The 72,089-nt window shown below is 35.5% G+C and overlaps 2 protein-coding genes, 1 long non-coding RNA gene and 1 other non-coding gene across 4 annotated transcripts; 1 reads left to right on the forward strand and 3 right to left on the reverse strand.

Moving 5' to 3' along the window:
* The first annotated feature begins 3,299 nt into the window (after nucleotides 1-3,299).
* On the forward strand, nucleotides 3,300-3,406 carry LOC133317479 (small nucleolar RNA R71). Its single transcript, XR_009752327.1, has one exon. It is a non-coding gene; the product is annotated as a small nucleolar RNA R71 (small nucleolar RNA).
* Nucleotides 3,407-20,882: 17,476 nt separating this feature from the next.
* LOC133317474 (uncharacterized) lies at nucleotides 20,883-23,005 on the reverse strand. The gene is made up of 3 exons (XR_009752326.1): nucleotides 22,980-23,005; nucleotides 21,524-21,586; nucleotides 20,883-20,963 (listed from the first exon to the last, which is right to left on the reverse strand). It is a non-coding gene; the product is annotated as an uncharacterized LOC133317474 (long non-coding RNA).
* Nucleotides 23,006-30,881: 7,876 nt separating this feature from the next.
* On the reverse strand, nucleotides 30,882-33,338 carry LOC133317475 (uncharacterized). The gene is made up of 5 exons (XM_061519342.1): nucleotides 33,271-33,338; nucleotides 32,482-32,591; nucleotides 32,272-32,369; nucleotides 31,673-31,995; nucleotides 30,882-31,339 (listed from the first exon to the last, which is right to left on the reverse strand). The coding sequence occupies exons 2-5, from the start codon at nucleotides 32,488-32,490 to the stop codon at nucleotides 30,981-30,983; spliced, it is 789 nt and encodes a 262-aa protein (XP_061375326.1). The 5' UTR covers nucleotides 32,491-32,591; nucleotides 33,271-33,338; the 3' UTR covers nucleotides 30,882-30,980.
* A 21,154-nt stretch (nucleotides 33,339-54,492) lies between these two features.
* Nucleotides 54,493-57,244, reverse strand: LOC133317476 (uncharacterized). The gene is made up of 9 exons (XM_061519343.1): nucleotides 57,168-57,244; nucleotides 56,903-57,067; nucleotides 56,558-56,660; nucleotides 55,574-55,794; nucleotides 55,364-55,487; nucleotides 55,089-55,265; nucleotides 54,933-54,992; nucleotides 54,659-54,825; nucleotides 54,493-54,541 (listed from the first exon to the last, which is right to left on the reverse strand). Exons 1-9 carry the CDS (start codon nucleotides 57,242-57,244, stop codon nucleotides 54,493-54,495), a joined length of 1,143 nt encoding a protein of 380 aa, XP_061375327.1.
* Between the last annotated feature and the right edge of the window lie 14,845 nt (nucleotides 57,245-72,089).

Here is a 72,089-nt window from a genome sequence, read left to right on the forward strand (position 1 = left end):
ATAGCCAGTAATTCTTTTTCTGTAGTAGCATAATTCTTTTGTGCATCATTTAAGATCTTACTGGCATAGTAAATGACATGCAACAATTTATTCACTCTTTGGCCCAATACCACTCCTACAGCATAGTCACTGGCATCACACATTAATTCAAATGGTAATGAAAAATCAGGTGCCATCATGATAGGTGCAGTGGTCAACTTTTCTTTTAAAACATGAAATGCATGCAAACATTCATCATCAAACAGGAATTCTTGATCCTTAACTAATAACTTGCATAAGGGCTTAGCAATTTTTGAAAAATCTTTTATGAACCGCCTATAAAATCCTGCATGACCAAGAAAACTCCTCACACCCTTAACATTTACAGGTGGAGGAAGTTTCTCTATCACAGAAATTTTTGCCCTGTCCACCTCAATTCCATTCCTAGACACCTTGTGTCCAAGAACTATACCTTCTGTCACCATAAAGTGACACTTCTCCCAGTTCAAAACCAAATTACAGTCTTGACATCTTTTCAAAACAGAATCTAAATTCCCTAGACATACATCAAAATCAGAACCAAATACAGAAAAATCATCCATAAAAATTTCAATGCATTCTTCTATCATATCAGAAAAAATGGAAAGCATGTACCTTTGAAATGTGGCAGGAGCATTGCATAAACCGAAAGGCATCCTCCGGTATGCGAATATTCCATATGGACATGTAAAAGCAGTCTTCTCCTGATCCTCTGGTGCCACAGCTATCTGATTGTACTCTGAATAACCGTCCAAGAAGCAATAGAAAGCATGTCCTGCCAACCTCTCTAGCATCTGATCCAAGAAAGGAAGTGGAAAATGATCCTTCCTGGTTGCCTTATTCAGCCTCCGGTAATCAATGCACATTCTCCAGCCAGTAATTGTCCTTGTGGGAATCAACTCATTGTTCTCATTTTTCACCACAGTCATCCCCCCTTTCTTGGGCACGGTCTGCACAGGACTCACCCAAGCACTGTCTGAAATTGGGTAAATCATCCCAGCATCAAGCAACTTCACCACCTCCTTCCTCACTACTTCCTTCATAGTGGGGTTGAGTCTCCTCTGTGGTTGCCTTACTGGTTTGACCTCTTCTTCCATCAATATTTTGTGGGTGCAAAAGGAAGGATTAATACCCTTGAGATCTGAAAACTGCCATCCAATAGCCATTTTATTCTTCTTGAGTACCTTAATCAACTTCCCTTCTTCCTCATCAGACAACATTGCATTAATAATTGCTGGATAGACAAATGTGAAGGTAATTCTTTAAGTTTTAAGGTGCTCCTTTTGGAATGTCATCGTTTTACCTTAGGTGCTCCTTTTGGAATGTCATCAATCTTCTTCTCAAGCTCTTCCACTTATGGCTCTTCTTGGTAATCCTCTGTACCTGTCTCTTCTTCTGATCTTTGTTCCTCAACTGGGAATTCTTCTTTTTTATTCACTTCTTCCACAACCTCATGTATCACATCCAATCTAAAACAATCCTCCACATCAACAGGATGCTTGATGGTTTCAAATACATCAATTGTGACTGTTTCCTCATCCACCCTTAGCAACAACTTTCCTTGTTCAACATCTATCAAAGATCTTGCAGTTGCTAAAAAGGGTCTTCCTAATAATAAAGGACTTTCTGTATCCTCTTCCTCCATGTCAAGAATCGCAAAATCCACTGGAAAAATAAACTTGTCTACCTTGACCAAGACATCTTCAACCACACCTTCAGGCCTCTTGATAGATCTATCTGCAAGATGCAGAATAAGATTGGTCTCCTTCAAAGTGTTAATTCCCAAAGCTCTACATACTGTCAACGACATCAAGTTTATACTGGCTCCCAAATCACACAATGCCTTTCCCACCTCCACATCTCCTATAGCAATAGAGATACTGAAGCTTCCTGGATCTTTCATTTTTGTTGGAAGCTTCTTCTGGATTAGGGCACTACACTCTGCTGTTAGGGCCATTGTCTCACCATCAGTTAATTTCCTCTTCTTAGTAAGAAGATCCTTCATGAATTTTGCATAGTGAGGCATGTTTTCCAGTGCTTCAGAAAATGGTATGTTAATTTGTAAATTTTTGAAGATATCCAGAAATCTTGCATAGTGCTGTTTCTGAATCTCTTGCTTCAACCTCTGAGGGTAGGGAACTTTAGCATAGGGAGATAAACTAACTGGCTGTTCTTTCTTGTCAGCCATCTTCTTCTTTTCCCACTTCATCATCTTTTGTGGGGAAGCATTTTTACCAACTTCTACCTCTCCTTCATTCTTATTGTTCTTCCCTTCCTCTTCTTTGTCAACTCCAACTATAACATCTCTAACAACTACTTCCTTCTCACTTTTCTCATTTCTCATTTTCTCTCCTTCATCATCAGAGACCACATCTCCAACCACAACCTCTTCTTCATTCTTTTTATTTTCCACCTTCTTTTTCCCTGGTTGAAGTACCAACCCACTTCTTGTAATAATTGCTTTACAGTGCTCCTTAGGATTCACCAGTGTATCACTTGGAAATTTCCCTTGTGGTCTCTCTGATATCTGTCTTGATAATTGACCAATCTGGGTCTCCAAATTTCTGATTGATGCTTCCTGATTTCTAAAAGAAGTTCTGGTCTCCTGCATGAATGCAGTTGTCTCTTCCCTGAATGAAGTAGAACCCTGAATATAATCCTGAGTCGTCTTAGATAACTGAGCAAACGCTTTCTCCCATGCAGCAGGATCACTTGACTGCTCCTTCATATGTGGTGGTGGAGGATGTAATGGTGGATTCAATTGGTGGTTGGAACTATAGCTGAATCCTGGGTGTTGATTCTTGTTTTTCCATGGTGGCATATAAACATTCTTTCCCTGATTGTTGTAGTTCCTTTGATTATTCTGATCATACCACACTCCATTCACCTCTGCTTGTTCTGATGATCCCCCATAATCACACTCCTCTATCACATGGCCCTTACCACAGATAGCACATACACTCTTTGTTTCCACAGAAGCTACCTTTTGTGAAGAGAGTTGCTTAATAAGGGTATCTAATTGTTGCTGCTGTTGTCTCTGTGTCTGCATCAGTTGATCATTCCTTGCCAACAGAGCATCATACCCATCCAACCTGATAATTCTTGTCCTTCTGTCAGCCACTGGAGCATTATCAAATTCTTGAGATGCTAATGACTCAAAGATATCCAAGGCTTCTTGAGGGGTCTTGGTAGTCAATGATCCACCAGCAGTGGCATGCACCAAGGTTCTAGTGTTAGTGGTCATTCCTTGCAGGAAGATTGCTGCTTGTTGCCATGCCTCAATTCCATGCTGTGGACATTTCCTCAACAAAGTCTTGAATCTCTCCCAAGCCTCATAAATAGATTCTGACTCTTTCTGCTTAAAGCTTGTAATTTCATCCTTCAACTTGGCCCTCTTGGATGCTGAGAAAAACCTTTGCAAGAACTTGGTTTGCAAATCATCCCAAGTTGTTATACATCCTTGTGGCAATGATTGCAGCCATCTCCTTGCATCATCCGTCAGTGAATGAGTGAATAGTCTCAACAAAATTGCATCTCTTGTGACACCGTTTATCTTCACAGTATCACTCAACAATAGGAAGTTCTCTATGTGCAAGTAAGGGTCCTCCACACTGGTTCCAGCAAACTGATCCTTCTGCACCAAATGTATCAAAGCAGGCTTCAATTCAAAGTTGTTGGGCTCCACTGTTGGGCGCACAACACTCCCAATTGGAGGAACCACTGCAGGAGTTATGTACTCTCCCAGTGTCCTCTGTGGTGGTGGTGGTCTGTGATTCTCTGCCATTATATCTTCCTGATTAACCGTACTTGATTCACCAATTTCTTGCAACTGTCTCCTTTGCCTGGCTGCCCTTTTGTGCTTCCTCAATGTCCTTTCTAATTCTGGATCATACAACAACAAATTTGGATCAAGTGTACCTCGCATGTACCAGAATCAAAATTGACCAGAAACTTAACATAAACTAAAATACTGAAAATAAAAGGATTCAATCTCAGAATTCTATAGTATCAGTTAGTGTTGAAAAACAAATTCCCCGGCAACGGCGCCAAAAACTTGTTGGACGTTTAGCAAGTGCACTAGTCGTACAAGTAATAAAATGATGAGTAAAGATCGTTCCCACGAGGAATTGTGTTAAAACACTAATATACCATAGAAAACTGATTTGAATCAAATAAGAGTTTGTAAAAATCATGAATAATTTGTCACCAGAAAATTGATTTTAAGTAAATTGACACAAAGTAAATATGGATTAGGAATTAATAAAAACAACAAGTAGTCAGAAAACAACTTTCCTCCATGATAACCCATATAAGAATTGATCATATGATGAATTCCTTTCCATGTGATGTTAATCAACTTTTTACTTATCATCAAGATGTAATCCCTTACTACCCTGATAGAAACAGTAATCAGAAACCCCAATCCCTTGGTGATCTCTTTCTTAATACATGCATGAAATACTAAGGTTTTAAGATTACATCAGAACTCTAGCATCAATCCCTTGAGTACTAGAATTCTGATGTTGAGATTATCAAATACAGAAGTCATATAAACATCCCTGTTCTATACTACTTCTTTGATAGAAATAATTAACTCAGAAAATCTCAAATCAGCACATGAAAAATACTTCATCATATTAATCAAATCAACATAATATTATCATGGAGTTCCATTGCATCCAGACTACAAAGACTCTACTCAGACATGACTAAGGAATAAATAAGAGAAGAAGAAACAAACTTCATTTCCATGTTGAAAGTCTTCAATCTCCAAACTATTACAAGGAAATCCTAATACAAAAACTAAGAGAATTTAGAGAGAAGTCAGACTAAGTTTAAGAGAGAGAGAGTTCAGATCCCCCAAGATCCTGATCTAAGTGTCAAGGCTTTGCCTTATATAGTGTTACAATTAAAAACAGAAAACTGATGTGGGCGCTAAAACGTCCATAAGTGGCCGTTTTAGCGTCCATGCTTTACGTATGCTCAACTGTTTTTAACTGATTTCAATGCTAAAACGTTAAGGAATGACCTATTTAGCGTCCAAACTTGGTGAATTCTCAACTAACTTTAACTGACTCCAACGCTAAAACGTTTGATTTGGACGTTTTAGCGGTGAAGACCAGAATCTTTTTCCACTTTAGGGCGCTAAAACGCATATTGCAGGCCGTTTTAGCGCCCAAGACCAGCAATTTTCCATCTTCTTAGTGTAGCAGCGCGCTAAAACGCTCTGTGTGGACGTTTTAGCGCTCATCACCAGCAAGTTTTGGCATCTTCCTGTAACAGGGCGCTAAAACGCTCAGTGTGGACGTTTTAGCGCTCAACACCAGCAAGTTTTGGCCTCTTCCTGTAACAGGGCGCTAAAACGCTCAGTGTGGACGTTTTAGCGCTCAACACTTAGGCAATTTTTCTCCTCTTGAGCTCCAGAATCTTCTTCCTTCTCCAGTTGTCTTTCAAGCTTGCTTTTCCTACAAGAATCATACAAATTTCCAATAAAGCTCTTGAACTTGTAATTGAGGACATCTTAGGACATTAACCTTGTTTTTCATCATTTAATCACACAATTTGATCCTAATTCCTGCTAAAAACCATGATGAACTAAGGTTCATCATTGGCCCACTATGGAAGTTGATTCCAAAAATCATGTAAAGAAATGTAGTTGCTGTCAGAAACATGCCAGAATGATACGTTCCCCTCCATAAGAGTTAACATACATCTCGGCTCCATGACCCTTTTACAAATGGGGAATAGATTTGCTAAGACTTTTTAAAGCTGCTGAAGGACAGTTACAATGGCTGATTGTAGCTGTAGATTGCTTTACAAAATGGATAGAAGATGAACCCGTCACTACTATAACCTCGGCTAAAGTTTAAAGATTCTTTGATAAAAATATTGTTTTCAGGTTTGGAATACCAGTCGAGATAGTGACAAATAATGGAACTCAGTTTACTGACAAGAGGTTACAAGAACTAATGGTGGATTTCAAAATTCATCACCACTTTGCATTTGTGGAACATCCCCAATAAAATGGGAAAGTTGAAGCCGCAAACAAAGTAATTGTGGATGGGCTGCGGAAACGGATGGAGGATGCTAAGGATAGTTGGGTTCATTACATATACTTTGTATTATGGGGGTACAAAACAAGTATCCAAACAGCAACCGTAGAAACTCCATTCAGACTTACTTATGGATGTGAGGCTATGATTTTGGTTGAGATAGGAGAACCATCTTGGAGGAGAATGAGGACTCTCAAAGAGAAAGAAGAAGAAAATAATAAAGCTCTTGCAGCCGAGTTAGACCTGATAGATGAAATCAAAGTCACGGCACATTGCCGAGATGTGACAACCAAACAATTGATAGCAGCCAGATATAATAGAAAAGTATGACCAAGGTCATTTGAAAAAGATGACTTGGTACTTAGGAAAGCATACATTGGCAACAAGAATGCTAGAGATGGAAAGTTGGCTGCAAACTGGGAAGACCCTTATCGGGTTAAAGAAAAACTCAAAAAATAGGCTTATATCCTGGAGACATTAGAAGAAAAGTCTATCAAGAGAACATGGAACATGGATAAACTGAAGATATGTTACAATTATGATCTGAGTTCTATGGGCAGGTTGTTTTTATATTTTTTCAATTTTTAGGTGAATTATTTTTTCTTTGTAGGGATTGTTTAAAGTCGACTATATCGACAAATTCATGTAATTGATATTTTTAATGATAAATGAGGAATTTTTCATTGAGATTTATCATTATATGATTATGATGCATTGTAACAGCCCGTTACGTACCGGTATTGTTAACATTAAATATGATATTAAGCGCAGTTACAATCACAGCAGTTCATTTAAAAAAACGAGAATAAATTTTTTCCGACTATTACGCGAGCATTTAAATCATAAAAAAGCGTAATAATTAAAAGCTGTGACCGTAACCGTAAACTCTTGCGGAAGACTTATTTTAACTATTTTTATAACTTACATCATTCATTATGAGTTACTAAGGAGTTCCCATAAACTCACTTAGCCTATTTCCAACTTTACATTTTTACCAATTCGAACATGTTTCACTCTAAATTTTTCTGCGACCAAACCAATCGCAACCAACCCTTCTTCTCAGATTATATTTTTGTATTACTTAATTCCCTTTTTAACAAGCTATCATACGCTCAATTCGGAGCTCATTTGCTCCGGTTATCGCCGTTTGAAGTTGGATAAGCAATTAGCCCAAACAACCCCAAAAACAGCTCCAAACCACTCACATTGCTCGAATTACTGCACTCAATCCACTCAACCATTTGCTCTCAAATATTTATCCTACAAACTAGACATCTAAAACTTTATTTTGATATATCACACGCTTAATTTGGCGGAGAAACGAAGCGGGAATTAATTTCCCAAATCCGGTCCAGAATCTGCCTCAGGTGCAGGGGCACATGGGCAGTCCGTGTTTCTCTATTTTTTTCAGGCCGAAGATCAATCCAGAATTTCCTCATATTCTAACACAAGGTAGTGGACATCTCAACCTTCAAAATGGCGTATGGCACGTCCCTAGGGGACTTCTATGGAGGGAGATATGGTCTCCCGAAGTTTTCCTAAAATCTGCCAATTCTACAGAAAATTCGCCAGAGTTTCCTTTGTTTTTCCAATAATCCCAAATTTGTAAAAGATCATTTAAACCTCAAATGTACCTAATAAACACATGATAATACAGTAATAATCCAATGGGTGGCACACACAAGGACCAACAACGCCTTGGGGCACTTACAACCCAATCCAGTTTATAGTTATTAAACATAGAGTCCATATTAATCATTCTTAAGTAGTTGCAATCACTAACACCTTTTTCATGCATATTTCCATCATACATATTATCATAACCTAAAATAGGCCTAAGGCCCTTCCATCATAATTAGACATGCATCAATACTATTACAATATGGCTTTACAAATTACAACTTGAAACTAAAACTTCAAATTACATTCTTCTAAAATTTCAACTTAATTTAAAAGACAACATAACCAAATACATCACTACTAGACTTAGACAAAATGGCATGAACAAGATGCTAATGAAGCTACTAATAAATACAAATGACATGTTCATGCCCTAAGTCTAGCCTAGGCCACACGGCCAACAAAATGCAAGATATGAAGCGCTCCAGCGCTCACTCTGCGGGCCTCTTGCCCGAGGCTCCTGCTCCACTGCTACCTCCTGAAATAAATGCCCCGAGACGGGGTGAGATATACGAATATATCTCAGTAACCAAGAGGTTCTGGAGAAAACTCCACCCAATGGTTCACTTCGATGCATATCAATAGAATACAACAACCACTTTGAAAACGGGATATAGCAAGGGATTTAGAGAATGGGGAATATAAAGAAAACAAAATACGACGATACGGGATGGTAACCCCAATTCCACGTACGCCCTCGGCATATATAAGCCTATGGGTATCATCCAAGGTGTGTTCACAGAAACCACAACCATGATGCCCAAACCAACCAAAACGCCAAAGACATTCCTAGTGTGCTCCTACCCGGATCACACACCATGACCGCAGTCAACTGGAACTCCCTCCTGGAGACCTATCCAGCGGAAGTCCGAAAATGCCCGAAGGCTAATAAAACTGTCTACTGGCCAGAGACTCGGTACATAAGTACCCATAGCAATAATGCATGCATGCTCATGTGTTATATACTATTCATACACACTTCCTACCGTTACCATCAACTGGAAAGGTGGAACAGAAAAGGGGAACAAGCCCCAGTACCAAGAGGTTACCTTAATTCGTGTTTCCACAAGCTCCGCAGCAGCTTATCCCTCAACTCGGTACACAGCGGAATGCCTACACAGAGGACATTCCCAATCACTCTCAGTTCAACCCATACATGTTAATTTATAATTACACATGCAATGAACCAATTTCTTACCTCAATCCACTTGGTCCCGGACCAAGGGCAATTCACTGATTCAAGATTCGGGATTCAGGTCGACGTACGGCAACCTATACAATAATGTACATCCATCAGTACTCGTAAAATAGTATCAAAACGCAAAAACACAAAAATCCTTCCCATCCTCCCTTGATGGTTCGGCCATTGTAGTGTAAATGTGAGATTTATTTTTTTAAATTTTCTTTCTCATTTTATAACACTCCCTTAGGTTGTTTAGAGGCTAGTTCAATCGTCGTTTTTCCGTTTTTCGACATTTACGCATCGTTTTGCGAAATATTTCATTCTGGGCTCATTTAGGTCTCTAACACAATTCATTTTTTTCCATTGATTCAAACACTCTCCAAGCACAACACAACCCATCTAAGCACCATATAACTACACAAATCATCATCCAAATCATTTTTCAACATTAATTCCTCAATCTTTCCTCAAAGAATCGAATTTTACCCTATGGCATTCCAAGGAATTTCCATACAACTTTAATCATTCCACACCTCATACAATCCTATTATATCAACATACAATCATACAACAACTCATCAATCCAATCCTAACACATTTTCAAAACTCAAAGTCATGACAACCTCAAAATTTTCTAAGTTAAAAATTCACATTTTTCATCAATAATTTTTATTGCATTTATGGCTACTACACATCATTCTAAGACACATTCATGTACAAACATTTTCCAATTGAGCTATCTAAACACATCAATCCAACAAGCCCTCTTTAGGGTTCATAAATTCAACCACAAAATTAAACCATTGGAACACAAGGAAACTCACCCAAAAGCTTGGCACAAGGCTCCTCCTAAACATACTCCACCATTGGAGCATCAATCAACACCATTTTCACAAATCTAAAGGAAAGGGCCGCAGCTTTGGGGAGGGTTTTTCTCAAAATCTAGTGGCTTTCAAGGCTTGGGAGTACCACCAATGGATTTAGAAGGCCATTTCCATCAAATTTCAAGACAAGAATCAATGGATTTGGTGAAGAAATGGCTAAGTTATGGTGAAATGAAATCTTGGAGGGGAAGGGCTATGGTGGCTGCGGGTTTGAGCAAGAAGAGGGAGGAAAGTGATGCATGAATAGTGCCAAGCACATGTGGCTTAAGTCACTTAAGTGGGGTGGGTCCCACCGCCACCTTACGCGATTTAAAACTAATCCGAATTTTCCTCCGATTCCACTAAACGTCCGTAAATTCACAACCTATTTAGAAACTCAAATTTTTAACATTAACTATTCCCCTTTAAATATGCTTGATCAGATGAATTAAGAGTCCTCCATTCGTTCGGAGAAAACACTGTTTTAAGCTATTATGCGCGTCATTGGCACGCTTCCCCAAACTGTCTTAATTTCATCGAATATTATAAGAAATCATATTTCCTAACTCATTAGACCATTTTTAACTCATATTTGAAACCTAGAGCTCAAAACTCAATCGGCACGTTTTACGGTGCAATCGTACCGCGGTATTTTTGCCTGTCCACTCAATTTTTCGTTCTGAACCCATTTCCAGGGTTATTTTTACCATCTGAGACCTTCTACTCAATTTTTATCTTCCTAGGGTTGCGTGTTGGCTAATTACCGTTTTGCCCTTTCTTTGTATTTTGGCCTAATCTTTTGGATTTTCACTAATCCATCACTTGATTGCTCACTTAATATTTTAATTACTTGATTTAAAATTGTGAGGTGTTATATTCACCCCAACTTTTTAGAATTTTGTCCGCAAAATTAAATCATACTCACCCACTAACTCAGGACACAGCCGGAGAATCTCATCCTCTCGCTCCCAAGTAGCATCCTCAAGTGTGTATCTTTACCATATTACTTTTATCACAAGCATGATCTCCTTTTTATGATACTCGTTATCCTTTGATCCTTCATAATTACTCGTCTCTCATGGTTCTGTGACATTTTAATTCCCAATACTTTAAACTTTCTCTGGTTTACCGTTTCTCTTTCGCTGATTTGTAGGTAATAATATAACCATATTACGGATTTGTCGGTATCAATTTACCTCATTCTCATCTTTATCCATCCTTCTGACCCATGGTCGTTCTCAAAAGCACCTAATCGTTTTCATACTAGGCTCTAACCGTTCTCATGCACATTCACTAGTTATTCCTGGAGTATTTCCAACTCACATGTTCTTTAGTACTTAACTCTTTTCGCTTTCCTCACTGTTTTCACAATACCCCAACAACCATTTCTTTCTATTACTGTTACTACGCTTATCATTTCGTTGTTTTCTTGGCTTTCACCCAAGCACATACTTTCTAGTTTCAAAGGCACTTTGTCGTGTCCTACAATTACGACTCACATTAAATTCTATACTCATATACTTTATTTTTCCTTGTCACGTGTCTTCACCTCTTTTTAGGTACTCACAACTATATCTTTCTCTTTGTGATACGAAACTAGCAATACCCATACTAGTTTATATTTTCGATTAGCCCTATAAGGCCTTTCGACCACAAATACTCATGAAATTTTTCCACCTACAAATTCATATTCATAATTTACACTCATTGTTAAACTCTTTATTAGCCTAACCATCTCGACTTTACCAACTCAACCAGCTCAACTCCATACTTAGACCTCTCACAGTCTAAACACAACACTCATTAATGACCTCCACATGAAGGCCTCATGCTTAATATTTTCTCCCACTAACTATTTTCAGCTTTCATTCCACTCCGGTGTTGCAACTTAACCATTTGTTCCACTTATTTATACTACTTCTTCGTAATCCTCGTCATTTAATCCTGGATGACAAATTCAATATAATATCACCTTACAGTTTTACCAACTTTCACCAAATACCTTGGGACGAATCCTTTTTCAACACCCATTTCCCTATTAACTGAGGGACCACTAAAAATGTCATGTCTCTCACATACAAGTCTCATCCTATAGGAATCTTTGAAACTTCATTATCAAGTCACATAAAACTAAATCCATCCTTGCCACTACTTATACAATTTACCATCGGTTGGTATATCAATCTCTCGGAATATTCAAAGCTACCACAGCACTCAGCTATACCTCATTAATACTTAACCAAAACAACATCAACATTGTGCATTTTCCACACACTTTCCACCATAAGTGGCATATGCGATTATATATAACACTCCTTTAATCTGAACTCTTGATCATTACCAGCCTTCCTAGAAGGACACTCACTCAATCTGTCAACATCAATCTCGTTATTATCTCTTTCATCATAAGACGAGAATTCCAACAAATTTACTACCTCACTTGGAGCCGAAATTATTTCATCAAACTTACTTTACACCCACAATAGTGTTTCACTATCACACTTCAAAAAAAATTTACACACTATGCCTCACCTCTTGTATCCAATTCTGACATACTATTGTCCATTTACAAATATCTGACCTCATATTTTGCGTTAATCACATGGAAGAACTCTCTCAATACAGTGGGTAACAACATTCACAGGTTTTAACCGCTCGAGCTCTTGCTGTCCTCAGGGCCCCAGATGTAATGACCCACCGATCAGAGAATCCACCCATATAATCCATGCAGTAATGATAACCTACCACCTGCTGACTGTGTTCTATTAGTATTCCCAACGTTTCTTATTTGTGCACTTATGTAGATCAATTCAACTATAATAGCAGTCTTATCACTGCGGGATACTTCCTCATCTCATATTACTCGTATAACATAATAATAGTCTCCGGGAACATAATCCGCACGGAGATGGCTACACACTTCGGGCGCATAAGCCGCACAGAGATGGTAATATCAAGTCTCATAACGTGCACCTAGTGCATAGAGGAGTTCATATTTACATCACATCTGTATACAACAGCAAACGTGTACCCAGTACACAGGGGAGTTCATACTTATAACATATCCGTATATAACGGCAAAACTGGTACCCCGTACACTCCAGATCACACATGGACCCAGTCCATTTGGTGTCTGTATCACTCTGTATATAACAACAAAATATCTTTGGTATATTCACATGGGGTTATCCCCATAATCATAGCAGTAGTGGTATAATATACCCTGTTACATATAAGTCAATTCGTCTTACTCTCTCATTTCATTCTTCTCACTGATAGTTTACACATAAGTCACTATTATCATAATTCACATTCTCTTCGTAATTTCGTACACGTTTTCTAACTTTTAATAGTTTTTTCTGTCATATTACCGTTCAAATCTATAGTCCATTATCTCTTCCTTGCTTATTCTTCTCACAGATTGTTTTCTCTCTTACTTTGACTATTCAATTGGCATAGTTCATAACATAATCTCTATTCCGTGAATCCAGAATTTTCTCAAAGTTCTGCACACATCTCACATATACTTCCCATCACACAGGGATCTTCTAAACATATTCGTCCTATCCCAGAGGACTAATTTCACCTCAATCCGTGCACTGCAAAATTATATCAATCCTTGCACACTAACACTTATACCTCAACTCATTAACTAATCTTATCATTTTTGTTTTGACATTACACATTAGCTCTTTTGCTAAACACATAATTCCACACTTTATTGTAACTTAGTTCATACACTAATCACATGATTTCCCATCAGGTTGTACATTAGCTCATTCTCTAATCATATAATCTCTTCAGATACTTCCCATCATCGGGGATTTCATTCGGCCTCTTTGTCCTTTTACAAAAAAAAAATATATATAATAATTTACCTCAACACGGATAATTAGGCGCTCAGGCCGTCACAAGGTGTACATACATATATATGTATACTGGCACTTAGGCCATCACTGGATTATTATCCGTTTATTCATCAGAATAGGTATACTGGCCATCAGGCCATTAGGTATTATTCACAATGCATTACAACATCCACAAGTAATTAGGCCATTTAAATTACGATATTCATTCTCTGAGATTTCCAAGAGACCTCCATCATGGATCAATCCTCTTATGCTTCGTAACACCTGAATCTCTACATAGTAGCCATTTCCAAGGAGAATTCCACACATTAACGCACACATATAGTCATATTTGTTTCCTTCATGGCATATCGGTCAAGCTAAACCATTATTCCGTTACGGACAATCATACTCTCAATGAACCTTGTTCAATGCCATCCATGGCGATTCTCTCAACTTCTTCCTTATACATATAATACATAATTAATTCATCTCGCCTATGTTTAATCAATACTACCTCCTTATGGATTTAAATCCCATATTTCGATACATCTCAATTTAACAATTGACCAACATTATAATTTCAAGTGGTCAAATCCCATAGGATTAATCATCAATTATTCTATTTATTTCTCTGCATGAACCATCTCACTTTGTTTAAGTGTACATCATCCATCAAGGACTTATAACTTCTAGTCAACATAAAATATTCAAACTCATGCCTAAGCATATCTGTTCACCATTTTCAATAATCCAACAGGTTCTAAACCTTTCACCTTGATGAAGTCTATTCACCAAGTCCATTGTACACACTATACTACACACATACTTGGAAGCTTTACCCATACCATTTCCATACTATGGACTCATCTCAATTATATATCTTTATTATTCATGGTACTACAAGGTTCATCCATGCAATACCGTACATATCATAGATTTGTTTACAACTTTCACTTACAATCCAGCTTTATAAATTTCATCTACAAGGTCAGACAAAACATTTAAGTATGTTTCCCTGAAGTCCTATAATATTCATATTTTACTTACTGCCATCTCTTGTCCATGGAGCAGTCAACACTGCATCCACAACATCAGGCTAAGGACTTACATTTGGTGTTCCAAGGTTGCCACGCAGGCTTCTTACGATGACTACGCATGTAACACAAAGAAATGGGTTGATCAGACCCACACTAAGGAATCACATATGCAGTAATCGATAAGAATCTACATACAACTATGCAACACACAACACAACTATATATTCATTATCAGAGTTCCCTAACAAAACTGCTCTGATACCATAAAATGTAACAGCCCGTTACGTACCGGTATTGTTAACATTAAATATGATATTAAGCGCAGTTACAATCACAGCAGTTCATTTAAAAAAACGAGAATAAATTTTTTCCGACTATTACGCGAGCATTTAAATCATAAAAAGCGTAATAATTAAAAGCTGTGACCGTAACCGTAAACTCTTGCGGAAGACTTATTTTAACTATTTTTATAACTTACATCATTCATTATGAGTTACTAAGGAGTTCCCATAAACTCACTTAGCCTATTTCCAACTTTACATTTTTACCAATTCGAACATGTTTCACTCTAAATTTTTCTGCGACCAAACCAATCGCAACCAACCCTTCTTCTCAGATTATATTTTTGTATTACTTAATTCCCTTTTTAACAAGCTATCATACGCTCAATTCGGAGCTCATTTGCTCCGGTTATCGCCGTTTGAAGTTGGATAAGCAATTAGCCCAAACAACCCCAAAAACAGCTCCAAACCACTCACATTGCTCGAATTACTGCACTCAATCCACTCAACCATTTGCTCTCAAATATTTATCCTACAAACTAGACATCTAAAACTTTATTTTGATATATCACACGCTTAATTTGGCGGAGAAACGAAGCGGGAATTAATTTCCCAAATCCGGTCCAGAATCTGCCTCAGGTGCAGGGGCACATGGGCAGTCCGTGTTTCTCTATTTTTTTCAGGCCGAAGATCAATCCAGAATTTCCTCATATTTTAACACAAGGTAGTGGACATCTCAACCTTCAAAATGGCGTATGGCACGTCCCTAGGGGACTTCTATGGAGGGAGATATGGTCTCCCGAAGTTTTCCTAAAATCTGCCAATTCTACAGAAAATTCGCCAGAGTTTCCTTTGTTTTTCCAATAATCCCAAATTTGTAAAAGATCATTTAAACCTCAAATGTACCTAATAAACACATGATAATACAGTAATAATCCAATGGGTGGCACACACAAGGACCAACAACGCCTTGGGGCACTTACAACCCAATCCAGTTTATAGTTATTAAACATAGAGTCCATATTAATCATTCTTAAGTAGTTGCAATCACTAACACCTTTTTCATGCATATTTCCATCATACATATTATCATAACCTAAAATAGGCCTAAGGCCCTTCCATCATAATTAGACATGCATCAATACTATTACAATATGGCTTTACAAATTACAACTTGAAACTAAAACTTCAAATTACATTCTTCTAAAATTTCAACTTAATTTAAAAGACAACATAACCAAATACATCACTACTAGACTTAGACAAAATGGCATGAACAAGATGCTAATGAAGCTACTAATAAATACAAATGACATGTTCATGCCCTAAGTCTAGCCTAGGCCACACGGCCAACAAAATGCAAGATATGAAGCGCTCCAGCGCTCACTCTGCGGGCCTCTTGCCCGAGGCTCCTGCTCCACTGCTACCTCCTGAAATAAATGCCCCGAGACGGGGTGAGATATACGAATATATCTCAGTAACCAAGAGGTTCTGGAGAAACTCCACCCAATGGTTCACTTTGATGCATATCAATAGAATACAACAACCACTTTGAAAACGGGATATAGCAAGGGATTTAGAGAATGGGGAATATAAAGAAAACAAAATACGACGATACGGGATGGTAACCCCAATTCCACGTACGCCCTCGGCATATATAAGCCTATGGGTATCATCCAAGGTGTGTTCACAGAAACCACAACCATGATGCCCAAACCAACCAAAACGCCAAAGACATTCCTAGTGTGCTCCTACCCGGATCACACACCATGACCGCAGTCAACTGGAACTCCCTCCTGGAGACCTATCCAGCGGAAGTCCGAAAATGCCCGAAGGCTAATAAAACTGTCTACTGGCCAGAGACTCGGTACATAAGTACCCATAGCAATAATGCATGCATGCTCATGTGTTATATACTATTCATACACACTTCCTACCGTTACCATCAACTGGAAAGGTGGAACAGAAAAGGGGAACAAGCCCCAGTACCAAGAGGTTACCTTAATTCGTGTTTCCACAAGCTCCGCAGCAGCTTATCCCTCAACTCGGTACACAGCGGAATGCCTACACAGAGGACATTCCCAATCACTCTCAGTTCAACCCATACATGTTAATTTATAATTACACATGCAATGAACCAATTTCTTACCTCAATCCACTTGGTCCCGGACCAAGGGCAATTCACTGATTCAAGATTCGGGATTCAGGTCGACGTACGGCAACCTATACAATAATGTACATCCATCAGTACTCGTAAAATAGTATCAAAACGCAAAAACACAAAAATCCTTCCCATCCTCCCTTGATGGTTCGGCCATTGTAGTGTAAATGTGAGATTTATTTTTTTAAATTTTCTTTCTCATTTTATAACACTCCCTTAGGTTGTTTAGAGGCTAGTTCAATCGTCGTTTTTCCGTTTTTCGACATTTACGCATCGTTTTGCGAAATATTTCATTCTGGGCTCATTTAGGTCTCTAACACAATTCATTTTTTTCCATTGATTCAAACACTCTCCAAGCACAACACAACCCATCTAAGCACCATATAACTACACAAATCATCATCCAAATCATTTTTCAACATTAATTCCTCAATCTTTCCTCAAAGAATCGAATTTTACCCTATGGCATTCCAAGGAATTTCCATACAACTTTAATCATTCCACACCTCATACAATCCTATTATATCAACATACAATCATACAACAACTCATCAATCCAATCCTAACACATTTTCAAAACTCAAAGTCATGACAACCTCAAAATTTTCTAAGTTAAAAATTCACATTTTTCATCAATAATTTTTATTGCATTTATGGCTACTACACATCATTCTAAGACACATTCATGTACAAACATTTTCCAATTGAGCTATCTAAACACATCAATCCAACAAGCCCTCTTTAGGGTTCATAAATTCAACCACAAAATTAAACCATTGGAACACAAGGAAACTCACCCAAAAGCTTGGCACAAGGCTCCTCCTAAACATACTCCACCATTGGAGCATCAATCAACACCATTTTCACAAATCTAAAGGAAAGGGCCGCAGCTTTGGGGAGGGTTTTTCTCAAAATCTAGTGGCTTTCAAGGCTTGGGAGTACCACCAATGGATTTAGAAGGCCATTTCCATCAAATTTCAAGACAAGAATCAATGGATTTGGTGAAGAAATGGCTAAGTTATGGTGAAATGAAATCTTGGAGGGGAAGGGCTATGGTGGCTGCGGGTTTGAGCAAGAAGAGGGAGGAAAGTGATGCATGAATAGTGCCAAGCACATGTGGCTTAAGTCACTTAAGTGGGGTGGGTCCCACCGCCACCTTACGCGATTTAAAACTAATCCGAATTTTCCTCCGATTCCACTAAACGTCCGTAAATTCACAACCTATTTAGAAACTCAAATTTTTAACATTAACTATTCCCCTTTAAATATGCTTGATCAGATGAATTAAGAGTCCTCCATTCGTTCGGAGAAAACACTGTTTTAAGCTATTATGCGCGTCATTGGCACGCTTCCCCAAACTGTCTTAATTTCATCGAATATTATAAGAAATCATATTTCCTAACTCATTAGACCATTTTTAACTCATATTTGAAACCTAGAGCTCAAAACTCAATCGGCACGTTTTACGGTGCAATCGTACCGCGGTATTTTTACCCGCGAAAAACACTATTCACTGATTTTTCTGAAACTTGCCTGTCCACTCAATTTTTCGTTCTGAACCCATTTCCAGGGTTATTTTTACCATCTGAGACCTTCTACTCAATTTTTATCTTCCTAGGGCTGCGTGTTGGCTAATTACCGTTTTGCCCTTTCTTTGTATTTTGGCCTAATCTTTTGGATTTTCACTAATCCATCACTTGATTGCTCACTTAATATTTTAATTACTTGATTTAAAATTGTGAGGTGTTATATGCATCAATATACAAATCCGAGATACAGGTGTGATTTGTCAAACTGACTCTGATCAAGTCGAAATGTTCCATATTATGGTTGGTAAACCAAACTAGGACATATGACAATATTGCCTTTACCTTGGATAAAAGTAGCGTAACAAAACCCGAATTGCAAATTAAAGGAACCAATATTTACCTTCACAAGTAGCAACTTTGCAAAATGCTAAGTTAAATTAACAAAAACATCATGCAAATAAATACAAGACAAAGAAAAGTGTGGAATCCCTCCAATATAGTTTGACCACGGCCAGGTCAACGATAATACTCCAAAATTGTATCCGAGTTAATAAATATAATGAGATAATCCATCCTGTAATGGAATAATCCTGATATGGTTTGAAATACTTGAAAATATATTTAAGTTATCAAGTGAGCCTAACTTTTAGGCGTATGACACCTTATTATTCAGGATAAAGCTATGACAAATCATGAAATCAATAATAGCAAATAAGTGCCAGGGAAATATTAAAAGGAAAAGATCGGGTAAGAACCTGACAATATTCATTACAAATCTAAAAAAGGTTCAAAGACCCCAAAAAAAAGAATTACAAATAAAATCGGCACCCTGACTATTCACTCTACAGGCTTCTCCACTTGCTCAACATCTACCCTGGCAACCTCCTTAATAGTGACTTCTTTCTCTCCTTCAATTCGGTCTCCCTCTAACTGAGTAACAGAATCACCTGTAGGAGATTGGTGAGGGGGGATTAATTGCCCATTGTTGACATAAGCCATGTGATGTAAGCCTTCTGTGCTGAGCTCGATGCCAGGGTTGAGGATCTTAATTTGTTTTAGAAAGAGCCCAATGTTGATTTCTCCAGCTCGACTTGATAGTATTGAACATCAGTTTCAGCCTCTTTCAACTTATTCTCATTGCGCTCAAACATTATTTTAAAATCCTTCATTGATTGGACATTATTGACATGCAAAGGCTCAAGAGAAGTATATTCAGACTTAGAAGTTTTTAAATCCTCCTTCACCTTAAGGAGTTCTTCATAAATCTTAGCCTTCTCCTCCATAGCAGCCTTTATCTCGGCGAGAGTCTTGATGTATTTCTTTTTCAAAGAAAGTAAAGGCCTCGCCAGAGAAGCTATCTTCACAACATTTAGTTCAATCACTTCCAGCTCCTTAATTTCAGTATTATAAAAAGGGTTGGAATCAAAAAAATGAGTAGGATGACAAAGGAAATCACGAAGATCATTAGGAACTCCAGTCTGCAAAATGTCACTTTTAGAGAGGCCAGAGGGAGATGGAGGAGGATGGGTCTGTGTAACACCCTCTCTTGTAGGCCTCCAAGAGAGTTGTTTGCTAAGCGGAATTAGAGTTCTTTAATAGTATTTTAGAGACTGAAAAAATTCACTTTTACATTGCCAATTAAAACTAAAGAGGGGATCTGGTTAATTACAAAAATTAGAGTAAACAAAATTTCTTAAACTTATTAAAAATATAAATTTCCTGATGGACCTTGCTGTCTTTAAAAATTCGTATAAAATCCAGTTCAACGATTTAAAAATATATTCTTTATAATCTGGAAACTAGACATCTGGGGCTTCACGTTCATATAAAATAATAGTGATTTGGAGTTCGTTTGCCCCTCGAAACATAACTCGCAAAATAAGAGAGAAAATAGTGTAAATATCACAAATGTCCTGGCTGGTAAAATTCATAATAAATCGATCTTTCAGAATTTCTTTGCAAGGTTTATATATAATGAAACTAGACACCTGGGGCTACGCGTGCATATAAATTATAAGAAAATCGGAGGTCTGTAGCCCCAGTACGACAACTTACAAAGTGCTCGCAAAGACTTTTCAAAACTCAGCATTTAGATAACATGTCAAAATCCTTTTCGCAAACGTTTCAACATCTGTTTCCAAAATACTTACTGGTCATAAAATCGTAATGCACTAATAAAATCATAGTTCACAGTAATACAAGCTTCTCAATTTCATACAGTCATCCATAAAATATCACATCAATAGCAGCATGCCCAAACAGTAGAGGTCAGCAAATATCCAAGTCCTCAAAAGCTTTTACGTCCTCCTGCCATTTTGTAAAAATAGCAGCCCCAAAGGGGTGAGAGAAAATCCCAGTAGTGTGGCAACAAAACCATAATACAACAATATTAACTAGGCACAAAATCATAAATAGTCACTTCAAACATTTAATCCTTTTCATCATATATCATAACGCGTATATAACGCCCTTTTCCTTTACGCTCATAGCACCGTCAGCATCACAGTGGGTATTCCTAATGGCTCCCATGAAGGTGAATCCCACTGTGGAACCTATGCGGACTGAAGCCAAGTGTCCCCTCTCCTGGTACCAGGCATGCCTATATGATGCATGCTCAGTCACATGTCCTCAATACAAATATATATATATTCAAGATGTCATGAATCAAGTATACATGCCATGTTATGCAATCGCACTCAACAGAAAAATGTATTATGATGTAAAATGCATGCATATATCATATCATCCTTTCATATTCTTACCATTGGCTCATCATCATCATAACATACATAGAACAAATGTGAGCAACACATCACAATTCCATACACTAGCCAATAGTCACATTAGGTAATACCTCCTACACATACCTTGTGTCCAAGCAATAATCAACAGCACCAAAATTCAGCTCACTCAATAAGAATTATGTGCACCTAAAATACATGTGTGACAAATCAGAATTTGTTCCATGCCATTCCCATAGTTCATCAACGAATTTTCATGCTTTTCATTTCTATTCTGTGATCGGTTTGCCCTAACTCCTACACCATATTAATTTCTTACTCAAGTTAATATACCAATTGTCCTTAATTAACAGAATCCAAGCTAGTTACACATGCATGTAAATTCGGCTCCTTGCCCATGGATTAAGTGCTACATATATAGTATTACCTAACCTGATTTACACTAACTAGAGTGTGCTAGTGAGGCATACAGTATGCTGCCAAGTAAATCTTAAATTCTTAAGAATTTGATACAGCTACATGATCCCACACTAGTTACCTTGTCCTAAATTAACAGAATACTCAGATCAGAATTTTAATACATTTTTCCCATATCATATGAAATTTCCATTCCTCTGGGTACTTAATTTTATAATCGAATTCCAAGGTCTTTAACTAAGTAGATTTTCTGACTTATGTTTGGTTTTATTACTTATACTCAATAGTCAACACTCAAGGTTCCTCATCCATACAGATTCGGTCTTTATGGTCATTAATTAGGGACTCTCAGCTTATTTTGTTTAACATAGCATTATTCATTTAAATTAAGCATGTGTTAATTAAACATTCACTTGCTGCCTCCATCGCTTATTAACCAAGGCAAGGTATCCCCCTAACATGTATATGAATGGCCGAACAACCAAGACAAAAGGGATTCTAACGTTTGACTTATATTTACTTGTTAACAACACCACAATCCAAAGCCCCAACACATTCTGATTCGATTTTTTTTTTTTTTAAGGTACTAAGTGTGTGTAATTTTTATTCAATTCAAAATTGACAAAATTCTAAGACTACATAAACATACAGATTTAGTTTCGAAAACTATTCCCTAGAGGCTCAGAATTTTAGTTAGATCAAACTGCTTACATGACTTAAAATTAAATCAATAATCCTTTAGTGTGAGATTTATCCAACTTAAACATGTGCCACACTACTAGTTTTCTGTCTTCATATTATTTTACTGATGTGCATAGCTAAAGATTCTAGCACCTACCTAAACGGTTTAGGCTAGAGGCTAGAAGTCATAATTTTGTTCATTTATTTATCCTCTTCTACAAGACCAATGATGCGCTAAAAGGAACCAATAAGCATGCTGTAATTTATCTTTTACACAAGCAGAGTCACTAGTCTACGAAACATATTAATTGAGACCCAAAGGGAGCTATTTCCATGCTCCAAGCAATCCTTTAAGCTAGTCTACACCAAGGTTCCAATGCAACAGAATTAGGAGCAAGGAGAATGAAAAATGTACATCCTCCTAGGCTGCATACCACAACCGAGACAGACCGAGTGAAGAGTCTAAGGTTTTAGGTTTAATTACCTCCTCCCAAGTGAGCTACGGTTCTCAAATGGCCAAGAATAGAGTCCCCAATATAGGCGTCAAGGTTCTCCCTCTTTTACTCTCCCAAGTCCACGAACTCAGCCACATGCAAGGGAGTTTACCCCATTAAACCGATTCATGAAATAGAAAGTAAGGAGATGAAGAAATGTCTCACCTCCTTGATGGTGGTTGCTTCGGCTGGAAAGGAGAAGAAGGGATCGCCGATTCTGCATGCAGAGGGACTCTTCATCAACCGAGGATGGTAGGGTGGAGCTAGGAAGCAACAAAGAGTTTACTTCTCCACTCGGTTATGTCTAAGGCCGAACCGAAAGATGACAAGCAAGGAAAGTTAGATGATGGTGGTTCTTCTCTATTGGTTTCTATGGTCATTTGGAATGAGAGGAGGCCCAACTTTGTTTCTGTATCTAAATTAAATCCCCCCCGTACAGTCTCCCCCAAACAGCGCCTAGGAAGTACTACCATAATGGTTTGAATGCTGATAAAAGGGTCACCAGAGACCAGAAGATGCTAGGCTTTTTCTCCGTTCATGCGCACAAGGGCTGAAGGGGTTTGAGGGTGCTTTGTGTGAGTAACTTTGGACAATGATACAAGCAATCAGAGTTCCTTTTCTCCATTACACCATGCGCATGCAGTGATGAGGGAAACAAGTGGCTGATTCTCTACCAATAATAGGCGGACATGTAAGATTTGTTTGGGGTAAGATAAGGGGTCATGTGGAGAAGTACCTTGGGCTGATTTTTTGGCTTCAATTTTGGAGATTTGGGCCGTGGCCCTAATGGAGGGTGGTTCCAAATATATAAGTCCAATAAAGGGTTTGTTCTTTGAAATAAAATTAATCACATACCTCTAATGAATACTCATATAGTTCTAATTAGTGTTACACTTTCTATATGTTATCTTCATTTGTCCCTATATTTTTAACAAGGGTGTCAATTGCCTACAATAAATATTCATCATAATTGTTATCCCACTACTTCATCAAATTGAATTTAATTCCATTCTTGGGGAATAGCTATATGTCATAATTAAATTCTTCCTATACTTATAACTAGAATTTCACATGCATAACATAGATACTCACCTTCTATGGTAATACAAATAATTCTCTACTTTAATTTAACTCGCCCCTAAAGCAAGCATTTATATAAAATCCGAAGGCACGTGCTCTGCCACATTCCTAATCGCAGTTTAAATAAATTCCTAATTAGACGGGATGTTACAGTCTGATTGGTAGTTGCCAAAACCTGTGCAGACGCCAGCATATCTTTTTCTTTATCAGCCGGGGTCTCTTTGGACTTATCTCTGGCAAGATTCTTCTTAGTTATTGGGTCAGAAGTTTTCCTCTTCCGGGATGTCAGGTCGACAATCGCGGTCTTTTTTCCTCAACCTAAATGTGGCCAAGAAACTCAGGTGTTCATCTGGCTGTCCCTCCATATTTGGAATTGCAAATAAAAAAATAATGGAATCATGTTAAGATGGAATATTATACCACAAATATCAAATAAGCAAATAGTAGAGAAATCATACTTATTTCCAAATCTAACTCCTATTGAAAATGAATGATGCGACGCTAGCATAACCATGCACTTCGAAATATGTCGTCATGGAAATGACCGTATTAACCTCAATGTCGGACAACTCATTTTCCTTAAAACAGTAACTGGAAGGACACAATTGTAATGGTCAGGAGACCAATATAAGGGAAATATTCCCTCTATATCCTCTGCCTCAGAGGAGCAAAGGAACTAGGATTCTTTCTCGGGTTGAGCAGTAACTTAAAGGAATCAGAATAAATGTGAAAAAAATTTCATGAGAGATGACCCCAGATATTAACCCAACTCTTTCTTTCCGGAGGCTCACGGCCACGAGATGTAATGGCTTGAAAATAGAAAAAGAAAACAGAAACTGTGCAAGGTAAAGTAAGATAAGCAAAGAAGTGCTCAAACGCTTTAACAAAGCCCCAACCATTCGAGTGGAGTTGAGTAGGAGCAATATGGAGATAGTTTAAGATACAAATTTGAAATTCGATTAAAGGAAACTGAATATCGAGTTTGGTGATAAGATCTCGGTAAAAGAAGAAGAAAAAAGGCTTATCTGGATTCCTCCCTGAGCAAACCAGTTCATTTAAGTGGGGAGGAATGATGTCGTAATTTTCTAGGTTGACGACATTGAACTCTATTACATCCTCCACGCTCATCTCGGATATAGTACTCAAAACTTTATAAGTTACCCAGGGATACTGGGATATTAATGTGGCAGAAGAAGACTCAAAATCTGACTCAGCAGAGCGAGACTCCTCTACAATCTCTGACGAAGATGAACCCATAAATACCTAAAACAATGAGAAGTATAATCAGAAGAAATGGATGGGCATACCTGAATCAAAATAGTTACTAGTTGAAGAATCATTAGTCGATAAACTTGTAGATTTATCCGAAATTAAAATTGGATCATTTGCATCACCAGAAGTCGAGAAAGATCCTGAAACATCTCCATGGCGACAACTTGACAAAGTGGACTCGGCTAAAGAGCCACAGCGTCTCTCTATAAGTTTGAAACTTAAAAACACACAAGAATAACAAGGACCGTTCTATATAAGTTTTGAAGATCTTGGGGGAACCTGAGAAGAAGATGATACATCCGAGTTCGGATGGGAAATTATCTTAGAAGGTTCTGATCGAGTTCTAGGAAAATATTGTGGGATACGAGTGTTCGAAAAAGGACGACCTCTACCCCACGCACTCGAACTTCGACCCCGTCCAATAAGGTTATTAGGAATCCTGGGGTTTGATAGCCTGGATCTACCTCTACTACTTCCACCGCGATATCCACGAACATTGCTTCACGTCTCTCCTCTTCAGTTATGGGCGTTCCCTAGAACCAATATCGAAGACCAAGAGGAATCTTCTTGAGCAGTTCTTCTTCATCTCCTTCCTAACCTTCATCACTGACACCGTTCTGGGAATAAAAGAAATATAGATGATTTCTTGAGGATAAAAGAAGGGGAAAATGTTGTCATTTTAAATGACATAAAGTTATGTCATTTTAAGAGAGAGAGAGAGAGAGACACAAAATAATATTTTTTATTTAAAATTTAAATTAAAAAAAACCACCCACTTTCTCTTCCATGATTTTCATTCCTTGTGTCATCTCTCTCCTAAAATGACATAACTTATGTCATTTAGAATGATAAACATCAAACCCTTTGTTGGGGATAAAAGAAATATGGATGATTTGTTTAAAGTCTTCAAATAGAAAATGTATACTTACTCAGAAATACCAGGAAAATCATACAAGGACAATTATAGCCAACAACTTCACAAGACACAATATCATATGAGGGAAAAACAACAAGATTCAAAGATGCAAGAGCATTCAGAAACTCAAAATGCCAGAGAAATGGAGATTCAAAAAACATGAACAGATTCAAATATTCAAACTGACCAAAAGAAATATAGGAATTCACAGTGAGAATGGAAGTACCTGAGTTGAAATGAAAAGAGTTTTGGAGTGTGCTTTAAGAGAAATTATCGTACGAAAGAAAATCAGAAAGGAAGAGCACAGAGGAAACTTCTCAAAACATTTGCGATTGCAAATATAAAATGAAGGAAAGAAAGGGGGGAATATGAATAGTAAGAGTAACAGATGGTGTTTTGAATGGCACAGGTCAAGGGTATAATCACCAATTCACCCAAAAAAAGCAATGATTAAACAGATGAAATGATTTGTGCATTTAATATGCATGAAATACAAAGACGGTGTAAGCTGCTTACAACACGCTAATAATATCATTATTTACCACGTGTAAGGGTTTCATAATTGTTTTCACAGTATGATACCCTTATCTTGGAAGCATAATTTTTGCAGATAAACGAAGATAATCCCGGTTCATATATACTTGTGATATAAGAAATTACACAGAGGCAAAGAGCCAGATTCCAAGAGAAATACTTGCTCACGAAACGCAATAACAATGAGCTTTGCATTGAGCAGTTAAAGCGAGTTGATAGAAAATGGGCCCAAGGGCAACTCGTCATCAGGATATAAAAACAATCCAAGTTCAATTATAACTTAGGTTAGAACAACATGAAAAATATCTCGGCAAGCTGAAGGTTCAATTTGACGAGATATGGGGCAAATATATTAGCCCTTGGGACCCTTGGAACTAATACAAAAATCCAGGATTTTTGTAAGTTCAAATTCCTGAATGCTTCTTAAAGGGAGGTCTGAAGAATTTGGTATTTAACCCTGGTATATACAGAAACTACAGGAACCAGGATAATGTTCAAGAAACCCGGATAACTTTCCGAGGAACCCAGACATGTGTAAAACCTGTAGAAGTTCAAAATATTCTTAAAGCCATATGCACCCCGGCGTCCTGGACACCCATACTTCCTGGTTTAAGGGAAACTGTTATGGACTCATTTATGAGGCCCATTTATCACTAAGTCGAACAAGGGGCAATCCAAATATAAATCTAAGATAATTAAGGGAGGATATTCATCGAGGATATCAATCCTAATACGACAACATTAAACATGGGCATGGGTTGCTGGTAGAAGCACAGAAGGTCCAGAATCCAATACCCACAGGTAAACTCTATAAATAGGATGTAAAGTCTACATGTATGATTACTTTCTCTCATTCTTACTGTTATATTGTCACTTTGCATACACATCACCCCTTCGGCGAAAGTTGTTTGTTATTCTTTTGTGCACAGTGATCTGCTAAACTCAAGGGTATCTAACTCAGATATCTTAGAGGGAGCACCTAGATCCAACATAAACATACTAGTTCATTGGGCTAGATACCTCTGACTTCAGGACAAAATAGCTTTCAAGGACAAACTATCAACAATACTGTCTAGTTGGTTATTAAGCCATATTCCACAATAGCATGTCTCATTATAACTATTGAACTGAAGTAGAGTATGAAGTTCTAGATATGAATCCTCAAAAGCAAGTTCTGGAAGTATGTTGATTTGATATAGATGTAAGAGAAATGGTATAGACAATAGCTATGAGGTGTCATGTGTTGGCCATAATTTAACTAAGAGTGCAAAAGAGGGAAATGTTTGAGGGTTACAGTTATAGCTGAGGAGAGAATTCAATAAAGTAACAACAATGGGGAGCGAATGGAAAAGATGAATAATGAAGGAGCTGAGGTCCTTTTATATAGGAGGTTGGAGATTCCCTCCAAGTGCCCAAAGTATCATGCCATAATTGTTTCCAGCCCTAAGGGTCCCACTAGATATGAGGTTGTATGACCCATGACATATAAAGGGTAATGTGTGTGTGGAAAGTGGGAAGGAACACGTGTGCAAAAGAATATGTGCTCCACGTGCTAAGTGATGGTGGTATTGTCGGGCAGCTATTTGCGCTGGTTGGGCAGGGCCATTCAGCCCGACTAGAGCATAAGCCCCTTAGCTTGGTAGTCTTTGAAGTCAGAGTGCCAAGATATCTAGAGAATTTTCCAATCAACAAATGTGATATTTGTGTTTTTTATGGATAGAAATCTTTGCTATATTTTCTCTTTGGCTTATGTTTTCTGTCTGGTCGGATAATGTTCCAGGTAGATAGATACCTAGGCAGGCCCATTAGGTTTGAGCCTAACGAGCTAAGCCCACTTGGAGAGGTCCTAAAGACCTCTCCACCCAGGAAATACATATCTGACTTGGGTTGTATTTCCTGAACCCAGGTCGTGGGATGATCATTTTTCCGCTCTCTGATACACATGATCACCCACTAAGCGAACGATCACTATGGTAATTACATCCCAAGGCTCGTATAAATATGCCTACAGTACCTAAGGGAAGACACTTCATTCAGATAGCACTCAACCACATTTACCAGACCTTGTCACGCTCACTATCTCATACACATTAGCCTTACACCGTAAGTACCAGACCAAAATCACACCTAGCCTTAGAGCATACTTCATAAACCTACACTATCATCCTAACTCTAGTTAATAGTGTTCACTCCGAACATCTGGCGCTGTCTGTGAGAACAATAAAGTTCTAATCCCACCTTTGACCATGGCAAATAACAGAAATCACCAAAACCTACCAGAGGACGAATAAAGTTCTAATCCCACATTTCTCTCCTCATTTCCTTCTTGGAGATGACACATCTCGAAAGAAGGAAATGAAGAGTTGATGAAGATTGACTTGGATTTGTTGGAGGAAGAAATGGAGAGGACAATGATTGTTGAACTTGCCTCTATCCAACGAACGGCCAAATATAACTAAGCTGTGATGAAGAGGATTTTTGAAATTGGAGATTTATTGCTCAAAAGAGCAGATATTGGAAATAAGAATGTCATGGATGAAAAGTTAACAGCTAATTAGGAAGACCCTTACCCGGTAATTGGACACAGACTCTGAAGCCTACCAGTTGCAACATTTGGATGGAAAATCCCAAGCATTGGAATGCGGCAAAATTAAAAAAGTACACTGTAGTTAGTTACTCGAAGACGGAACATAGGATGAGGAACTTGCCACGATTATTTTATTTCTATTTTGCTCATTTCCCGTCACTATATGGTTAGAATTCCTTCAGCATTTGTTTCCTTCAAGAAGTTTCAATTTTAAGTTTAAAATTTAAGAGAATGAAGAAAATGAGTTTCTCCAAAACGTGTTACACGAAAAGAAAGAAATTACAAGTCCTTTTGTTGTCTATGTAAAGGCACCCTAGGCACCCGCTTTTTCAAGCCGGAAGCATGATAAAATAAAGTACCTTGTTGCCTATGTAAAAGCACTCTGAGCACATGTCTTTCCAAGCCGAAAGCGGGATAAAATAAAATCCCTTGTTGCCTAAGGTACCTTGGGCACCTGCCTTTCCAAGTCGAAAATGGGATAAATAAAGTTCCTTGCTGCCTAGAGGCATCCTGAGCACTCGCCTTTCCAAGACGAAAGTGGGATAAACAAAACCCTTGCTTGCCTTAATAATGGCACCAGGTAACCCGACTCATCGAGTTGTCTGATCAACCATGTCGAGTTTTCCGACTTCCCGTCACATTAGAGAAACAAGAAAAGAGGAAATTAAAGTGCATTCATCCAAGTATGGTCAAGTCAGTGCCCCCAACCAGCAAATGAAAGCAAAATAACAGATTATCAAATTGTTTTTTAAACATTTCATTTTGATATTTATCTTTTCTTCAAAAAATGACAAAATGATCGTCGTTCGTTCCCAATTCAACATAGTTTTCAGTGACCGATTTTATTTTATTTTTATACAAATAAAATTAAATACATAACCTACTGAAATCCTAATACAACCGAATTTTTGGCTCGACCATGTCTTTCTCGCTCTACTTATTTTATTTCATAAACTAAAGGAGGCCCAACAACTCAAAAAGTAATGATTTGTTTTTATTTTGAAATAAATATTATTTAAGATTATCTATATAGATAAAAAAAAAAAGTCATTAAATAATATCAACTTGATATTATGCTTCCCACTTCATATTTTTTTTTAGAATAAATACCATTTTTAATCCTCGTCAAATTTCACGATGCCTGCTTTAGTTCCTAACAAATAAAGAAGCTAGTCATGGTCTCTAAAAAATTCAAAATAGACTCATTTAGTTGAAATCATGATCTCTCACAAATTCAAAAAAGACCCACATTAATCCCTCAAAAGGATTAAAATGAGTCTATTTTAAATTTCTCAGAAACCATAAATAGTCTTTTTATTTGCTAAGGACCAAAGCAGACATCATAAAATTTGTTAGAGGACCGAAAAATAATATTTACTCTTTTTATTTTATTTTAAGTTACATGATTTATAACGCAGCCAGATTCATTGAATCCCTCACATGATCAACGAATTGACACCCTGAAATAATCTTTAAAAACCAAATTAAAAAACAAAAAACAAGCAGAAGTCATTGAATTCACACCTTCCAATCACATGCAATGTTAATTTTTGAACCATTGTTAAAGATCACAATTTTATCAAACAAGTAAAACAAGAGATGCTAACTCTGTGAAACATCAGTCTGGCCAAATTTTTCCATGATTCTTTTAGTGGCAAGTACTGCTGCCTCACTAGCACGCATTGTCCCACTTGCCAGAATTGAAAAAAACTCTCTCGATATCTCATCTTGAACAAGGCTACGTGCATTGGCAAGAGGATCTACTCTGGCCTCGTTATGTGAAGCAGAGTTATACATCTCTGTCTTAGGAGCACTGGAATTATTTCGGGGTTTTACTGAAGCAGAACATAAAGGACTCACAGTAGAAGGCCTAATAATATGGGGCATTAGGGTAATAATATGGGGCATTAGGGGTACTCCACCAGATTTCAATGTTGTCTCAAACATCTCTAACATGGGCGCTGTAAAATCAAAGTAATAGATATAACATGTCAGATGATGCCAAAGTTATAATTAAAGGAAAAAAAAAATAGCCCCTCAAATTAGTCATATTTTTAAGGTTCCAATGAAACATTCTCTAACATCGTCCTTCAAACTGTTACACTTCTACAAGGAGAAATAGATGAAAATTCCTTTACATCTACCATGAAATAGATTTATACAAGTCATAAGCACTTCTTGAAAAAAAAAATTATTCTTCTTTCATTCTGTCAAAACATTGTTATAACATACTAAATTGGACGAACCAGAACAATTATTTGAATTTAAGTAAAGTGATATTGACGATAACTTACATAAAAGAGTCCCTATTGGGCTGCTCGTAACTTCATTCGGAAGCTGTAGAATATATTCAGGAATGGTTGCACCCACCAAAAATTGGGCAACTTCATTGGTAAAATTGTTGCAATTGTGGGTAAGCAAACTATAGGATTCAGCTGTGTACCGCGGGCTGATTTCCTGCAAATACATTTCAAAGACATCCTTGGGCACATGTGTGACACCTAAATCTACCACTCTAAGTGGAGTTCCATAAGGTGTTGATCCAGCACGACAATGTTGTATTTGTATGCCCCCACCAAAGTAATACTCATTGCCATAAACCACAATTCCTGTGTGCCTGAAGTACAAACAGAGTATCCAAAATATTGGCACACTAAAACTCCAATAAAAGAATGGCACACTAAAGATATTGAGTCATGTCCATTTCTATACTAATTCAACTATATAGTTCATTTAGCATAACACAACCAAATAATACAGATCACAGCATCAAAATTTCAACAACATAGGCATAACAAATCCCCATGTCCAGTTTTCTTTGAATACAAGTGCAAATTATCGCATCAGATCAAGAACATTCTGCTTTGGACAAGCAACAAAGAAAATCACTTACCATATGCCTTCAATAGCTTTCCCCAAAAATGACCTTGAAATCTGTCGAGCAAGTCCTTGGCTTAGATCATAAACATTTAGAGAAACCCTTTGACCCTCCTGCAATCAATTATAGTGATAAATACCATATCAATTGCAAGCACTACAAGGATATTAAATTCCTAAGAGTGAACAAAACAAAAACTTGGCAGAGAACATTAGTATCACATACCTCAGCCATTTACAGCAGTTCAATGTAGAATTAATCAGCCGCAATCACTTGAAAGAGTGGATCCCTTTTAGTATTGATGCAAATAGTCCAATAGAACTAATCACAAGAACCTAACAGAATCAATAATGAAGCTTGATAAGAGGTTTAAGGAAACAACCATAGAAAAGATAGATACCTTTATTAACTAAGCATGTGAAAGACATAGCAAAATCATGAGGATTGTCTCCCCCACGGAGAAACAGGCACATCAATAATCAAAAACGTGAATTCCTACCACTCTTCCAACCCCATTTTCTCAATCACAAATCAAACCCTCTATATTTCCATCATTATCAGAAGACATGTATTTAAAAAAAAAAAAAGATGACAGCAAGGACATCCCCCAACCCCCGGTTGCTAAGAAACACTAAGAAAAGAGAAAAACATCTATTTGATAAAAGAAAACAATAAAACAACAACTCAGTACCCACAACTTCCACAAAAATGCAATGACCCTTTTCCAAGAAACGCGTCCATTTAAAGACCCAGATAAAACTTTTACAATTTGAACCCAGAAAACCAGACTCTTTTCCACAATGGGGTGCCACCACCCAATCAAGAACCCAACCCCAAAATTCAAACTTTAAAACATTCACAGACCCAACACAAAATGGGCACCCCAAATTTAACAGCTACCTTCAGGAAAAGCTCTCCAAATACCGCAACCAATTCATAAGCCACACCAAGAAAACAGACACATTGAACTCCATAAGATCAGAGAGAGAGAGAGAGAGAGAGAGAGAGATTTACCTTACGAGGGAAAGGAAAGAGGAACAAAAAGAAGTTCAAAAGACGGTTTCTGTGGTACAAGACAAAAGATAAACGTTAGAGATGGTCCTTAAATAATAAATAGAGGGACTACGACTCTACGACTCTCGCTTTGGAGAGCACGGCATTTAACCTTCTAGATCCTGCTCATCACCAATTGTCTCCACGTGTGTTTTTTTCTATTTCTATTTAATTTTTTTTATTTTCAATTTTCGATTTAAATACCCTTCGTTGCATGATACATGGTAAAATAGGAGGGTAAGATTTCCTCGTATTATCATACACATTTTTTTTTTTTGGTAAATTATTATCATTCACATTTAACTGGTATCATGTCAGTTTTTCTCTATCATTTTTGTCCTTGACTTTAATCAATAATTTTTTCTTTTTTTTTAGAGATTTCAACATATGTATTTATATAAAGGGATAGGATATTGTGACAACCAAATAATGTTACTACCACATCTTAACCGTTGATTTCCGCCAATCAACGGTTATCATTTTTTGTGAATTAATAATTAATTAATGAGTTTGATTTGAAAAATGATAACCGTTGATTGAAAGAAATCAACGGTTAAGATGTGGTTGTCACAATATCTTATCCCTTATATAAATTACCTATATACCAATTTTAATGGCTTTAATTTACAATTTTTAATACAATAAAAATATGAAAAAAGTTAACCGACAGAATATCTCATATTAACTTTTGGTAATTAGTTTTCTTAAATATTTGTCAAAATTTTATTTATATTTTATATATATATATATAGAGGAAGGTTATAGTTACAACTTTTTTTCTTTACAACCTCTTACAACCATATCTTAACACCGTTGATTTTCGACTATCATTTATTGTGAATTAATAATTAATTAATGAGTTTAATTTGCGAAAATCATAACCGTTGATTGGCGGAAATCAACGGTGTTAAGATATGATTGTAAAGAAAAAATGTTGTAAGTATAATCTTCCTCATATATATATATAACTTCAAAAAAATTGATGTTAATGTTAATTATTAACTATCTATATTTGTATTCTTTTAATTAGGGCGAATTCAAATCCACTTAGCAATGATTTTCAAAGACAAACTATCAACAATAAAATAAAGTCTGGTGAGTTATCAAGTCATATCCCATGAAAGTAAACTTCATTATATATTATACTAGTGAATTATCCATACGATGTCCGAGGAAAAAAGAACGAAATCATTGTCGCCGTTGTGGTTAATCATCGCACTGGTAAATCAATACATACATTTTGCTATCAAATTCTGAACGGTACTGCGATGATGGTATAAACATGAAGGAACAAAAAACACACTTGTCACTTGAACTTTAAAAACCTGTAACATTCACACAGAATTTTTTAAATATCAACTACACAAATTTTGATTAAACAATAAGTACGTAACAGACGAAGTTAAATTCTTTTACTTCTATATTTTCTCAAAGTCAAAGGAATATTAAAATTTTTAGTGCAAAGCATACTTCAACAATAGCAAAAAGACAAATTCATTATTCAACTTCATCAGTCAAGGTGCGTCTTGTTTGTTTCTCCACCGTAGAAGTTTCTGTCCTACCACTCTATACCAAGGAGACTATCTGTTGCGCGCACCAGCAAAAAATTGTCCCTTCCAATATAGAGAAAATCCTTACAGCTTTGTTCAACGCTGCATATGTCATGGATTTGATGTGCCGCCACACTTGCAAATATCTCTAATAATATGTCGTCTGGAAGGGTGTTGATAGAGCAGTACTCACGCTTTTCAATCTTTGCCCTCTTTGCATAAGATGAATCAGCCATTTACTCAATTTTGAAACTGTTGACACACCACTCAATCAAATGTATTTTTCTTTGCTATCTTGCTTATGTAGACTTATATATAAAGAAAAGCTTTATACTCCATATTCATTACTGCATAATTAATCATAAACATGGATCAACGGTAAAAAAAATAGGTGTCTCGTGTTGGAAATCGACAATCACACAGAATCGAGAAAACAAAAAAAGGAGACAAGAGTAGAGAGATTGACACGATGATTTACCCTGGTTCACCCAATATAGGCTACGTCCAGCTTGTCTGTACTATATTCACCTTACCGCCACTCGTTACAAGTCTCTCGGTTTACAAGGCAAATATAAATAGAATTACAAGAAACCCTAACAGCAGCTATTCATGGGTCCAAGCCCAAACTGCTAAGAAAATTACAATAGAAACAGAGGCCTAAACATTACCTAGCCTCTACGAGCGGGACCCCAGTTGCCTTTCTGCTGACCCCGACAATTAGAGCCAACATCATCATGTGAAGTATGAGCCATACCCAACATCTCCTCAATCTGTCGATCAAAAATAAAAAAGGGCCTTGGTTATTGGTTATTAAGATCTTCATGATAGATCATGTTTTTTGTAATACCATGGCTCCATGTTTCTAAGACGAATACCAACAAACACTAATGTGTATAATAATTAACTTTCTTAAATTACTAAAAGAAATCAGAATAATGATTCATACAGAACGACATGGAAAGGTCACCTGCTATACGAAAAAGATGTGGTGTGCAGATCATCTCCAATAAGTAATTGTAGCTTCTTATTGCATTAAAATCGTGGCTCCCTATTTCCAATGCAAAAACATGCAGATGTTAACAGCAATGAGTATAGGAAGACGTAAAACCATTTACAAAAATTAAAGGCTTAAGGAATACTAAAGGTTTTAATATATTAAAACGTGTTGTCAATATCATCACAACAAATAAAAGCCTTGGGAATACTAAAAGACAACAGAGAGAAATAATCAATGCTGATATAGACAACACCACGAAAAATTATTCTGACTTAGGTGTAATGATCAGCAAATATTTCAAAACAAATGAAATTTTACATTCATGTATTCTCGATAGCCTTTCTTCTCTTTCCTTTGTTCTCTGAGTACCAGCAAATAATTTTTAACAGTTATTACTCTCCAATTGAAAAAAATGTTCATTGGTTGACAGATGACTATTGCAATTCCATATCCAAATTGACACAGACATTAGAGTTATCATTGCTTCACGTTTAATTAACAAAATCCATAAAACTGTACATAACAAAAAGAAATGAGGCAACTCCATTAGCATTGTTGTTCATGTGGTCATAGCAATTTTCAATCATATTCAAACAAATGGCCGAAAATAAAAATCATCCAGAAATCTCTTAAGAAAGATCACAAGAAACACAAATCTAATATGTATTTAATTCTTCTTATGCATCACTGAATTGCCACGCTCATAGTAATGTTGGAAGAACCTGACTTCCCCATCCTTGTTGAATATTTTGAGTGGACATAATTCAAACTCATACAAATCAGAATCTAACACTTTAACACAGAAGCTTGATTCATCTGCATCACACCAATGAAAGACTTCTTTCGAAAACCATTCCACATACTCTTTTGAGAACAGTTCGAAGGATACATGCCTATAGACTAAGTCATGCTCCATAATTTTGTGGAAATATTTGCAGCTCCGCTTGGCGTTGCATATGTCCTCAAACGAATGAGATGCCACCTTTGAGAAAATATAAATCAACAACTCCTTTGGAATAGTTTGGATGTCATGCTTTGATTCTGTCATTGAGTTTTTTTGTGAGTGATTTTATTACGCTTTTCTTATAGAACGTGGGTTGCAGAAGAATTTAGAAGAATGAAATTTTTTTGGCAGTATTTATAAGTGATGAGCAATTGGTTCATCAATGGACACATCTATTGGATATCTTGATATTATAAAAACTACAATATGAGCTTCTTCAGATTCCATAAATTTTAAAGACGAAAAAATAAGTTTCTTCATAATTATATCCCACTTACAATTTCTATGTATTGAAAGGTGAGCTAGTATCTTAAATTTTCGGTGTAATTTTGAAAAAAAAAAATCGAGATACTGCAAACGAAATTATTCCAAGGATATTTTCACACAATTAGACGTTCAGCACGTCAAAGTAACACATTAATCAGCAAGCATGATTCCACTGCACGTTTCCATAAATAGGAATCATCAACAACACGACAAAATTCTCTGCAAGTTAGTTGCACATTGTAAATATCAACGATCCCATCATCAGCAACCCTTGAAAAAATCTCCAACAATATCTCGTACGGAAGAGATTCAAGGGACTCTGGTTCTTGATTATTCAACCTTCTCCTTTTTGGAGAAGAAGACTCGGCCCTATCAGAATTGAGATTTTGCATTTTACAAATCTTGACAATAGTAATATGGTTGAATTGTTGAATGACAATGCTCATTGCACTCTTTTAAAGGGGTTAACTTAGAGTTATAGGAAATTAGGAATCCACCTTCTCGAGAAATGGCGTCTGCAATAAAAAACCTTGGGAGTATGCCCAATCCTTTAATCATTTAGCATGAGGGGTTTATGAATTTTTTTTTGCAGCACGAATATTAAAACATGTGAGTGTGATAATGCATAGAAATGATGCAATCCTGCATTGAAAAATGTCGTTTTGTTTTCCTTATGAGGAAAAAAAATTACGTTGCGAACTACTATATTGAATACCGAAAAGAAAGTTTAAAAAATAAAAATGTGCAATTTGATACTTTGACTGCATTGATTTTATGTGCCAATGAAATATATTAAATCGGATTCAATTAGCTGATTCTGAATAGGCAGCTATATTTCTGTATTGCAAAATTTGGTAGTGCCATAAAGTACAACTAACTTGATTAACAATGTGCACTCCAACTATGAGTGGAGGATTCCACAGAACTATCAGAAAGTCCTTTGATCAAGTTGACGTAATTTGCATAGGTTTGTTTACATTTATTTTTTGAAAAAATGCCCAGTAGTAGTTTATCTAAAAACTTAAATTTTTCGAGACGTTGTTATCTGAAAAAATGTGAAGAAAAAAAATAGAAGACCAATGAATATATATTGCGGAGGCCGAACTTGAAGGAGGTTTTCTCATTAGTATCCAACTCAAATTTACTCTAAAATGACAGCAACAATGGATGACATGGTGTAGGTGAAATGTACACTATCAGCATGACGATTAAAGGATAGTAAGTTACATGGATATGGAAAAATCCAAAATCAGCATCCATAATGTCTAATCAAACATCAAATAAATCTTAATACACTTTACATGTCATTAAATTTGTTGTTTAACAACAATAGTTATACATTTTCTTTCTCGGAGAGGTGATTTTGACTTCAGCGTCAAAACTATTAACGAAAAAAAATGATTATGTGTCAGTACACTATTTCTTTTACTAAATCGATTAATTCTTCAAACAATTCCAACAATTATATATATAATAGATAGAAGAATTTCACAGCTAATGGCAGAGAACTGCATTTTGATGGTACAACATAATTCTCACATAATATTATAAAATATTGTTTCATCATGTAGAATTTACAACATTATATTAAAAAAAATACAAAACATAAAAGCGTAGTTTAGCTGAGAATTGTACCTTTATCAACGATAAATATATCATCTTCACATAATGAGGGAAATAACTGTACGGGAAAAAAATGAAATAGTGTTAGAGTAACGCATACATTTCGCAATTCTCACAAAGAATCATTTTCAACAACAACAAAAAAATAAACTTAATCATGACTAACTATGCATAAAGTACAGTTTCTGCATGACAATAAAAAATAGAAGAAATCAGATGTAACCAAAACCAAAATGGCAATAAATATAATTAAGTAAGGGCTTTGGTGCTTCCTTTTTTTTCTTCTTTTTTACCTGAACCAAATCAACTATAGTAATCGTTGAAATACTTCCTTGTATACTATGTTAAATGTACTATTTGTAACACATCCATTATCATCTAGAATCAGCATCTTTAATCCTTGTTTGCTCTTCACTCTAGACAGTGCCACATATAATTGCCCATGAGTGAATACAGGCCTAGGGAGATAAATTCCAACATGAGAAAGTGATTGTCCTTGACTCTTGTTGATAGTCATAGCAAATGAAACGACAAGGGGGGATTATCTTCTTTGGAAATTCATAGGAAATGTGTGGCTGGATGGGCTCATTGACATTCTAGGGATTAACACTGTTTCTCCTATATTGCTTCCTGTAAGAACAATCGCCTCAACAACATGATTACCCAACCTTGTTATAAGCAATCTTGTGCCATTGCATAAACCTCTTGACTGATCAATATTTCTCAATAGCATAACTGGAACTTTAACCTTCAAAATCAACTTATGATCAGGTTGTCCCGAACATGAGAAGGTATTTAGGATATCAGGTGAGAATTCTTCATCCTCGAGTGAAGAATTACGATCCTGCTTCAACACGTTATCTCAACTCAAATACGTTCTTTTTTCTCCTCGAATCAAAGACATCAATTGCTCATTTAACATAGAAACACCTGCCAATTTAGGAGTTAGAATGGCACGTTCTTTAAAGAACGTAGGATCTAAGATATGATCCAAGATATCCGGGTACACAAAATTAATCATATCAGAAAGTGAATCATTTGATTCTTTAATCAATAATTCGGCTGGAATTGTTATAATAGATTCTCCATCAGAATCGTCTCCAAGAACACCATCTCCTACTTTAAGAAGCCACTCAGAAAATTCTTTTATTTCCATCACATTTTCAGCAGAATTGCTAGAATTAAGATGCATGTTTTTGGACAAAGTTAATAAATGACAATGAGGCCAAAGATAAGAAGAATTAATGGTTGCATGAACTATCTTTTGTCTGTTGCCATGAGGAATAATAGGCAATATTTACCGAAAGTCACCTCCCAGAACAACGACTTTACCACCAAAAGGCTTATCAGTATAACTTGTACCAGAAAATCTAAGAAGATCTCTAAGTGTTTTGTTTAGAGCCTCAAAGCAAAATCTGTGTACCATTGGGGCTTCGTCCCAAATAATTAACTTTGTTTTTGACAGCAACTCTGCAAGAGTGGAATCCTGCTTTATATTACATGTTGAATCCTCTGTGATTTGAATAGGAATACGAAATCTAGAATGTGCGGTTCTTCCTCCAGGAAGAAGAAGAGAAGCAATTTCGCTAGAAGCAACATTAAGCACGATTTCACCTTTTGATCTAATTGATGCTGATAGAGTATTCCAAATAAATGTTTTTCCTGTACCACCAAATCTATATAGAAAAAGAATCCCCCTGTACTTGCTGAAACTACTGAAATGATCTTGTCATAAACAACTCTCTGCTCATTAGTGAGGGAATTCATTAGTCTTTTATGCTCTTCTTACAAAAAAAATTTTGTCATACAATAATTCATCAAGCACCAATTGATTTTGGATATCATGCAAAGATTCACTAATGATGTGAGGCATTGATGGGTAGTCAGAGAGGCATTTGCCATTGCTCTGCAGTACCTTATTAATTTCGAAAAGTGTTATATTCTTAATAGACTCTTCTGGAAGAACCACATCTAAATTTTTTGAAAGAAAAGACGTTAGTAATTGGAAACAAACAAGAAAACAAAAAATATTTCATTTTCTATTGTGTATATCCTTTTTCTAATTTACATTTACACATAAAAAATAAAATAAAATAATTATAAATTGAAAATGTAATGATTTTTTTTTCAGTTCCTAATGTATACCTGGACGTCCTATTCTTTTCCTATGCTGATAGAGAACATCATCAGAAAGAAATTCTCAACATTTTTCCCAAACATTGTCAGGTTTGCTAATGGAGTTGCCAAATAACAACAAAGCAAAAAGATGTCTAAGATAATGGGCTGACGCCCAGGAACTTGTGTAACATCCCACGTAATTAGTGAAGATACATAAAATACCATGAGACATTAGAATTACATGAGAAAAGTCGAACTACATGTGGGGTTGCCAATGCTTAAATGATATAGTTGTTCATAGAGGATCTCTATTGTGTAGGAAAATTAGTAGGATTATGATGAAGGGTAACGATTTATCTTTACGCATGAGAGGCCTCATAAAAGAGATAAGAATAATGTGTGGTAACATGTAAGGAAACAAAAATATTTATAAGGTTAGGGAACTTATAAATTTTAGAATTAGTATTTAAATTATAAATTGGGCTAGTCCTTGAACACCATTAGATTAGTATGATCTTTGAGTCCAATTTCTCCATGCTTGGCTGAACCCATAGGGCTTGAGAAGAGTCCATAAATTCAGCCCACACACCCCACATTTGGTCACAACCTTATCCTCCTCTAAGAAATCCTACACGGCAATTTTTAATGGATTGTAATCTCCACTTGGCAACCAATTCAGCCTTCCATTCTTTTGTGCCTTGCGTTAATTTTGGGCTGAAAAGAAGGCTGATGCCTTGTCCCTTTAACTAAACCAACTCAGCTTTGTTAACATACAACCAATAAGAGACTTGTGGGCAGATTTGCATGTTGCCTAATTGGGCAGAAAACACATCACACCTTGCCCCTCATGCGCGCCTAGGTAGAAGTGTAAGCATCAGAAAATTCTGACTTCAATCCCTTCATGAAGACTCAAGTCGATCACTTCTCTTCCCCTCCTCACATGCGCCTAAACAAGAGCAAAAGCTGACCTTACTTGCTGCAGCTTCCAACCTAATTCAGCCTTTATTTTATGCATCCAATCAGCCCCAGGATGTCAGCATGCATGTATCACCATTGGGCAAACTTGCCACCACAACTCACCTTTTGAGCGCATAAGGGAGAGACTAAGGTCAATAAGAAATTTTAAACATTAAGCCACTTTAAATCAGCTCTAAACTCCTCACCCTTTTCATCCTTTATGAGCTGAAGTGTAGAAGGCTAGGTTGAGTTTGGGACCCTTGTAACAGAACCAATTGAACCCTTACCACCCCCTCACTTCCCTTAAATCGTGACACCACCATAGAAGAAACACTAAGAGATAACCTCACCTTCCCCTCCTATCCTCTACCTCTAAACCGGAATTTTAATTCCATAACTTTTCCCCTCTTATTCTTGCTAAGAAAACCAAGTTCATCACTAAAGAATTCCACAACCAAGTTATTGTCTTGTGCAACGCTTCCTTTATTCCCCCTACCTTGTGACCGAAAGCTTATGAGCAGTAAGCAAGGGTAGCTCAACGTTACATTCCTTCATTGGTTCAGCCGTGTAGTAGTGTCTAAGGAGGTATTGTATAGCCCCTTCTTATTGTTTTTCTTTTTCAACGGTTATTTGATGAAGATATTCCATTGCATGTGGGTACTAACTTAAGCAATCCTTATTTCCTTGCTTGTGCGCACGGTCTTCTTCATGAAGATGTGAGTTTGACGTTCGTGGGAATTAGGGAATAGGTGCTGTTCTAGTTTTGGATTTATTGGCGGGGCTTGAGGTAAACACATAGCCGAACTTTCCTTTCCCCTACTGCTGTTCTGGTTTGTTGATTATGTTAAAAAAAAAAAAAAAAAAAAAAAACGTAGTTGGTAAAATTTTATACGAACTAAGTTATGCTTGTGTTAAAATAAAACATGATGTATATGAACCTTTGTTGGAAAAACGCTGCTGTATAATGATTTTATGCCCTCTGTTTCGCTGTAAAACTCACTAGACAACATGTCATATTAATTTTTAGGAAACGTTACTGTATGTTGGTTTTATTGCTCCCTGCTTTGCGCTGGAAAATGTAGCTAGACAGCCTGTTGTATATTTCTCTTGTTGTGTTGTTAGCGCACCATTAGGGAGAGGAGTAGGAAATTGAATTAAAAACATTTTGGTAGATGTTAAAACCGAACTTAGCTAGGATAAAAGTGATAGGATTTGTCTCTAATTAATAAAAATAGGGCTGCTGTATTTTATTTAATTAAAGTTAGAAAAATTTTGGTTGATGAAGCATGAAAACCGATTCTGCCCTAGTGGAGTTATTAAAAGAATTACTCACTGTTGAAAATGTATAAAGGTTGAATTAGAATCAAAAATGAATTTATTGAAAAAGAACCTTGGGGTCGAATGCTATAGGAATTATTAAGTTTGGGAATTTGATGAATAAATTGAATGTACACTGATTGATTATACTGTAAACTAGGTACGAAAAATCCTTGAGAAGTTGGACTATATCACTGCTTGTTGGTAACTTAAATTTCGACGTACGAGGTATGTGTAGGCGGTATTACCTTCTGTGACTATTGGCTAGTGTATGGAATTGTGATGTGTTGCTCACATTTGTTCTATGTATGTTACGACGATGATGAGCCAATGGTAAGAATATGAAAGGATACATGCATTTTACATCATAATACATTTTTCTGTTGGGTGCGATTGCATAACATGGCATGTATACTTGATTCATGACATCTTATATATATATATTTGTATTGAGGACATGTGACTGAGCATGCATCATATAGGCATGCCTGGTACCAGGAGAGGGGACACTTGGCTTCAGTCCGCATAGGTTCCACAGTGGGATTCACCTTCATGGGAGCCATTAGGAATACCCACTGTGATGCTACGCGCACGACGGTGCTATGAGCGTAAAGGAAAAAGGGCGTTATATACGCGTTATGATATATAATGAAAAGGATTAAATGTTTGAAGTGACTATTTATGATTTTGTGCCTAGTTAATATTGTTGCATTATGGTTTTGTTGCCACACTACTGGGATTTTCTCTCACCCCTTTGGGGCTGCTATTTTTACAAAATGGCAGGAGGACGTAAAAGCTTTTGAGGATTTGGATATTTGCTGTTGGCTTCTACTGTTTGGGCATGCTGCTATTGATGTGATATTTTATGGATGACTGTGTGAAATTGAGAAGCTTGTATTACTGTGAACTATGATTTTATTACTGCATTACGAATTTATGACCAGCAAGTATTTTGGAAACAGATGTTGAAACGTTAGCGAAAAGGATTTTGACATGTTATCTAAATGCTGAATTTTGAAAAGTCTTTGCGAGCACTTTGTAAGTTGTCGTACTGGGGCTACGGACCTCCGATTTTCTTATAATTTATATGCACGTGTAGCCCCAGCTGTCTAGTTTCATTATATATAAACCTTGTAAAGAAATTCTGAAAGCTCAATTTATTATAAATTTTACCAGCCAGGACGTTTTTGATGTTTTCACTGTTTTATCGCTCATTTTGCGAGTTATGTTTCGAGGGGCAAACGAACCCCAAATCACTATTATTTTAAATGAACATGAAGCCCCAGATGTCTAGTTTCCAGATTACAAAGAATATATTTTCGAATCGTTGAACTGGATTTTTTACGAATTTTTAAAGACAGAAAGGGCTATCAGGAAATTTATATTTTTAATAAGTTTAAGAAATTTTGTGTACTCTGATTTTGTAATTAACCAGATCCCCTCTTTAGTTTTAATTGGCAATGTAAAAGCGTAATTTTTTTCAGTCTCTAAAATACTATTAAAGAACTCTAATTCCGCTTAGCAAACAACTCTCTTGGAGGCCTACAAGAGAGGGTGTTACAACTTGCCTCTTTGATTGCATCAATATATTCATTGTCATCATCCAAGAGTCCAAGAGAATAGCATGCATCCTTAAATGTAGGAAAAAGCACGCCATTTATTGTTCTTAGGTCATCATAACTCGTACAACCTTTTTGAAAAGTAAGAAGCATTCGAAGATAACAATCTTCTCCGTTATTGGCAGAAAAACGATTTATTCTTCCAATTGAAAATCCTTTTTTTCTCGGATGCCATTCCTGCTTATCTTCATTATAAACAAAATGAGTTGGATACTCAGCATAAGTAAGATGCCTACCTTCTGGAAATTTTTTATTTGCATCCATCCAAGACTGGAAAATTGTTTGTCGAGACTCCTCTCTCTTTTTTAATATCAGATATCAAAGCACCATAACTAAAAACAACAGTTTTTTCATTAGGTAGGTGAAATTGCAATCTCTGAACAGAAGGGTATCTGTAGTGAATGTCAAATCCAAAAATTCTCCATACAGCTTCATATGCGTTGATATACCTATCATAGATAAGGAATAATATTAAAGCTAGGTCCGAAAACATTAACCAAAAAGATGAGAACAAAAGAAAAATAATGGAGATGAATTCGAGCACCTGCAATCATAAAACATTTTTATTTCATCATCTGAATGATGTATAGCTGCTATGACTCGATCATTCCCTTTATGAATATATTTAAAAAGATATTTAATGGCAATGCTCTAACAGGTATATTCAACATTAATATGAGCTTGATACTTTAAGAGAAGTTTTGCACTATATGGCACAACATAACGATTATCAAGCTCAACCCCATTTTTTTGACAACCCTGCCATCATTTCTTCTTCTATAATGAGGGAATTTGTCATCGTCAATAATCGTACGAGAGCAAAACTTCTTCGAAAATTTCTTTGAACAATTTCCCTCCTTCATGCACGGAGACTTGTAATTCTCAGGACCACAGGGTCCATGCATCATCTAACTTGTGACAGCTGCAAACAGTGAAGGATCGATTTCCTTGTTAGGAATCTCAGTCGAAATCAATTTATCAATATCAAGTCCAGTATCAGGCTTGTTAGAAGGGTGAAGGAATAATAGTATATGAGCATGAGGTAGTCCACATTTCTGAAATTCGATTGTACAAACATCTACAATATATAAAGAAACATACAAAATAAATTAGAATAGAATAATACAGTTATATGTAGTAAAAGAATAAATTATAACATCCAAATATTGTACGTTTTACCATATAATATTTGAAAACAAAAATTAAGTGATGTGTTTACTTACACGCATTAACCTTGTCAAGAACATGTCCCTTTTTTAAATCATGCAACAATTGGTCCAATTTGAACTTGAATACCCTGCAAAGGATATCAGACCTATCTTCAGCGCTCAACTTTTTGGCCTTAAGAATCCTTGTTATTTCTGACCATTTGGGATTGCAGGTAATTGTAATAAAAAGATGAGGATATCCAGCCCAGCGGCAAATTGCAAAAGCGTCTTTACAATTCTCAGCCATATATATAGGACCGCTCGTGAAAGAAGATGAAAGAATAATGCGCTTACCAGTTCTATCTGCCCCTCTATCAAATGCACGTATTATATTTTTGTACACCTCTGCTCTGAGTTGATTTTGGTTATGTCGGATGAAATTAAGCGTTCATGCTCAATCATAGTGTAAGCATCAACCAAAAATTGATGGAAAAGTTTTCTTGATTGATAGAGAACTCCAGACTCACCGGATCTCATCTGGAGTCGAAAGAAAAAGAACTCGCTCATGCTAATCGTTGATCTTGGGTTTGTTCTACCACTGGAGATGGAAGTACGTTGGACATCATCACGATAACCATTTTCACCATAAGGAAATAACAAAGGATACTGCAAGGCAAGGTATAAAGGATGTTTCACATCTATGCGCTATAGACGTCTATTTTGTGTCTCAATAATGACGTCTTTATCACCCATTGCACTGTCTATATCTCCATCAATCAGAGTAGCAACTTTAGATGCGGATGAAAGATTATAAACTCTTCCATCACTGTCATGTCTTCGAATAAGCCTCAACTTCACACCATTGAAGTCATCTTCCTTGTAACGGTCTCTAGCATAACGGAAAGATTGGGCAACAGTATTATGTTTATCCAACATCGCCTTCAATGATTGGACTATATCAGGATCAAGCATATCTTCACTCTTGGTGCAACTGCATATTTGATACAAAAATAATGAGTGAACCAATTATTTAATAGCACCATGAATATAATCCAAAAAAAATTTGATGAAAATAACGGAAACCACAATGCCTTAGGGAACCCAATCTGTGCAAATTTTGAAGTCTGACTATCAGGCGGAAGAAGGCTGCCTATTAAATGATGCACTCGTCCTCCAACTCTAAAACAATAAGGACCAGAACCTTGATTTACTGATCCATCTACTTTTGCTCAGAAGGAGGTGAAGGAAAAAATCATGTTCTACGCTTGAATATTCCGTAAGAAATGGCGGCTCATATTATTGGAATTATTGTGCAATTGAATCAACGTATCTGGTGCAACTTTTAACAAAGGAAGTTTAACTTTTCCATTAGCGCAGCATAGACTAAAATCTGGCATGCTAGCTTTACGTTCTTTTCTTAGTCTCTCTTCATACCACATATGTGCTCCACAATGAGCACAAACAAAAGTAGGATCCCCTACATCCTAGTAATCTACATATATAAAAGATGCAGAAGTCATGTTAGAAAGAAAATTATGTTATGAAATTTAAAAATACAAATCATTAAATTCATAGATTTACCTTCACTAACAGAAGCAATATTTGGTAAATGATGATCGTTGAAATCAGTATCTGGAACCAAAACAACAGACAAAAAGGAAATTAAAGAAGTAAGTTGAAAGTGAAAATTCCATTTTTGTTGACGTACGTAAGAACAAATTATAATAACATGAACCTAATCACAAAAAAAAACGTACCATGTTGCATATTAGGAGTGCAAATTGTTCCTAGAAGATGATCGTTAATAAAAAAAAGATTACATATATCTTAATAAATTTTGTGCGACACAGCAATGGTCAACAATGAGAAATACAATACCATCTGTAAATGAGACGTCCCTCTGTTGACAAACATCAATTGGGGTATTGCTTAGAGAACGATATTGCAACCTTTAAAACAACAAAATATTTAGTTTATAATCAAGTAGAGGAATATGATAAATTTGAGTAACAATGCTATTGTACCGTGATATTGATTGCTCATTAGATAACGCAGTGAGTGTGGAATGCATTGTCATATCAGGTGCGTCATCAATTTCTATTTGAGCAAACAAAATCCGATAGAGGTAATATATTATTTATACAATGAGGAAAAATAATTAAAAAAATATCTATAAATTTTAACAACATTTAACAATAAAATTAAGATTATAAATTTCTCAAATATATTACCTGTTAAATCAGGCATTTTACTGATATTGAGAGCATCTATAAACTGCTTAGACTTTTCTTCTGGTCGATTAAGTTTTTGCGCCTTATTCTGGCATTTCTACTATCTATAAAAGAATATAAAAATACATAAAACGTCACGACAAAAAAGGTAATGAAGTCATTTCTTTTTCCTTGTACATACTATTCAAGAACATAGTTGCGTACCGTTAGATATATCACGAAGTGACTGTGTATCGCTACCACACTCATTTTGTGAAGTGGTTAATTGGGTAAGGCTGCGTAGTTAGACATGAATAATTATAATGTCCACATAAAAACAGCAACAATGTTACGATAAGAATTTGAATTTATAAACAGATAAAATAGGGAATTCAACTCACCCGCCAACAGAGGAGGCTGAGTACGGAGATACATTTTCTACACAATATTGAGGACATAAATTAGATATTATTTATACAATCAGGAAAAATAATTAAAAAATATCCATAAATTTAACAACATTTAACGTTAAAATTAAGATTGTAGATTTATCCAAATATATTACCTGTTAAATTAGGCATTTTACTGATATTGAGAGCATCTATCAACTGCTTAGACTTTTTCTTCCGGTCGATTAAGTTTTTGCGCCTTGTTCTGGCATTTCTACTATCTACAAAAAAAATATAAAAATACATAACACGTCACAACAAAATAAGGTAATGAAGTCATACTTTTTTCCTTGTACATACTATTAAAGAACATAGTTGCGTACCATTAGATATATAACGAAGTGATTGTGTATTGCTACCAGGCTAATTTTGTAAAGTGGTTAATTGGGTAAGGCTGCGTAATTACACATGAATAATCATAATGTCCACATACAAACAGCAACAATGTTACGATAAGAATTTGAATTTATAAACAGATAAAATAATGAATTCAACTCAACCTCCAATAGTGGAGGCCAAGTATGGAGATACATTTTCTACGCAATATTGATGACATAAATTAGACACGAGCACGAGTATATGATATGTACTGAGGATGGCAAGCATGTCGTACCTTTGAAAGGAAAGGATGAAGGACAGTATGCATGGGAGGAATAAGATAATATATCATTTGATAAGCCTGTGTTACGCACATTTCGCGAGGGATTTTCTGCTCATAAAACAAATCATAATGTGGAAAAAAATGCGACACTTTAATTTGACTGCTAATTCATTTGACTGCAAATGCTTAAATACTACCACCTTATAAGCATCGATAATATACAAATTAACGCACCATTTGAAATGTCACAAAGCAACTGTCGATTACAGTTTTCTTCGTTCTCTACATTGGTTAATTGAGATAGGCTATATGGGTCAAAACATTAAAGTAAGAACAACTATGTCAAATCTCTATACTGACAAACGATCATAGATGCAACATGCAAATTCACAAACAATTAAAAAAATTGCCCGCCCATAAGGAAAGCAGAAGACGGAGAAGGTTGCTCTACAGAACAATACGCGAGTCATTTACATGCAAACAACATAATACGAAATAATTAGAGGATGTAATTTTCGTTGTACCTGGAGATGGAAAACACATGTTACGGTTTCTTCTCGTTTGTGTAGCAGGTTGCGTTGGTGATGGACCTTTCTTCATGATGTTACGCAACTCAAAACAAGTTAAATAACACAAGATGCCTCTGTATTGTTACCTCATTTTTTTTATCAAAACGCGACTGTGCGCGTGTACCGGTAAGAAGCACCACAAAAGGTTTTATCTTTTCATTTTAATATTATATATAATTAATTAAAGTTGAAAGTGGTTATTAAATGACAATCATTTAGTTTTAACACTTTGTTTAATTTTTTTTTAAGAAATACGAAAAGCCACACACTTATTAGGATGGACACTACCAGCTATGAATAGCCTATGTTGAAGACAATTATTAGTAACTCCTTATCATCATTCAAACACTATGAGGAATATGAAAAGCCAAGAACTTATTGCTTTCGGACAATATCAATATGATTCCCTTTTACTGAAAATACCAATGACCAATTTAGTCATAACATGAGAAATAGTTCAAATCCAATTTAGTCATAACTTGACAAAGGAAAAACTTCATACATAAAATATAAAATATAAAATATATAACAGATTAAAATAGTTCAAATACAAAATGTGAAAATTGCATTTAAATGTTCTCAACGGTAAATTAAAATTGCACCACAACTACATTTACTAAAGCCTAAACCCTAAAGACATTGTTGCACTTTAAACTCTTGACAAAAAATAATGAACTCAAAATATAGTCATTTTACAAAATTCCTCTAGTTCCTCTTCTGCATGACAATGATCACATATAACACGGTAATCACCCTTAACATCATCCTTCTCCGTTGCTGATCGTCCTGCTACATGTTTTTGCCGGCTGCATATGTCAGGATGACCCCAAGACCCCAAGAAAAGTCCGGATTTGGTATCACCTCCTTATGCACCCACATACTTTTAATTAAATATCTCACGCGGTCTCTGCATCCATTTAAATCAATGGTCTTTTTCAAAGAAAAAAAAATATCAAATCCCAGATTCCAGTGTTCATGTTCCACTCCATTCATCAAAAGCATGCAACACACATACTTGGCCTTGTTGTGACCATCGTTCGCAGAAGATTTAAGTTTTTCAATAGCGATATTTTCCAAAAATGAATTTAAATTTTTTCTGAAATATTGTATCATCCCTTCCCGATACAAAATGATTGGGTTGGAACTATCCCTACACCTTTTCAAGAAGATAATCTTGCGCTCCTTGATATACTCCTTAAGCCTGCAGAATTGCACATCTCCCATCAATTCATATTCGCACCGTTTGTTAACGCATCCATCTTGATCATCATCATCGCAATCATCATCTAAAACATGCCAAAATGGTTTTTCTTCGCTAATCCATTCAATTGATGGAAGTGCAAACTTCTCCAACGATGAACATTTGTATACAAAGTCATGCTCTGCAATTAATTGAAAATACTTGCAACTCATTTTCATTCTACCGACGTCTTCAATGGAAATGGACGCGACCTTTACCAATATCAACAACAGATCTTCTGGAAGAGTTTGGAGACCAGCCATATATTTCATCGTAGGGATTTAAGGTTTCAAAACTATATCATTTACCAAAATACAGAAGGATAATGTTGACAAAGAAAACATAACAAATAACGAACGTAGGTAATAATATATAGGAGAACAAAAAGGTTCCAATGTTATTATCCCACACGATGATCCATGTCATTGGAGTTTCCAATGAGTGTATCTCGAGAAAAAGCAACAAATATTTATTAAAGATTTTGAATAGATAATAAAGGCACACCAATTGATTTCGTAAATCTAAACCTTCATAGTTAATGTTTGAATTTGTCATGTAAAATTATTTGTTTCTTTGTTTATCTGATGAATGGTTATTCCAACAACCCAGTTATGCCTCACTTAGCTTCTTAACATACATAACAAATATTCAAACCTTTGACCAAGTGGCAAAATCTAAATTTCCCCTTTCAAATACAATTGCACATGGATTATATTCACGCTTTCAAATGTGATCGAATCTGTTTGTTGTCTATTTTGTCCCTTAAAATATGATATTTGTATTTTGTATATTCACTCCTTAATACATCTTGTCCATGTATCGATAGTGAAAAGAAGTCAAGAAAATGAAATTGAAATAATCATATCAACATCTTAATAAATACTGCATAAATATAAACGCTAAAGTCCAATACATGATAACGAAGAACAATTAAAAAATAAAAATAAAAAACAAAGAACTTAATCCCCATGTGACTCGATCCACCAATATGCTATCAGTTTGATAAAATGATATTAAACACCAGTCATGCTACAAAATAATTTCAGTTCAAAATCTGCCCTGCAATTTTCACATTCGGGTCCATCATCATCATACTCGTCATGCAATATCCTGGGGTCTCTTTTAATTGTTGGTTGAAGAGTGCTACATATCTTAGAATGATAGAAGGATGATTGATTCTGAGGGAGAACTCTTCGACGCATCCATAGAGAAGAATAAAAGTCTTGACACGCTGTCCACACTGTTTGACTCTCTCGGATGTATCCAGCAAATGAAATATATAAAATCCTTGGTTTCTCTGGGCTTCATCGTCCAAGCACATCAAAAGCATGCTATACACGTACTTGGCCTCGTCGTGACCATTCATAGCAACAATTTTCAAGGACGCAAAATGTAAGTCTATAGTATCAGAATCTTTGGTTTCTCTGAAATATCGGACCATTCCTTCACGATATATGATTGCAAGGTTCTCACTCTCTCTGCAACGCTTGAAGAAATACATCCTCCGTTCGTTGTCAAATACTTCCTCTGGAGACAAATCCCACTCAACCACCTTCACCTCGTTCGATGACGCGTTCTCATCATCATGATGACCCTGGACATGATAACGAAACGGCCTTCCTTCGGTCATCCACTTCAGAGGCTCCAACTTGAACTTGTCCAATGATGCATGGTTGTACACACTATCATGTTCTGCAAGACGAAGAAACTCTTTGCATGTTAGTTTAACGTTGGAGATATCCTCCATGGAATAATATGCAACATTTCCAAATATGCGCAGCAATAAATCATTCAGTAGAGATTCAAGGGAGTGACATCGTTGATTTTTAATCATCCCCCGTTTTGCAGAAAAAGATTCACCCATTTGAAATGATTAAAAAAAGCAAGAGGAAAATACAATATAAACTAATGAAAATGGCTGGTTTATATGGATGAACAACTATCATTTCAATTAGAGAATTGTGTAGTGGGCCAACAACCAAATTAAACGATGTGACTCGATCAGCGGTCGTTTGAAAGCATATGCAAGTTTCTCCGGCGTCGATTGATATTCCATGTTAACTCATTATTTCATTTTAGTTATTACGAATTACGAATTTAAAAAAAGTAAGAAATTTCCTCCAACAAAAGTAACATTACGTATCAAGTTCCACTATCTACGACCTGCCTTGATAAAGCAAACATCAAACAAAGGTTCCATTTCATTATTAACTGCCGTCACTTGGTATTTCAAACGTCATTTGGCAGTGAATACACTACAAAACAATCAGCGTCCAGACTTGGTATTCGAAACATCACAGAACAATAAATACATTGTTCAATGATAATCATTTGAAAATTGAAAAGTTTGATTCAATCATCTACGTTTTTTAATGCAAATTCTTGGTATTTGAAATGACAAATAACATATACACCAATGATAAGAAGTAAATGCTTTTGCAAGCTATCTCGGCGCATAGGTTTCCCGGAAACAACACCCCAATGATACCTACTAAATGCTGGTTGACACAGGTCACACTTAAGGTCCCTTACAATTCATTACGCTTTCATTTTCAATGCAAATTGAAGTCATCATTACAGTAGCGACAAATGCAACAATCTGACACAATAAATTGAAGATTTAAAATAATTTGTTATTTCATAAGTAATGGCAATCCACATTCCCAATTAAATATAATTAATATGTGTCTTTTGGTCTTCACAAACTGAATACAATACAACATAATTGTCTGGAGATTTACATGTAAAAGAGGTTATAATTTCCAATACAGAAACTATTAGAAATACTACGACATTAGAAATACCCCGACGATTAGAGCAAAGTAACTTGTATTATCAATCGCCCTTTGTTTCTAATTATAGTAGGTGCATTACAATACCAACGTCATGCTAAATTCCTCGCCGGCATTTACCTTGGCTAATTACAATTCAATTATGTAAAACATCTCAAACACATGCATATTAATTTCAAACAAATGGCACTCCACATTCCCAATTAAAATAATTAATCCAGGGGGTTTGGTCTTCACAATCAGATTATAATACAGTATAATTGTCTGAAGATTTACATGCATTTGTTGTATACGAATAGCAATAATAAATAGTTTATAATTTGCAATACAAAAACAATCAAAAACACTGCGACGTAAGAGATACCACGACGATTAGAGCAGATTCGCTTGTATTATCGATCGCCCTTTGTTTTTAATTATAGTAGGTGCATTACAATACAACATCATGCTAAATTCCTCACCGGCATTTACCTTGGCTAATTACAATTCAATTATGTAAAACATTTAAAACACATGCAAATTCATTTTAAGCTCAATACGATGAACAATAAAAAAGAAACACTAATAATATACAACTATTTTTAAATCAATAAACTTCATAAATTCACTTGCAAAATAATTCTCCGTCATAGACATTGTCAATTAAAATGTCAAATAATTACAAAGCCATCCTAAACGTCACATTTGTTGCACTGGCTTCAAATGGTACCACAACAACACTAGCTACACATCATCCTTCTCATGCGCTGTGTCTCGGACCTCAGCACCGAAACTATAAAAGAAAAAATTCAAAAAAACAAAACAAAACAAATTGGTAATCTGTCAGTACACATTTTGTATCCTAATACATTGCGATATTTAAATAGTTATAGGCAAAGTACAGAACTACTTTGGGGTAGCACTCAACTCTTTCTCCAGTTTTATCTTTTTCAATGGTCGCACAACTGAACAATTAAATTTGTCTTCCATAGATTCATTATAATTTACAGACGGTGTCAACAAAGACAAAGAAACGTCATCATCATTTGTACTCCCACAGGTTTGGCTTTCAAAATCCTGGCAAGAAATAAAAAAATGTAATTTAAATCATAAGTAGTTAGATTACATTATACAAAGAACACAAACACCTTTATAAATTTCAAATAATTTGTTAATATCAGAACTTTTTCTGATTCTGATGGAACCATACAGTTATCATCAGCATTATCAAATGTTGTTTCATCCTGGAAAGAAAAAAAATAATTTTAATTTAAATAGCACAAAATGCTACGTAAAAAAAAATGGAACAACTATTTTAAGAGGAAAAAACACACATTTACGTCAACAGCAGACTTGAGGAATGTTGCAATAATCGATTCATCGCAGCAAACTTTTGATACTTGATATCTCGACTCATTGTATGCGTGTAAATTATTTTTCTTCACATTCACCTTAAACAACATGGATTTTCCATTGAGAACGTTCAGCTCAGATGGATAAGTTTCTAAATCAGCACCCTACAAAAAGCATGTTGTACAAAGTTAATTTAAAAAATAGCAACGATAAAAGGATAAAACTCGACGGTTATCAAAATACAAAGGAGTGACGACCAAACCCTTTTGAAATGCTTCTCGCATAAATCAGCAGCACTCATGCCCAGTAAAGCCACACAGTCTATATCGAATAGTATGAACGAAGCAGAATCCGTACTGTCAACCACTCTCTCTTGAACACTAAATCTGTAAAATGTCCACAATGGTTGTCTTACGTTCGCAAATATGGAAGAAGTCGACTTTTATTAAAATAGTGTAAGAAAAAAATTAACTCACTTTGGATGATAATCCGCCCAATGTTTCTGGCAGTTCTTACAATACATTTCTCAAAATCTTCAGAAACAGAATACAGACATCTCTTGCATGATTTGTACCACCAGTTGTACTTGTTCTCAATCGACTTTATTGTTCCATAAGTGTTGCATGTTTTGACCTCATTGCCATCCTTAATATCATTGATACACTTCCTCTCAGTGTCCTTTAAGAAATCATTCTAAAAAGAATACGATGATTGGCTCGACAACTATGTCAACAATTGACTGCTATCCACAGGATCAGACGAAAGAAACCTAAAAATAATTAAACACAAAATAGTGAGGGCACATGCCAACATCACTGCGTCAACGAAAAACGATTTCATTTATCAATTTACACTACAAACATAAAGAAAACACACCACACTTTTTTTTAAAGGCTGCTATCTCGGGAACACTGGAATCAGTGATGATCCTTGTTGTATACTTTGTATTTGTTATTCCTATCTTACCTATACAATAAAATATACAATAGACAGATATACAAAAAATAAACAGAATACCACAGAGCCAAGGAACGAAAGACATGAAAAAATACCCTTGAAACTCTTTATTCTCGAAAGCTGAATGATTATAACATTCTGAGGAGACTGATTACTCGCCAAGAAAGTCTGCACTTCATCAACGTATTGCTCCCACAAAGTACACTCAAGCTTCTAGCCACTATTTTTGCATTGATACGAAGAAACCATGCAATATATTTATATAACACATATAACACAATGATATAGATCACAAAAACATTCCATATCGACAAAGGGTAACACCTGAGATTGTCCAGCTCCAACACAACCATTTTTGTTTTTCTACTAGAGATTACATGCTCACGAACTTCGCCTATACCAGATAGTAAACCGATAATGTCTGCACGAAAAAGAAGGAGGGCTTACGACAATGTTATCAAAACAAAAAATAGTTAGGAAGACAAAAAACATTACCCACTAAATAAGGAGAGTCAGCTCCTTCGTTCGCAATTGTGTCAAATTGAACAAAATCAAATCCATGGACAGGAATAACAGCATCAGCAATGGATGTAACATCCGTCCTGAGGTTAAAAGACAAGTGATAATCATGTCTAGTTGGCCTATAATTATCGCTATTTAATCCAACCCCAAATTTTTTAATAAAATAAGACTCTCCTTCACGAATTTTTTTTCGCACTTGCAAAGAACATTTAACAATGGCATGGACCGCCCCCTACAATAACACACATTAAGAATTTGTTCATCCAAAATCGAACGCAAACAGAGATGACAAAATAAAGTAAAAAAAGGAAAGTGTATTCACCTGTTCATCCAACAGAACCATCTCCAAGTTGTCATCAAAATCCCTACATTGAAAATAGGAACTTTCCAACTCCTCAGCATCCTCACCTTAATCCTCCAATCCTCCTTGGTAGGATTAAGGTCCTTTATCAAATCATATTTGGAGAACATAATGTAGAAGAAAAGGCTACAAACACAAAAAAGAGAAGCAAATTGAATCTGGAGAAGTGGACGATGCTTGTAGAAGAAAAGAACGAAATCAAAAAAAGAGAGAAGCAATTAGAAACTGGAGAAGTGGACGAAGCTTTTGATGAGCAAAGGAAGAATTGCCAATTACATATATCCTATTTATAGGCAAAGTCATATTTTATTTAAAAATAAATGAGTGTTTGTAGAATACATTTAACCATTACCGATGCAGGAAATAGTGGAGCACTTATACAGCTGTCTGCCACCAACGAATTTTGAATATCAAATATTATCCCACCCTTTTTTCAATTTCTTTTTTCGAAAAATAAAAAATTTCCAAAAGAGGCAACTTTTCAAACTCTTCTTAAGTGTGAACACAAAGCTGAGAATGAAGGACAGAGCGACACGTCAGCAAAGTTTCCAATGGTAGGTTTAAGATTCTATATATTAAGATTTGTTGGTCTAAATACATCTTTCAATATATTTATTATACAATTTAATATAAATTCTTCTTATTTGGTTAAACCAATTACCTATCTGTTGAACCATTAATCCCTTGATCCACTTACCTATTGAATTTAATAATATTGGTTGCAGAGTTGACATCCTCACAATATTTATCTATAATAAAATTGCATTAACATGTAATTAAGTATTTAATTAAATACATAATAATTTTTTTGAAAAAAAATAAAATCATCTTGAGAATTTATTTTAATTTTTTTTAAAAGATAGAATAATATTTTTCTGTACAATGCATTTAATAATTTCATTAAATAAAAAAATTATTAAAAATATGGAGTGCGGAATATAAAATAAAAGCAGAAAGTGAGTACGGTAAGAAAAAAAATTTAATCATGTCATAATATCCACATACATAAAAAAATTCGTAAAATAATAGTGATGATATATTTTATAATTACTTTAAAAAATAAAAAATATACTATAATAAAAAAATGTTCAATAAATAATAACTCATGCAACATAGGAAAAGATAATTAATGAATTCTGTCTAATCCATAATTACAATTACATAAAGGTTGTGAGCATATGTATTTAGAAGTTTTTTTTGAACTAGCGTAAATTAAAATAGTTAAGAATCAAGCTTCTTAACTATTAAAGTGAGATTTGGTTAAAAAAGAAGAAGAAGAAGTGAGATTTGGTTTACATGATTGCGCTCCAAAATTATGGCTTGAGACTACAAATTGAATTTTACCGAAGTTATATTACACTTGGTAAAGTTACTTATTTTATATAGAAGGAAGGCTAAATTAAAATGAAAAGTATAAAGTTATATTTGGTAAATGAGTTTATGATTGATAGATTTGTGTATATGATTTCAATGAATGTTTATGAATCTTTTTATACTTTGAAAATATTCTTAGAAAGTGCAAAAATAAAGCCCATAAAATTTTAGAGCCGTTGGAAATGTATTTCTAGAGTTTTCATTGAAAACTATTTATTTATTGTCATTATAAGCAAATATCCAGATATGGATCAAATATATCCGGATATGTTGTTCATATACCCTTGTACATTAGGACATAGCATGACAGTAAATAAAATTTTGGCCCAAAATGCTTTTCTCTTCACTCCTTTTCAAACTTTATGACTTAAACTTGATTTCTAACATTTAGAAACATATTTTAGGTTCTTGGAAAAAGGATTTTTATCAATCAAATCATATATGATTCATTTTAAAATAGGTTTGAAAACTATGCAATATGAAAAGTATCCACTTTAAAATCGTTAAGCTTTTTTTTTTTTTTTTTTGGGGGGATGCAATATGTAAATATGCAATTTTTGAGACCTTTGAACTTTGCAACCTTGAGCTCATGAATAAAAGCAATATCATACCCTTACAAACGATCTAAGTCTAGAAAGCTAAATATCACAGGAGCTTGAACTTGATCTTCATTTCACCATGGCTTATGTTGTGAAATTTTCTTGTACGTTGACCATGATCGTTTTGTCCCTCAACATAGCATTGTTTATAATGGTTTTCTTCTTTGAATCTCTTCTTGATTATTGCCCAAGTTTTATACTTGTTGCTCTTGAAATGTCAAATCAATGCTCTTGATTCATTGCTCTATTGGTTTGTATCTTCAATGCTCATCTTTATTATTGTCATTTAATTATCTCGTTATTGCTCTCCATTTGTTATCTCATTGTTTTTCTTGAGTGACTCCATTATATATCTCCAATCTTTACACATGAATGATGTTTTTCGCTCTTGATCAAAACAAGAAGTTGAATAGATCTTAGTACGTGACTCATAATTATAGTCTTGGAAAGCTTGAATAGATCTTCCTTGGGATCATACTGGGAAGGAGCAAAATGAAAGCTCTAAGACATTAAGGAAGTTGGCCCAGGAAAGGAGTTGCTTATTAGCATGCATCCATTGAAACTGCACCAAGGCTTCATCCTCCATGTAAAAGGACACAATTTTGATATGTTGTTCGTTAAGAGTGCGGTGGAACTCAAAGAATTGGAAGATTTTAAAAACCCGCGCCACCTAAGCTGAACCACAAAATATGGAATATCCAGCTTCATCGTTGACGAAATAATTACAATGGAATTTGTGTGGGTATTTGGTCCTGCGGTGGGCGATGATTCAGGAAACGAAAAATTTTTGGTTTCTAAGTGGGAAATTTTGTAAGCCATGAAACCCAATTTTTGTGTAGTGTCAATTGAGTTTCTAACAATTTAGGGTGGGTAACACAATCTTTCTAGAATCATTTTTTACAAGATCGGTTTATTTTATTTTTTTGAGAAGAATGAACCGGTTCAATTTCTTGTTGTTAAACAAAAAAAAATCAATTTTTTTTTTACCTTTTTGTTCCCGGGACACAAAAGGAGAAACATTTATCTCTCTCAATTACTCTTCACTACTGCCACCACTATTCCGACACGACCACCACCACCATCATCGCCTTCATTGTTGTACCACCACCACGATGCCACATCCACCATCACCAGTGGCGAACCCAAAAAATTTTATTTATGTCTGCACAGTTAATGACAGAGTTGCCCCCCAAATTTTTTTAAAAAAAAGTTTAAATGCATTAAAAAACAAAAGAATATAAATAAAAAAAGAAAAGAAATTTTAACCTAACATAAAAAGTTAGTATGTAGGTCTGCCATTAGCATAGATCATACATTCCTGTGCAACTAACTGACCACAAGATGCTGCAAAAATCTCAGACCTTGATCTACCTAAAGCTTTGAGAAAAGTAAAAAGATGTTGCACTCAGCACCCCATATCCCATTACATATCTTAGCATAGCCTTTAAGATAGATACAAAGTCTTCTTGTCAACCTTAAACACCATAGATAGTTAGATACCCTACGGACTATACAAGAAGCCTTTAGGAGATAGGAATTGGTCACAAGCAATGAACGATGAGTGCGATGTAAAAATTGAGATATGGGGATGTTGTTAGTAAACAATTTTTTGTGTCTGCACTTCTTGTAGACATTGGCACCTATGTAGGTCCGCTAGTGGACCATCACCACCGTCTTCACGTCACCGCCACTATCATTACCACCATGCCTTAATCATTACCTTAACTATTACTACCACTGTCACCAATCACCACCACTACCATCATTACCATCGTCTCAATCACTGTTGTCACCACTACCACCATGTCATCACCACCACCACTACCATTACCACGCCACCGCCATGGATGGATCATTACTGGTTGCCTTAAATATGAAAAAGTATGAAATTTGTTATGGGAAGAGAGAGTATTGTTGGTGTGAGAGTTTGTCAGAAGTGGTTAGGTGCAAGTAATATGATTTCCTTTAAATATGCTGATGTATTGAAAGGACTGATGTGCTTTTTGAAAGAATAAGAAAAAATATTCTCTATAAGCAGTTATTTTTCTTTTAAGAGGACCCTCCTCTTAAAGTGAGGTCTATCAATTAGTGCTTTGATCGAGAGAAATCCACAATGGTTGGATCTTTAAATCCTACTGATAAGCTTGAAGCAAGTCTAGCTAAAAGTGTGCATGACAACTATTTTGTTCCCTGATACTGTTTCTGAAAAGAAATAATTATTTTCTATTTTTGTGCCCTGGAACAATTTCTTAAAAAAAAAAATGTTTTATAACATGTTTTATTTTTATTCCGAGAATGAGAATTACGTTTGATAACACAATAAATAAAAGAATAAAAAATATTCCTATTAAGCAAATTTTTTTCTTCAGATCATCACTTTTCTTTTCATATAATGTGATGGTGGTGGTGGTGGTGGTGGCAACAGTGGTAATGGTAGCATGGTGGTGGTAGCGGTGATAGTAGCGTGGCGGTGGCGGTGGTGGAAGTGGTGGTGATGGCTGTGGCGTGGTGATGGTAGTGGTGGTGGTGGTGGTGATAACATGATGGTGGTAGTGACGGCAGTGGCTGCGACGATGATGATCGTGGGAACAATAATTTGGCACTAACAATTCCACTTATTACTTGATGCGTGCACTTGCGTGATTGAGTCAATATCTTGAAAAAGAATAAATTTTTTCTTGATAGACTAAGTAAAGAAAGGTACTACAAAGCATCCTAGCACCCAGTCAACAACTCAAAAAGCTTAACTAGTAATAATGTATTTATATTTTGAAATAGTTATTATTTAAAATTCCTTATAAAGATAAAATAAAGGTTATCAAATAATTTTAACTTTAAAAAATATAATTACAGTTAACTAAATTATTCATTCACTTTATTTATATTCTTTTATATCGCTTTATGAAGATATTAAGAAAACAATCAAATTTAAAAAAGTATTTCATTTGTTTTCTTATTTTATCTATATAGATTTTTTTAACTCCATACAAAAATAAAAAAAGGTATTAATTAAAGCCTGCATAAATATCTATAAGATCAACAGTCATTGTATCGGGCTTTTTGAACCCGCAATTGTTAAAGATCACAATTTTATGAAGAGTTTAATATTTTTATTTTTGCTCCAGAAATTTTTTATCTATCACACTTATATAAAAGTAATTAAATTTCATTAACTTCTTCTTTCTTTTCTTTTCAAAATGAGACCAGCTCACTTTTATGTAAGTGTAGTAGAAAAAAAATTCTACAATAAAAGTAAAAATATTTCCCCTTTTGTAAAATCTACGTGGTACAAGGGATACTAACTCTGAAATACACTAGTATGCCCTGAAGCAAATTCTTAAAATCTCTCATCTTTAACGGGCACTTGTGGTCAAATAGTTATCTTTATAAGGTTCCAGTGAAACCATCTCTAACCTTGAAACTCTACATAATTCAATTTACATAAAATATAATTTGAAAATGACTGCCAGGTGAATATTAGGGAGATGCAAAGCCAAACTGAATGGTTAAATGCGCTATAATGTTCCCTTTGATATCCATTTCTGTACTAGTTCAACTATATAATTCATTTTGCATAATACAATCGCATATCAACGGTGGCGGAGCCAAAAAATTTGACAAGACGGGACGAAAATAAAAAAAGTTTGACAAGATCAATGGAAACCTTACTACTACAAGTATTTTTTCTGGAAAAAAATAACTTATAATTAGATTATGATATATATTAAGATATCTTGATAATGAGATATATAATTTTAGTTGTCATTTGGGTCTACAAAACCAAAATGCTTGATTGAAAATTATGGGAATTGATATGCAACTCAGCTTTGCTCAAAAGCTTAAATTTCTCTTCAAAAAATAAAAAATAAAAAATTGGGTGATTAATTAAAAGTGAGAAAAAGGAAAATATTAATTTCATTGATTGGGTGATTAATTTGTACAATAAGGGGCTCTTATATAGAAGAGCATAACTAGAAAAAAGAAAGATCTAGAATATCTCAATTAAAAATAAAATAAAATATTTATATCTCTAATACTTCACCTCAAGATGGAGGGTGAATAGCATGAACACTCCATCTTGGGAAGAAAGAAAATAAAAGCTTCACGTCCGAAGAAATCGATAGCATAGCAAATCAACTGGAATGATCATCAGTCTGAAGAGCTGGTAGAGACAGTGCTGGAATGGACATCAGCAAAGGAAGGAAGGGCTGGGAAGGACATCAGCAACCTAACATGAACGTTGCCGGGATGGACATCGGCAAAATCAACTGTTTTGAAATGAACATCAGCAACATGAACAATGCTCCCCCTGAATAGAAAGCCAAAATAAAGTCAAACAATGGCAAAATCAAATACAAGCCAAATCAAACTTGAATAACACCACAAACATATGTGGGAATAAAATCTAAGTGGCCAAATACAAGCCAGAAACAGTACATCAGAAAAATCAAAAAACCAAAAAAAAAAAAAATATATATATATATATATATATATATACATATATATAATGATGCATTGCAATTAAATCCATGAGCTCCATGAATCTTCACAAACATGCAAAATGAGAAGTGAAAGAAAACAACTAGACAGATCTGAAAATAAAAATATATCAGAGACCCATATTGACAAATGTGGAGGATAACTAAGAAGAGAAAAAAAAAATTGGCGTGGAAAAAACACGCAGATTGGAAAAGACCAGAGAAGAAAAACACATATCTGAAATATGAACAATCTGGAATAGAAACGGTCGGAGAGTGGAAGATGCAGCCGGAGAATGAGACACGGTCGGAGGTGATGACCGAAAATGAAGGATATGCAGCCGGAAAAGAGAAAGACATGGTCGAAAGAAGAGAAACGCGAGCGGAGGAGAAAAAGACACGGCAAAGGTCCATGGAGGTCCAACGAACAAGAAAATGAAACAGATCTGAAAGATCTAGAAGTCGCCAGAGAAGATGAGCTACAAACAACACAGATCTGGAATACTGTTAGAGAGATCTGGAAAATGCATGGATATTTGGCGTAACCAGACCGGAGAGACAACGTGGAAGGTGCTGGAAAAAGAGATGACCAACAACTAAAAAAATTGAAGAGGAACACGCCAGAAAATCATGCACGGCGAAAAGTGGCCGGAAAAGATGACCAAAAAAAAATTGATGCTGCGACGGTGGATGACCACCGAAACTGAACCAGCGGCAGTGATGGCATGAGCACAGATCTGGAACTGCAACAATGGTGGTACAGACGAACAAACTTGAGCAGGAACAAGAGGGAAAAGGATAATCGATGAAGAAAAATAAAAGGAAAAAGAATGACGGCAGTGGAACCTCCTTTCATGGGGGATAAAAATGTCTACTGATACCATATTAGAAGATAAAAGTGAGAAAACGAAAAATATTAATTTCATTTATTGGGTGATTAATTTGTACAATAAGGGGCTCTTATATAGAAGAGCTGATAACACATATTTTGTTATACTTATTTATTACTCTTAGTTGGTATGTTTACTTGAATTAAATAAAGGTCTTTTGGGTCAAATCAGAATTCTAAATTTTAATTGGGTTTAATTGATTTTCGTCATAATTTTCTAGATTTACACTACTTTTGTATTTTGGCCATATCTCACTTTACCGATGTCCGATTAACTTCGTTCTTGTTGCGTTTTGCAGCTAACAGGACGGGCTACAATTGTTATTTCAGCTACTGAAGCCCAATTAGAACAGAAAGATGGTCAAAACCTGAGCCCAAGATGGACGTGTTTTACTAGAAATTTATTTTGACGATTGAACTTAAGTTATAATTTTGAACCCAATGCATGAGGCCCATATCCATTATTTCTGTTTTGTTTCCTTTTATTTTGGGTTGGATTTGTAGAGCCTGAAGCCCAGCTTAATTAGGGGTTAAAAGGGAGAGAGTAGGGACCTTGTGGAGGATCTTTCGTTTGAATTTGAATTTTACAGTTTTGAAATTAATAGAATTTTTGTCTTTTCTCTCTCCTCTTTTCTTTAATCAACCCAAGGGTTGAGGATTCCATGGTTGAATCCTGAAGACCTGCGCCTCATTTTGAACCAAATTCGTTTCTTTTTCTAACTCGGTTTGGCATCGCGCGATTGTGGGTGTTCAATCTGAGATACGCGATTGCGTTCTTAGGAAAGAGATTAATCATTAGATTTAATGGTTAGGTTGATTAACTCAATGAACTCAAGTTGAATGGGTTGATACTCCGCGATTGCGCGAGTAGACGCGCCGTATTCGACCAAACGCTAAGCGATCGCTTAGAGATGGTTCTCAATTGGAAACAAGGATTCTGATTCAATTGAGATCAATCACGATTTGGTAATTATTTGTCCAATGATGGATATCCTTAGAATCCTAATTCTTGGGTTGGTTACTTTTAATTTGATTATTCTCGTTTGTTATTTTATTTTTTATTTCCGTTTAAATTGACAATCATATTAAAAAAAAAAAACCCCTTTTAGTTTCCAATTTTCTTTAGTTTTCGTTTCTCCTTAGTTTCTCTTTTATTTAGTTCCCATTTTTATTTGGTTTTCGTTTTTATTTGATTCCCGTTTTTATTTAGTTCTTGTTTCATTTAGTTTCCGTTTTCATTTGGTTTTCATTTTATTTTTATTTTTATATTTATTTTTATTTTCATAACTGAGCGATTAAGATCCTTGCAAACTCCTTGAGAGACGACTTAGGTTGACGCTTTACTACAAATTTTTAATAAACCTAATTTAATTAATTTGCGCGAGTTCGACAGCTCGTATTAAGAGCATAACTAGAAAAGAGAAGGATCTAGAATATCTTAATTAAAAATAAAATAGAATATTTATATCTCTAATACTATGACCAAAGCACATATCTTTAAGCTCAAAAACCAAAATGCTTGATTGAAAATTATGGGAATTGATATGCAACTCAGCTTTGCTTAAAAACTTAAATTTCTCTTCAAAAAAAAAAAAATTAGGTCGTTGTCACCCCCATCTCATGGCTTCCTATGTAGCACCGATATTGACTCGGGACACGAGACACGACATGACACGACACTCCGACTCGTTAATTTTAAAAAATGTTAGATTTCGACAAGTTAAGACACGTTTTGATATTAAACAATATTTTTAAATGATGTAGTGTATTTATATTTAATATTCAATAATTTCATAAAAAAATGAAGCTAAACTTATAATATCCATCAATTTTGCAAAGAAACATAAGGTATCCTAAATGTTTATATTAAACTAAATAACATGGTAATCATAATCCAACCAATCTAATAGTTGGAACTAAAAATGCAACGCAACGCAACCTTTGAACTTTTTTTGAGTCTCTACAATGCGTGTTGGAGTGTCGAAAAGTGTCGAACACGACACGTCAGGGTTTTTGAAGTGTCAGTGCTTCGTAGCTGGCTTCGCCAAAGCATCAAAATTTCAACAACACAGACATAACATTTGCATTTTTAACCTTTTCTTTTCTTTTCTTTTCTTTTTTCTGGTAGCACATACCGAGTATGAAAAAAAATTATTCATGCACTTTTTGTGCATCTCTCCCTATGTTAAATAAAAATAAATCAAGGAGAGTTGTATAAAAAAAATAGTATAAATAACATAAGTATTAATATATACTATTTAATTTTGATCATGTATAACCACCCCTGAAACACTACTATTTTATTTTTTATTTTTTTCACAAAAATAATATTCTTATTACATTTTGCTTTTTATAAAATACTCACATCCTAATAGTCACTCGCTCAGTTTAAATATCAAATAATTAAAATTATTGACTAAAAAATAATTTAAATTATTAATTAATACATAATCATTAATTACTAAATAATTAGTAATAAAATTAAAAATCATGAATTGCTAAATTAATTAGTCATTATTAATTACTGAAACAAATAATCACTAATTAATTATTAATCAATATTACACAGATTAATAATCAGTAATTAAATGAATATTACTTAAATTAATCAATAATTATTGATTATTTTGAATTATTAATAAGTAAGTAATTAGTAATTATTAACTATTGAGTGTTAATTTGATTGCTGCTTATTACTTTTAGTAATAAATATTTATTATTTAATTAATAAATTTGATTATTTGGTAACTAATAATTTATGTTATTTAATATTTAAAGTGAGTGATTGAATATGAGAACGTGATATTTAAACTAGTGTCATGGTGGTGGTGCTCAGTACTCTCATAGTATTAAAAATATTTTTCTCAATTAGAAGTATATTTTTTAGGATGACAATTTTCAATTCGACGCGATATGACACTGATAGCCATAGAAGCCCAATAAGCCCAATGGATTCAGTTACAAATTTATTTTAGTTATAACAAACTATTAGTTAGTCTGTTACATATGTGTAGTAACTGATCGTAACTCATCTTTGTATATATAAGACAAAAGCCCTTTGTAAAGTTTTAACTATTCAGAATACAAGATACTCTTTTACATTTTCTCTTTCTTTCTTATTCTTTCTTATTCTTTCTCTCTCTCTTTCTCTCTCTCTCTCTCTCTCTTTCATCATAGTTGCCATACCTTTCATGGTATCAGAGCTCTATAGATCCATGGAGACCAACAACAACTCTGCGCAGAACTCCGTTCATACCTTCTCCAATCCTGTCTCCTTCAAGCTGAATGAGGATAATTTTCTTCCATGGAAACAACAGGAATCAGCTACAATTAATGGTTACAACTTAACAAGATTCATTACCAAAGAATTGCAAGATTCAGCTCCTGCTGAAAATGAAGCTACAAGTGTTGCTGCTGGTAGTGAAAATATTGTTCAAAGTTCTCAAAGATCTAGCTCAAAGGATCTTGATACTCAACAAGATCAGCTTCTTCTGTCATGGCTCCTATCTTCCATGTCAGAAAGCTTATATACTCGTATGGTGGGATGTACAAGCCCATTCCAAGTTTGGCAAAAAATTGAAGAATTCTTTTCTTCACAAACAAGAGCAAAAAAGTAAACAACTGAAGATTCAGTTGAAAAATACAAAGAAAGAAGAAGATGTTTCCAAATACTTACTTCAGATCAAGAAGATTGTAGATGCTCTTGCTGCAACTGGTTCAAAGATTGATACAGAAGATCATATTGATGCTATACTGGATGGTCTTAATGAAGACTACGATTCATTTGTAACTTCAGTAATTTCCAGATCTGATCCCTACACTGTGGGAGAAATAGAAGCACTGCTCATGGCTCAGGAGCAGAGACTTGAAAGGCACAAAAGAAACCTTGCAGTAACTATGCAAGCAAATGTGACACAAATGCAACCTAGAAGACAAAATAATTTTCCAGGAAACTATAGAGGAGGATTCAATCGAGAAAGATTTCCTAGTAACAGAGGAGGAAATAGATTTCAAAGAGGAGGAAGACGCAGATTCAATGGAAATGCCAATAGACCACAATGTTAAGTATGTGGAAAGTATGGTCATCTTGGCTGGGAATGTCATCACAGGTATAATCAAAATTTTCAAAGTCCTTTCACTCAAAATAATAACAGTAACAGTTCTGGAAATGGAAGTTTTCAAGCAAATATGACAGTCACCAACAGTGCTAGTTCACAGCAACAAGAAGATTTAGTTTCATATACTGGTTCAAGTCAGTATGATACTTCATCTGACTACTTCTTAGCCACAGATTCAAGCTGGAATCCTGACTCAGGAGCTACCAATCTTTCACTCCTGATGCAAATAACCTGATAAACAAAACAAAGTACAATGGTCAGGAAGCTGTTCAAGTAGGTAATGGTTCTAACTTGAAAATCAAAAGTATTGGACACTCAATTTTATACTCTACTATTTGTCCCATGTCATTTAAATTGTCAAATTTACTTCATGTTCCTAGCCTATCAAAAAATTTGTTGAGTGTTTCTCAATTTGCTAAAAAGCATAATGTCTTCTTTGAATTACATGCTAATGTGTGTTATGTTAAATCCCAAGCTACCAAGGAGATCCTTCTCCAAGGCAAGCTTAAGAATGGACTTCATGCATTTGATGATGATCCACAAAATCTCAAAAGAAACAATACTGAAGTTGTTTCAAGTTCTCACACTACTGTTGTTTCAAATATTACTTGTAATAATACATCTAGAAGTTCTACTCTAGATCTTTGGCACTCAAGATTAGCTCATGCCTGTCTTCAAACTGTAAAGTTAGTTCTTAGGCACTTTAATATGCCATTTATAAATAAAACGGATTAAAAATTGTGTTGTCATGTTGTATGGAAAAAATGCATCAACTACATATGCCAAATACCACTACTATCTACAAAAATCCATTAGAACTTGTTCTATCTGATATCTGGGGTCCTGCACCAATAGAAAGTACTTCTGGTTCAAAATACTACATTATATTTGTAGATGCCTACTCAAATTACACTTGGATTTATCCCATACAAAACAGATCACAAACATTTGACATTTTTTCCCAATTCAAAAATATGGCAGAATTACAACTTAATCCAAAATTAAAAGCCCTTCAAACTGATAATGGAAATGAATATTTGAAACTATCATCTCTGCTAAAACAACAAGGAATTATTCATCGATTAACCTGTCCATACACTCATCAACAAAATGGGAAACCAGAAAGAAAACATAGATATATAGTTGAAACTGGTCTAGCCCTATTGGCAGCCTCACACTTATCTACCAAATTTTGAGAAGATGCATTTCTCACAGCTACCTTTGTTATCAACCAGCTACCTACACCTACACTCAACCAAAAATCCCCATTTGAAATCCTATTTCATAAAACCCCTGACTACACCTACCTAAAAACTTTTGGTTGTACTTGCTATCCCTACTTAAGACCCTACAATAAACACAAAATTAATTTTATATCAGCCAAATGCATCTTCTTAGGATATAGTCCCAAACATAAAGGTTACAAGTGCCTAAGTCCAACTGGTCAAATCATAATAGCTAGACATGTTGTATTTGAAGAGTCAATTTTTCCTTACAAAGAGTCACCAAAATCTATACCTTCCAGCTCAATTTCTCCAGTTTCACCACCCCCTATTATTCCTATTGTCACTGTTTCTTCTCATCAAACTCACATATTACCTAATTCTCCTATATTGAGTGCTCCTAATACTGATTTTTCTGTTAGCACTACTAACTTTACTTGCAGATCCTCCATTCTCACTAATATTGATTGCAGGATCAACTCCAATGCAACAAATAGTCCTCATCCAATTGCAGCCCCTCTGATCAACACTCATAATATGACGACTCGAGCCAAAGCTGGTATATTCAAACCTAAAGCTCTTACAGCTTCTTTGGAACCTACCTCTGTATCTCTAGCTCTATCTCAGCCACACTGGCTTTAAGCTATAAAAGAAGAATATAAAGCTCTTCTTAGAAATAATACTTGGCAACTGGTCTCTCTTCCTCCTGACCGATTACCCATAGGCTGCAAATGGGTATTTCGCACTAAGTTCAAACCTGATGGCACTGTTCTAAAATACAAAGCTCGACTTGTGGCTAAGGGCTTTCACCAACAAGAAGGCTTTGATTATCAAGAGACTTTCAGTCCAGTTGTTAAACCAGTAACAATCAGGATTGTCCTCACTATTGCTCTATCTAAAGGATGGCCAATTCACCAACTTGATGTAAATAACGCATTCCTGAATGGGGATCTTCAGGAAGAGGTGTTCATGCAACAACCACCTGGATTTATTCACCATGACAAGACTCTTGTGTGCAAGCTTACTAAATCTCTCTATGGTCTAAAACAGGTACCACGTACCTGGTTCGAAAAACTCAGCACTACTCTTCATTTCCTTGGGTTTGCTACAGCCAAATGTGACTCCAGCTTGTTTATTTCTATAACTCAGAACACTACTCTATTTGTTCTTGTGTATGTGGATGATATACTCATCATTAGCTCTTCCTCTTCAGCCATCACATCCTTAATTCACTCTCTTAACAGTACTTTTGCTCTCAAGGATCTTGGGCAACTACACTACTTCTTAGAAATTGAAGCTCACAAAACACAATCTGGTGGCTATCATCTAAGTCAATCTAAGTACATCTCAGATCTTTTGAAGAAAGCTAACATGGTTGATTGCAAATCTATGCCTTCACCCATGACATGCAGTCCTAAACTATCATCTCATGAGGGTTCCCCACACCCTGATCCAGCTCAATATCGCTCCATTGTTGGAGCTCTTCAATATGCCTTAATTACAAGACCTAATATAGCATACAGTGTCAACAAAGTTTGTCAGTTCATGCATAACCCGTTGGATACACATTGGAAAGCAGTAAAATGAATATTATGTTACCTCAGTGGTACTGTGACTCATGGCTTAGCAGTGGAACCCTCCGACAACTTCCACCTTACTGCTTACTGTGACTCTGATTGGGGCTCAAATCCGGATGATCGTCGTTTCGTGTTTAGAGCATTGTCCGAGTGAATAGGCAGCCACAAGTGGGTTTTGCATTTTCTTTGGTTCTAATTTGGTCACCTGGTCCTCCAAGAAACAACATGTTGTCAGTCGCTCCAGTACAGAGGCAGAGTATAAATGCCTTGCAGACACTATTGCTGAAATAATCTGTATCCAATATCTCCTTTCTGAGCTTCATGTTAAAGTACCAAGTCCACCTGCCATTTACTGTGATAATCTCTTCGCAGTGCTCCTAATTACAGCAAATCCCCTCTTCCACTCTCATACTAAACACTTTGAGCTGGATCTTCATTTTGTTAGAGAGAAGGTTGTCTCTAAAGCTGTCTCAGTTCCTCATGTTCCAGCGTTGGAGCAAATTGCTGATGGACTCACTAAAGCAGTGGCCACAGCTCAATTTCAATTCTTCATATCCAAGCTTCAGGTCTTCAGTTTCAAGCCCACTCAACTCGTGGGGGGATGATAGCCATAGAGGCCCAATAAGCCCAATGGATTCAGTTACAGATTCATTTTAGTTATAACAAACTATTAGTTAGTCTGTTACATATGTGTAGTAACTGATTGTAACTCATATTTGTATATATAAGACAAAAGGCCTTTGTAAAGTTTTAACTATTCAGAATACAAGATACACTTTTACATTTTCTCTTTCTTTCTTATTTTTTCTTTCTCTTTCTCTCTCTTTCATCATAGTTGTTATACCTTTCAGACACAAAATGATATGAAAAATTTGTGTCGTCTCGTGTCT

The sequence above is a fragment of the Gastrolobium bilobum genome, unplaced genomic scaffold (assembly GCF_033153095.1).
Source record: "Gastrolobium bilobum isolate Gb01-03AN ecotype WA unplaced genomic scaffold, APGP_CSIRO_Gbil_v1 utg8354, whole genome shotgun sequence".
NCBI lineage: Eukaryota > Viridiplantae > Streptophyta > Magnoliopsida > Fabales > Fabaceae > Gastrolobium > Gastrolobium bilobum.

What these genes read in the sequence shown, in the direction of transcription:
- LOC133317475 (XM_061519342.1), bottom strand. An exon ending in AAAGCTATTGAAGGCATATG is followed by an intron (nt 31,996 to 32,271) that starts GTAAGTGATTTT and finishes TTTGTACTTCAG; the next exon opens with GCACACAGGAATTGTGGTTT. An exon ending in CCCAATAGGGACTCTTTTAT is followed by an intron (nt 31,340 to 31,672) that starts GTAAGTTATCGT and finishes TTGATTTTACAG; the next exon opens with CGCCCATGTTAGAGATGTTT.
- LOC133317476 (XM_061519343.1), bottom strand. Translation starts at nt 57,244, where the DNA reads ATGACTTTGCCTATAAATAGGATATATGTAATTGGCAATTCTTCCTTT. An exon ending in AAGCTTCGTCCACTTCTCCA is followed by an intron (nt 57,068 to 57,167) that starts GTTTCTAATTGC and finishes TTGTGTTTGTAG; the next exon opens with CCTTTTCTTCTACATTATGT. An exon ending in CGGATTATCATCCAAAGTGA is followed by an intron (nt 55,488 to 55,573) that starts GTTAATTTTTTT and finishes GACATTTTACAG; the next exon opens with ATTTAGTGTTCAAGAGAGAG.